Source organism: Ricinus communis, chromosome 10 (assembly GCF_019578655.1).
Source record: "Ricinus communis isolate WT05 ecotype wild-type chromosome 10, ASM1957865v1, whole genome shotgun sequence".
Lineage (NCBI taxonomy): Eukaryota > Viridiplantae > Streptophyta > Magnoliopsida > Malpighiales > Euphorbiaceae > Ricinus > Ricinus communis.
The window spans coordinates 2,637,012-2,709,100 of NC_063265.1; the positions used below are offsets into that span (position 1 = coordinate 2,637,012).

The following is a 72,089-nucleotide window of genomic DNA, read 5'->3' on the forward strand; positions in this document are numbered from 1 at the left end:
AGTTTGTGTTCAAAGTTTGTACCTATCAATAAAATTTTTATCTTCTTATCTACAATCTTTTAGATTTAACAAGTGTATGCTCTGTGCTTACCTCATCTGAGGATCCTGCATACCAGAAACTTGTTGATATGAAATCAGGATTTTGGCAAATCCAGATTCATCCAAAAGACAGGTACAAAACAGCTTTTACAATTCCATTTGGCCAATACGAATGGAATGTAATGCCCTTCGGATTGAAAAATGCTCCTTCTGAATTTCAAAAAATCATGAATGACATTTTCAATCCTTATTCAAAGTTTTGCATTGTCTATATTGATGATGTTGATATTTTCAAATTCTCTAGAGCAACATTTCAAACACTTGGAGACATTTTTCTATGTTGTTAAGAAAAATGGTTTAGTAGTTTCAAAATCCAAGATATCTTTATTTCAAACAAAAATTAGATTTCTTGGACACTATATCTCCTAGGGAACTATCACCCCAATTGAAAGGTCTTTAGCATTTACTTTAAAGTTTCCAGATAAAATTTTGGAAAAAACACAATTACAAAGATGCCTTGGTAGTTTAAATTATGTTATGGATTTTTATCCAAATTTGAACTGTCTTGCAAAGCCCCTTCATGAAAGGTTAAAGAAAAACCCCCCCTCCATGGACTGATGAGCATACATTCAAACCCATATCTTGTTTCAAGTGGAAAAGCTGGGTTTGTTTTCCTTTGATCAAAGCATTTATCTCAAAATTATAAATTGAGTGGGCTTTAATAAGATTGAGATTTCTCTTTTTAGGTTTTTCTATAAAAGGGAAAACAATCTTTGAATCTTTAGCTTTAAAAATAATACCAGCAGTAGTTACTTTGAAAGGAGTAATTACATTGATAAAGGGAGTTTCTAAAATAACTGTTTGCTGAAGATTTTTTGTAAGAATAAAAATATTTTTTAAAGCAATATTATTATTTAGAATTGCAGCTTCAGTTTTTTCCGCAATCCTAATCTTTGAACTATTGGCTGAAGTAAGCCTTTCTTTAGTTTCTTGATGATACCTTTTAGGAACCACCTCATAATTGATACAGTTAAGGTCTGCTCCTATATCAAATAAAGCGATGGTTTCTATTTGAAAATCACCAGGGAAAATGAGTTTTATTTGAATCAAATATTTCCTTGAGGTAATTTCCTTTAAAACATTAATGAAGTTTTCTGGAACACTTTCAGAAACCTCAAGATTTTGAAAATCATTTTCTTCTTCAGAATCAGAATCACTATTCTGTTTGAGAATCAGGCTTTGGAGTAAAACAGAATCATTTTGTTATTTTTCTTTTAAATCTTTGAGCTCAGTTTTGATTGCTTTGATTTCTTTCTGAAGTTCTTGAACGGTAGGAAGAGGGTTTTTTAACTTTTTCCCTTTATCCAAGATCATAGTAAGATCATAAGTGTTCTTACTAGAAGAGGGGACAAGGGTTTCAGTTTTTAAGATTTCTTTCAAAACTTGTTTTTGGATTTGGGGGTCATTAATATGCTTGACGGCTTCAAGAAGAGCTTCTTGTTGCCTAGTGAGCATATTAATATTCTTTGAAATATTTTCAGAATCTGATTCAGAATAATCGGATGAGGTTTTGATTTCATCAATTTGAAATTCTTCCTCACTATTCGAAAATTCTGATTCAGAGGAATCAACAAGAAGAGCTGAAATTTTGCTTAAAACTTCTTCTTCTATTTGGAGCTCATGGAGTTTTTTAGAAAACTTGCAATACTTTGAAGTATGACCCTTTTTGCCAAACTTATAGCAAGTAATTTTGCTAAAATCTTTTTTAAAATTTTATTTTGGAAATTTAGAAGAGGACAGAACCAGTTACCTCAAGGATAGACTGGTAGTAGGATTGAGGCTTTGAAATATTCCAAGGCTTGAAATACCATCCTGGAGGAAAAATCTTTGAAATCAGTTTTGAGGGGCTTTCTGTACAGAATCCTTCCTCAATAGTCAAAATGTTTTGAAAATTTTGCTTTTCTATATATTCGTTGGATTTAAAAAGTTTTGTTTATGACAAAACTATTTCTTGAGAGTTGGGTTTTAAAATACTTTTAGAGCTCTGAGATAGGTTTTGAGGGAAAATTTCTATCTCAGGTTTTGAAAAAGGGATAGAAAGTATACCTTTACCCTTGTTGGAGGAGGAGGATGACTTTGGAAAGGCTTCAGGCTGAAGTTGTATCATTTGCTTTGAATATTCTTCAACCCTTTTCAAGAATTCAAGATCTTGCTGTGCTAACCATTCCTGAATTTGCAATTGTTGTTGGGCCGGATCGGCCTTGCTTTGGTCTCCTATGAAGTGGAGGGAAATCGTTAGGATTAGAGTTGACACATCATCCTCAATCGGATTTCCTAGTTCATCTAAGATGGGGGTCCCTTCTATTGTGGTTTGAATGGCACCTAGGATTTGGAGCTGTTGTGCTTGTGTGAGATGGTAATCCCACAATCCTTTAAGCTGGCCAGAAAATCCAGCTATAAGGAGCTCAGCAATGGCTCTATCAGAGGTACCGCTTTGGGTTTTGTAAGCATTGGCTGCCATGGTCATCTGTTGCAAGAGACCAAGGTTATTATATTCTGTCATTCCATCTATATTCCATTTATAGACGGAGGAAGCATTGAATCTAGATTGGGTTAGGATATTATTCCTATTTTCTATTCCTAGATCTAGGGCAGTATTCCTAGAAGTATGCCAGATCAATCTAGGGGCTTGCCATCCCAGTCTGTTGATGTTGGAGGGTTTTTCAGTGACACTTTCAAGCTCTGAATCATTTGATTCATTGCAATGGGCTTGATCTATAGTACTGATATTCCTACTGCTTTGAGGAGTATCTGGCACTAGATTTTTGGAGGACTCAAAAGTTGCTAATTTGCTAAGCTGTTCTCTGACTGCTCTAGCAAACTCAGTTTGCTTTTGAAATTGATCTTGGCTAGGCTTTGAGATTTGGTAGGGTTTGAAGACTGGATTTTTGAGCTTTTCCGATTGACTTGTCTCTTTTGGATGTTCAGTGTTGGGGATTGGAGAGGTGAAAACTACAAGAGGTTTTTGGATCTGGCTTTCTATCCTAACAAGCTGCTTCCCTATTGTGTTAAGATAGGTATTCGAGAAATTGTTCTGCTGAACAATGTTCTTGACATTCTTTTCAAGATCTTCTCCTACCAATTTGTAAGGTGAAGCCTCTATTTCATTCTCTCCATAAGGAATGGTTATCTTCCTAAGGGGAGGATGTTCAGACTGGATGGTTAGGTTTTCTCCGACCTTCCACTCTGGAGCCTTGTTTCTTACAGTGACAAGACTAATAAGTTTTTCTTTGAAAGGATAAAGAATACTATTTTCATTGCAATAAATCTGAAACCAATCAAAAAATTTGATTTGGACTTTGTTTTGAATGCAAAATTGATAGTACCTTTCTTGAATACTGTCTTTTTCTTGTAAAAAATTCTTAAAAAACTAAAATTTTTTAGAATGGTTTTTCTTTGAATAGAAATCTTGATATAAAAGCTTTTTTATCAATTTGAAAATCTTTTGAAATCATGTTGATCTCTGCTTCTAGATTTTGTGTTATTGCAGATGGTGATGGTGAAGAGGCAAAGATTGTCCAAAGCATAAAAAAGCAAGTTTCTGAAATACCATGTTTACACCTAGCTGATCTATTTGCATTCAAAATTGTTGAAACTGATGCATCAAATCTAGGATACGGTGGGATTCTTAAGCAAGTTCAAAACAACAAAGAATGTATTGTCCAGTTTACTTCTGCACACTGGAAAAAAAGTGTTCTTACTAGAAGAGGGGACAAGGGTTTCAGTTTTTAGGATTTCTTTCAAAACTTGTTTTTGGATTTGGGGGTCATTAATATGCTTGACGGCTTCAAGAAGAGCTTCTTGTTGTCTAGTGAGCATATTAATATTCTTTGAAATATTTTCAGAATCTGATTCAGAATAATCGGATGAGGTTTTGATTTCATCAATTTGAAATTCTTCCTCACTATTCGAAAATTCTGATTCAGAGGAATCAACAAGAAGAGCTGAAATTTTGCTTAAAACTTCTTCTTCTATTTGGAGCTCATGGAGTTTTTTGGAAAACTTGCAATACTTTGAAGTATGGCCCTTTTTGCCACACTTATAGCAAGTAATTTTGCTAAAATCTTTTTTGGAATTTTGTTTTGGAAATTTAGAAGAGGATGGCTTTTTGTAGAAATTCTCTTTATTTTTTGGAGTCCTTCTATTTTTGAAAAAACGTTTTTTCTTAAAAGTTTTGAAAAAATCTTCTTTGCATTTTTCTTTGCAGGTAGGGGGAAGCTCTATGGGATTATACTCAAACTGGTTACAAAAACTACCTAGTTCTTGCCTAGTCTTCTTCATTTTCCATTTGAATTGCCTTTGAAGTTTAAGGTCATGGCATATCTTCAATCCTTCTTTCTGGGTAAGGCTCACTAATTCACCATAAGTGTAGAAATTATAAGGGATCTGGACGTTATGGGCTTCTCTTATGGTATTCCTAACTCTTTAACCTAGTATCTTAGGTAAACCGGCTAAGAATTTCTCTTTCCAGAAGGGTTGGCTTGAATCTTCCCTAAGCATTACTCTGGTCAGGATTGTGTCTTTGTAGGCTTGAAAATTACTAAGCTTTTTACAGGTTAGATTGCTAAGGAGTTCAACATTCTTATCTTTCAGAAGAGAAGGGTCTCCTATGAAGTGGAGGGAAATCGTTAGGATTAGAGTTGACACAGCATCCTTAATCGGATTTCCTAGTTCATCTAAGATGGGGGTCCCTTCTATTGTGGTTTGGATGGCACTTAGGATTTGGAGTTGTTGTGCTTGTGTGAGATGGTAATCCCACCATTCTTTAAGCTGGCCAGAAAATCCAGCTATAAGGAGCTCAGCAATGGCTCTATCAGAGGTACCGCTTTGGATTTTGTAAGCATTGGCTGCCATGGTCATCTGTTGCAAGAGACCAAGGATATTGTATTCTGTCATTCCATCTATATTCCATTCATAGACGGAGGAAGCATAAAAAAGATTTTAAACTCATTTTAATCTGCATCATATTACTGATAAACAAGCACTGTTCATTTATGCACAGTAGTAAGTCCCGTCAGGTGTAAGGGCAGTAAAACTGGTGGCTTGGTTCATGTTTGTTTAGAAAGTTATTTTGGTTTATTTTAAAATGAATTTAGAACCATTTTTCTTCAAGGTACAAAGGTTTAGTAAATAGTGAAGAAATTACTATTGAAGATTTTACAAAGCATATTGATGATTAGGAAATACCCAAAGTTCAAAAGAAACAAATTTATGAGTATTCAAAATTTCCTCTGTTCAAAACTGATTTTACTATCAAAACTGAAGAAAGAGATATTCAAATTTCAAAGCCTTTTGAAGAAATTTATCTTTTAAATCCAAAGACCCTCCAGAAGCATAAAGAAAAAGATTATAAATATATCCATATAGGCATTGTCCAGGTAGGAATAAAGCCCCTTACTAGAGAAGGTTTAGATACTTCCATCTTAGCAGTCCTTAGAGATGCTAGGTTTACAAATTTTTATGATTCTTTATTAGGTACTGTCGAGTTAAGCCTCAATAAAAAACTAATTTCTTTCAATTGTTTTCCAAACATTACAATTTCATTAAATGATAAAAATATTTTAAAGAGCATTGTTCTTCAAATAAAGACACATAATTATAAAATACTTGAAGGATCTATTCCGATAGCATTGATTTTCAAAATACATTACAAAGCTATGATTTCTGCTTTTAGTTCAAAACACAAGCTCCATTTACCAAAAGGAGAAACCTTATTCCTACAAACAGATCTCTCCAAATCCAACACAACAATTCCAAAAATCATTCAATGGAAAGACATCACTCTTCCAGAAGAATGGATCCTTGAAGGTGCAACCCAACCTGAATCCCCAAAGCAAACAGAACCAAATACAAATCTCAAAAATATAACCCAATTCCCAGATGGAAAAGTAAAGCTTACATTCAACAGGAAATCAACCTCTTCTAGATTTTCTGATGATGATTCTTCAACATCGACCATAGATATTGGAAGGGTATCAAAAATACCTTCTATTATTTATGCTCCTTCTAAATTTTAAAAAATCATGAATGACATGCCATCTTGGTATCAGAGCCAATTGGGTTCCGAGAAAGAAGTATCATCTTACTATGATCTTGGATAAAGGGAAAAAGTTAAAAAACCCTCTTCCTACCGTTCAAGAACTTCAGAAAAAAATCAAAGCAATCAAAACTGAGCTCAAAGATTTGAAAGAAAAACAACAAAATGATTCTGTTTTACTCCAAAGCCTGATTCTCAAACAGAATAGTGATTCTGATTCTGAAGAAGAAAATGATTTTCAAAATCTTGAGGTTTCTGAAAGTGTTCCAGAAAACTTCATTAATATTTTAAAGGAAATTACCTCAAGAAAATATTTGATTCAAATAAAATCATTTTCCCTGGTGATTTCCAAATAGAAACCATCGCTTTATTTGATACAGGAGCAGACCTTAACTGTATCAATTATGAGGTGGTTCCTAAAAGGTATCATCAAGAAACTAAAGAAAGGCTTACTTCAGCCAATAGTTTAAAGATTAGGATGACGGGAAAAACTGAAGCTGCAATTCTAAATAATAATATTGCTTTAAAAAATATTTTTATTCTTACAAAAGATCTTCAACAAACAGTTATTTTAGGAACTCCCTTTATCAATTTAATTACTCCTTTCAAAGTAACTACTGCTGGTATTATTTTTAAAGCTAAAGATTCAAAGATTGTTTTCCCTTTTATAGAAAAACCTAAAAAGAGAAATCTCAATCTTATTAAAGCCCACTCAATTTATAATTTTGAGATAAATGTTTTGATCAAAGGAAAACAAACCCAGCTTTTCCACTTGAAACAAGATATGGGTTTGAAAAGAATCCAAAATCAAATGCAAAATGATTTTGTCCAAAGAAAAATCTCTGATTTGCAAAAGAAGATTGAAAATGAAGTTTGTTCTAATCTTCCTAATGCTTTTTGGAGACGAAAACAACATATGGTAGATCTACCATATGAAAAAGATTTTTCTGATAAACAAATCCCTACCAAAGCAAGACCCATCCAAATGAATGAAACCCTAGAAAGCCATTGTAGAATAGAAATAAAAGATTTAGAGGAAAAAGGTTTGATTACCAAGTCTAGATCCCCCTGGTCATGTGCAGCTTTCTATGTCAACAAAAATAATGAGATAGAAAGAGGAACACCTAGGTTGGTGATTAATTAGAAACCTTTGAATAAAGCCCTAAAGTGGATCAGATACCCATTTCCAAACAAAAAAGATCTTCTTCAAAGGCTTCATTCTGCTTTTATTTTTTCAAAGTTTGATATGAAATCAGGATTTTGGCAAATCCAAATTCATCTAAAAGACAGGTACAAAACAACTTTTACAGTTCCATTTGGCCAGTACGAATGGAATGTAATGCCCTTCGGATTGAAAATGTCATTCATGATTTTTTGAAATTCAGAAGGAGCATAAATAATATAAGAGGATCTTGTCGGCCATGCTTTGAAAAAGAATCTTTTGCTTTTCTTTTTGTCTTCTTTCTTCTTTCTTTTCTTTCTTTTTTCTCTTTATATGACTTTTTTTTTCTTTTCATTGGGCTTTTTGGCCCATTACAAAATATTTTAGGCTGCTATTTCTGGTTTTCAATCCACGGGCTTTACAGAGGTGTCATTTAATGGGCTTGAGAATCCCGAAACAGTCATCTTCATTTGAGTCACCATCTAGGTCTATTGCTGCCGAGTTGGTGCTGGAAGAAAAAGATGAAGCTTTTGATTTTTCTTTGGAAGAGGCGGTTTCCGACAATTGTTTGATCAATTGTAAGAAATCCTCTTCTGTCTGAGCCGCTGCTAGCTTTGGAATTATGAAGGACTTCTGTGCCAAGAAAGTGGTTTGTTCTTTCAGAGGTGGCAAGAAGCTATTTTTTGAAAGGAAATTTTGTACCAACTTTAGTGATAATTTTTCTTGGTGGTTAAATTTATCCCACCATTTGACTTTGAACCTTCGGGTAAGGATGATTTCTCCATCTGTTGCTTGATTGAAATGGAAATACCAAACACATACCCAAGGGAGAAAAAAGTTTGAACAAAATAGAAGTAACGGGGGAAAACGTCTTTCTATTTTGTTTGGTTTGTAGTGGGCTTTGAAAAGGTTAAACAGAGGTAGAACTTCTGGAATTATGGTCTCAGGAACATTGCCATAAAAATTCCACCATTGTTTAAACCAATAAGGGATCTTTGAAGTTTGGATTGAGCTTGTATCGAAGTAGAAAAGCCAAGAATGGCTTTGTCCTTCATTTTGAAGAAGAAAAGTATTAAACCAAGCTTGTTGGTAATCCCAATAGTTAAATATATATATATATATATATATATATACTAGTAAAACAACCCAATATTTCATTCATAAATCTCTATCTGATAGCAAACATTCCATAACTTGTTACATACTAAATTCAAGCATAATATGCTAGATATACTACTACAAATAGTCTAGAATTTTAAATAGTTTCAAATGTAAAAGTAGAAATTAATTACAATAAGCCCGAAGGAGAAGGGAGTCGGGTCGTCAAGAGTAAGACAAAGGAGAACTTAGCTGTCACCTGAAAATTTAAAATTGAAACTGTCAGCCTCGAGAGTGAGTTAAAATCATATGGTCCTATAATAAATATAGCATTCTCAATAAAATATTTATTTAATCAGAATATCACATCATAATGTACTAAACACATGTGTCATGCCATGATTCAGAAAAATACAATTTAAACGCTTATGGGATAAGTACCTCAGCAGAACTTTAACCCCAATACTAGCAACCTTTCGGCTTTCTTATTCAAATATGACTGACGCCAAGAGAGCGAAGCTCAACCAAGGTCCTTAAATTCAGCCTGGTCACTTGATTCCTAAATAAGCCGGTGCCTAGAGAGCAACACTTGACCAGGGACCTTCCTTCGACAGTCAAATTTTTACAGCCTAGAGAGTTGTACTCGACCAGGGAAAATTCCAAAAATAATCTTTTACTACCTGTCTCTGATTAATATCGATGCGCACGCGATCCTGATGCAACCCATCATGTGGCATGTTCTACTGCCGTCTCATCCCGAAGTTACAATTATAGCAGACATTAGAATTATATATAATAATAATAAAACAAGAAATATAGATAATAGCCAAAAATAATTAAATAATAATAATAATAATAATGATAATAGATGACAATAAGGATATCGTGCCCTGCAGTCTGCTCCTACGCCTCGGGTGGAGTTGGCTGGACGAACGGATTATCTATTCACAAAAATAACTCAATTAATAAGATATTCTTAATTTTCCTAAGCCTAGACTCTTAGATTAGACTGCCGAAGAAACTCAAACTCATTCTACCGAAAATTCGGTAGAATTTTTTCTAAAATATGGACGTTTACCCTGTATAACGGGTCGAGAAACTGCTAGAAACACTTTAAATATTTCACAATTAATTAATTGGAGTCGGGCCACCAAGACTGCATTATTTTTTTTCGAGTCTGCAATACACCACATATCATAATTAATTACAAACGGTCCGTCATTAATATTTATTTCACAACCAACCCACAAAAATTTTCTAGTATTTAAACTAATCAAACACAACCACATCTACCACAAAACAAAACAATAATTAGTCATACTAATTAATTTGTGATATTTATAACTAAATCATAATTAATTAAATTAAATTATTTATAATTAATAATTAATAGGAGTAATATTTTTTTAAAATTATAGAATAATTTTTAAGGTCCAAAGAAAATTATACTAAGCCGAAAATCTGAAATTTTGCATATTCGAAAAACACCAGGGTCCGAAAGCTGATACCGCAAACGGTGTCAGATTTCGAATATGAAAGTGCTTACGCGAAGCTTGATTGCAAGGAATCAGAGAATGTAACTGCTTTTTGCCGGAACCTTGCCGGAAGCCATCGAATCGAGGCCAGAAAGTCTTTGGCTCCAGTGAGGTTGCACATAGTTGTCGGTGGGGATAAAGCAACTGAGAAGCACAGCTCGGGATTTTTCGATGGCGGGGAGCTCGTTTTCGGCATTAGGCAAGCGAAAGGATGGTGGCATGAGGCTGTTTCGGCGGCGGCAACTCCTTTCTCCACATTTGACTTTGGTAGCGAGGGAGAGGAAGGAGGAGGCATCGCCGACGAGGGAAGAGAAAAAAATGAGGAAGCTGCCGATGGCTAGAGGAGGTGGAAGGCAATGAAAAAAGAAAGACGGTGAGGGAGGAAAAGGAGGTGACAAGGGAAAAAAAAAAGGAAGGAAGAAGAAGGAAGAAAAAAGAAGGAAAATAAAATTTTCTTTCCTTATTTATTTATTTTTATTTAATTTAATTTTAAGAAATTAGAAGCATATTTAAAGTTAATTAAACTAGAATATTTATGCACTTCCAAACTTAATTTATTCTTGATTAAGCTATAGAAGACCCTTATCTTTCAACCCTTATTTTATCTTCTATATGTAATATGTGTCTATCCGATCCAACTACTTTTAACTGCCCAAGTCACGTGCCAGATAAACTCAAAACTTGTTATATTCAAAGTAATGAATCAAATCAAAGGGCAAATACTTCATCCACTTGTAGGAAACTTATCAATATATGGAGGGTCCAAAATCATCCCAAATGTAGGACAAGATTAATGTAATCAAATATTATAAATCCATGAAAGAAGCTCAAACATATCACTCTTTTCCACCATTTCCTCCCTTTTGTTCTCTGGGTCTTGAACATCAGGTTAGCCCTGAACACTCAGCTCAAGATTTCTTTTGTTATTTTTCATTTCATGTGATGTGGTGAATGCTATAAGTTCTTGCATGGCGGACTCGGACAACGAATCTGGAGGACATAACAACAACAATGCAAACAGTGAGTCCTCATCGCTGAAAGAGCAAGACAGGTTCTTGCCAATAGCGAACGTTAGCAGGATCATGAAGAAAGCTTTACCAGCTAATGCAAAGATTTCAAAGGATGCTAAAGAGACAGTTCAGGAGTGTGTGTCAGAGTTCATAAGTTTCATCACCGGAGAAGCCTCTGATAAGTGTCAAAGGGAGAAGAGGAAGACGATCAACGGTGATGATCTTTTGTGGGCCATGACTACTCTAGGTTTTGAAGAGTATGTTGAGCCCTTGAAGATTTACTTGCACAAGTTCAGAGAAATGGAAGGAGAGAAGACTGCTGGTATGGGTGGTGGTAGTAGCAGCAGCAGGCCAAGTGAGAGAGAGTATGGTGGTGGTGGTGATGGCAGTTCTGTGAATACTGGGAATTCTGAGGGTATGTTTGGAGGCGGTGGGTTATATGGTGGGATGATGATGATGGGGCAACAACATCAGCATCAGCATCATCATCAGCATCAGCAAGGGCACCTATATGGATCTGGTGGTGGAGCATCCTCTGGTAGGCCACCTTAGAATAATTAATATTATCAAGTGGCCCAATTCTAATTAATTGAATTGAAGAAATAACAATAGTTTTTTACTTTATTTTTTTTATATACCTTTATGCTTGTTTAGAGAGGATTTTGGTTGATATGAAGCATAATATATAGCATAATTGGGTAAAAAAGAGTCCAAGATTGTTGTGGCAGTTTAAATTTGATTGTTTATATATTTGGCAAAAGTGGAGGTTAACAGTGAATAAATGTATGTTACCCCACCTGAATATAGTAAATTTTAGGCAAAATGCACTTGTATGTTCTTCAACTTTTCAAATTTATTTAATTGAGCCTTTTAATTTTCATTTATATCATTATATTCTTATATTTATACTTTTACTTTTATTAAAAATGTAATAGTTTTTAACCAATGCAAAATATAAAAGTATAATAGTTTAATAGAAAAATCAAGGTTCCCATGAAATAGATATTAAGCAAAAAACTTATAAGAGTTTAATAAAATAAAATAAAAATTCAAATTCTTAATAAAATAAAATTAAAAAATTTAAGGAATTAATCAATAATAGGTTTTGCATAAATTTTAATTGTAGGTTTTCCTTTTCCTTTTCTGTTATATTATGATCACATCCTAAGATGTAGTAATTCTTTTTAGATAATATAGTGAATAAACTTCTGAAATTTAGTTAAATGCAGGCTATTCATATTAAAATAGAAGTGTGTTATATCCTATGATTAATTTTAAATGAAATATTTATATAAAACTATTTAAAAGAGCCTATGAGATCAATTCTGTCTTTTGTCCTTAAACACTTCCATAAAAATTTCAATTAAAATAAAATATATTATAAAAAAAAATTGAAAGATAGTCTCTTATTTATTATAAATAAAATACTAAGTCATCATCTAGCTCAGTGTAGTTTGTTTTCTATAACCACCACCCACTGTCATTTTCCGATCACGTCCAAATTTTACCGAACATCAAGGATTTGAAAAATCGACTTAATCCTTACACTTAATTTTATGTTGGTCACAAAATTTTAATTTGTTTCATATTAATCTTTTAACTTTATATTCAGTTATAATTTAGTCACATTGCCAATAAAAAATCGTCTTATTTTTCATTTTTAATCTTTTTTTTCCTAATTAGTTGTCTTTATTATGTACTAATATTTTATTTACAAAATAATTAAATTGAAATAAAATTAAAATTAAATGAATAAAATAAAATAAATAAAACTTTATAACTAAAATAAAACTAAATATCAAATATTTATATTATTACCGCACTTTCGTTGCCAGCTCCATTTATATCATTATCCCACCTTCGCTGCCAGCTCCCAAATGCATTTTTCATTGCTTGAGGAGAATGAATCATGCGAAGAAAGAAGGCAGCGAAATACCGTCACCGCTTGTTCTAGCAACTCCGGATCCTGTTGTCACTCGCCACCACCGTCAATATCAGCCTTCCTATTAATATAAGCTTGTTTGGTATTAAGTGGATTCAGAGGGTTGGTGATGGTAACAGCATTAAGTGGTTGTAATTGTAGTATTGTATTTATCAAACTTTGTTATTTTGATTATTCAGTATTCAAGTTGGATAGTCTCCCTCTTAGAATCGGTTTGGTCGAGTTGTTCTTGGATAGCCTTCATTTTAAAAACTGTTTGATCAAGCTGTTGTCTGTAATTGATAACTGATAGCTATATTTAGTAGATTATTATTAATTGTTATTGATAAAATATCTAATTATCGATATAAAAAATAAATTAAAATTCTAATTGAATTAAATTTTGTTTAATATATAATATTATATTATATCTAATGAGATGTAGTAATCATTTATTAAGCATACAATATATACCAAAGTTTTTATTTATATAATAAATAGTTTTTATATTTATAAGTAAGAATACTAAATATGGAACTATAAATTATTTTAAATTTATACAAAAAATATTTCTATTTTAATTGTTCAAAAATCTTAAATTGATATTCTTAAAAAGATGTAAGAAATACTTTAAATTATTCGTTCTTTGTTAAAAATTCAAATCAAGTTATAGCAGTATTTTCAACTTAAAGGACCTAAATATTTCTAAATTAATAGTTCATATATCCATTAAAAGAATAGAAATATAGAAACCATTCAAATCAAACCCGCAAAATTCAAGGGCTCAAAAGAGTGGATTTGGATTTAAATTATAAAGTAGTCTACATATGTATACTGCCTCGATTCTGCTGTATTAATTGAGAAAATAAAAAAAAAATTATGTTTTCAAGCTTTGGTTCAAAAGTGTTTTTTTTTTTTTTTTATTAAGAAGAATTACTCGTGGCAATAACCCATCGGAAGTCCTTAATTCTTTAGTTGCTTTTAAAATCTCTAAAAGCAACTAAAGTGGACATTTGTTTTAATTATTCTTTTATTGTCCTCTCGCAAATGATTATAATTTTTTATATTCGAAGTCGTCATATGGCCAAAAACTATTTTGGAGATCTAATTAATGTGTCATTAGATCAATGCCTCATTAATTTTTCACAATGCTTTTGGATAGAAAAAGAAAATTACAAATTTGAACATTTGCGCTTTACATTTATTTAATCATTTTAAAATCTCCATATATACTCTTATAGACATATCAATTTATATTTTTTAATAATATTTAAATATTATTTAATATGTGACTTTATATAAAGTGTTCACGTGTATTGTGTACTAGATAGGCCCAATGCATTTTTAAATTCTTAATTTTTTCAGTTTTATTTTATTGAATTCTTTAATTTTTATTTTATTTTACTGAGCTCTATTTTTATTTTACTTGTATTAAAGATTTAATGGTCCTTAATTAAAGTAAAAATAAAAGTACAAGAGCTCAAATATAACAAACAAAAGTCTCTTGAAATATGTATAAGAAGTTGTTAATAAAATAAAAAATAAAAAATGCAAGGGATCAATAAAAAAAATTAAAATTTTGAAAGGCTCAATAAAATAAAACAGAAAAGTTCAGAAACTTAAAAAGTGGAATTTTCCTATTAGATATTTTAATATTATCAGAAAAATAGAGTTCAACTGTCAATTAAATCAAATTAAAAAATTTAAAATGTTTTAACATTTTATAAAATAGAAGTTTTTAAGTATTTATTAGCACTACAAAATAATTATTTTTAGCGATGGACACGTGGCCCTTGCTAAACTGATTTTGCAGATGTTTTAGCAATGAATTTTTTTGTCTATCGCTAAGTCAGCAATGACCATTTTCCTTTAGCGATTGACAGTCTATCGCTAACGTTCGGGGCAAAAACTCTAGAGACTCATTAAGAACCTCAAGAGAAGGAAGAAGTCCAAGTAACTGTGAGGGTGAAGAAGCATGACTATAGTAAGCCGAAGGAAAAGGAGATCCAAGCTGAGAAGATCTAGAGAAACTTTGATTAAAATGATAATAACATTTGTCAACAAGATGACAAATCCTCCCACAGAGCTGATATTGAGGTTTAGATTGAGAGAAATTCTAGAAATTCCATCCTCATCCTCTATATCCATGACTTCGTCCGCCAGAAAAACTACCACGATTGAAAGAGGAATTTTCTTGACTAAAATTAAGGTTTGAAAAGTTAAAATGAGGATTACCTCGACTAGAATATGAATTGTATGAACCGTAGGGCCTTCGATTGTAATTCATCTCAGAATTAGGGTTTAATGTGACTTTCAATAAGGTAGAGGGAGAAGAATCCAAGGACTTTATGTGTTTCTCAATTTTAGCTTCTTGAGTCATAAAAGGAGACTCGACTTCATCAATAGTGTAATCATAGGATATTGTGGACAAAGAAATAATAAATGCATCGTACTCAAAAGGCAAACCATGAAGAATAACTGCTATATATTCATTTTCAAAAATTTCACAACTGACAGATGCTAGGGCATCAACAGTCATCTTGATTTTCAAAAAATACACATCAGCAAATATAGACCTTTTCTTGATATTTTGTAGTTCAGTCTTGAATTGTTTTACCTTAGCTCTGTTTTGAGACGAAAAAATACTATTGAAGTTTTTCCTAAACTTGAAACGATGTATTACAACTCACTATTCTAGGAAGAACACTCTAACATTGATGAGAAAAGCTATGATAAAAGAAGTTGGTCTTGTTGCTCCCACTCAGAAAACTCCTTAGACCACTTTAATGAGCTTGCATCAACTTGAGATTAGGAGCATTGTGCTCATTAAAGAGGAATCATTGCAGACCATATCCTCTAATTGCAGTAAGAACTCATTGCTTCCAAAAAAGAAGATTTTTGCTATCTATCTTGACTGACAAAGAATGTGAGAAACTAATTGGCTAGAATTTAGTTATAGAAGATATTGTCGAAGCTGTATGACGAGTGTTATCCATTGACGAAAAAACTTACTCTGATACCATGATGTGATTCAAGAATAAATTGAAAAACCTAAGAGAAAAAAAGAAGGAGAGAAGATTAACATAGAGAGAAAATGAGGGAAAATTTATTCAGTTAGTTAGAATAAAATACAACAACATATATAACAATCAACATTGTGTGCTTTTAGAACTTCCTTTATCCTTCTAAAAAAAATTTCCATTATTGCAAAAAGATATAAAACGTCTATAATTCCTTATCTCTATCATAATATAGACACAGGGTTATATTTATAGTGGGAAGCCAAAATTAAATTTTAGCACTTACATAGTTCTGGTTGTTATATATATTTGCTAGCCTTTAGTCCTTTCATATATTCTAGTATGTAGATTCTATTAAGATATATCAACTTGGCTATAATTATCTATTTGATTTTGTCATATTGATTTTTATAGATTTGATTTTACAATTAAATTTTTTAAAAAAAAACTTTTATCCTTACAATTAATTGTAAAAATATTTTTCTTATTTTTTTTCTAATTTTTGTTATAATATCATAACTAGTAATCTACCAAATGAAATATAAATAAAAATAAATATCAATATCAATATCTAATAATTCAAAAAATAATTCTTCCTTTTCTTTTATTTTTTATATTTAATTATTTATGAAGGTTTAACTAGTAGTGAATAATTAATTGTATATGTTCGTGCATATTTTATATTGCCAACAAAATTAGATCTTAAGTATGATTTTCTTTATTTCTTTTTATATTTCATAGATTTTCACATTATTTGTTTTATTTTTCAATATTTAAGTTAATCATTTATAAATTAGGTAAGCAGAACCAGATTAGAATCGATTCAGAACCAAGAGATCAGTTTAAGATTGATTTTTCGTCAACTGGAATCGGAACTATCAGTTTCCATTCCAACTCGTAAAATAAGTTAATTCATTTTAATTAATTTTTATTTTTTAAAAATTGGTTGGAACTAGCCATAACCGAAACTGTGAACCGAAATCAGTCGGCTCCATCGCCACAACGTCTACATTTATATATATGCTAAGATAGTAATTATATTTATATTGACATATAAACTAATATCAATATTCTATTTAATGAAAAATTAATTATAAATAAAACATATATAATTCATCAACAAAATATTTTAAAAAAGAAGAATTGCTTTTTATTTTTAGCTTAATAGCTTAATCAATTCAAATTTTTATAAAATTTTATTATTTTGACAATTTCTTTAAAAATTGTTAATAAGTGTAATTTCTGCCTAATTATGCAATGTCAACAGTAATATAGACGCTAGTTAGGAAATGAAAAATCTAAATTGATGATTCGTATCATATTATTTATACACGTTATTTAATTTTAAATTTTATTTTCTAAATTGTATCAATATTACTATTTATGTTGCTTAATTTTGATCAATAATTCAATTTGACCAAAATTACACTCAATTTATCAAATTATAGCTAAATTAATAATTTTAAAAGAATTTACTAAAATAGAAAATTACCGTAAAGATTTAAAATTTTTAGATTATTAAGTCTTCATTTTTCTATAGAAATTGAAGCATCTACTACTGTCACTATTTGTCTTCTTATTACGACATAGATAGATAAATTTAGGGGGAAAAGTAAATTAAGGTTGCATTATTTTCTTTATATGGTGCCGTATATTAATTTTCATGTCATAGCATTAGATCTTGCCAGAGTACCATTGTGTCACCCTATTAATATAAGTTTATTTTGTAGTTACAAATTATTAATTAACTTTTTTTATATAATTTATTTATTCTTATACTAATATAGATTGTTAAAGAATTCATATATAATTTTTAATTATTTATATGCGTTAAAATTTTATAGTTGTCAAATACCATTTAAAAATAGATAAAGAAAATTTAAGAATAAAAATAATTTATTTATTTAATAATAATTAAGTACTATATATAATTGACTAATATAGCATTCAATTATATTAATAAATTATTAAAATTCGAAAAATATCAATAATTATAGACTTATATGGTACTGTACATCTATAATATATTAAAATAACTTCACAGTATTAAGATTATTCAAGTTAATATATATTCTAGTCAGCAACATAATAAGCCGTATGCGTTCGTTAACAGAGCATTAGCTGCACGCGCAGAAGGCTTATAAAAAAAGTTCTTAATAAGCATAAAAATAATTGTAATAGAGGCTTAATAAAATTAAGTAAGTAATAAAAGCCTTAATAAAGTAAAACTTAATAGTTCAGGGGCCAAATAATGCATTTTGCCAAAATGTACAAACTAAATGTTGCCATAGGCATGTTGCGTTGTGGAGATCAAGATATATGTAAAATAGACAAGGCTAACAGCGAAATGCATAGTCCAACAATGAAAAACATTACGCTAGAAAATTGAAGTAATTTAAAAATATTATTTTAATTATATTTAATAATAAATTTAAAGACTAAATGAGTTTGTTAATAAATTTTTAATAAATATAAAAAATTAAGTTGAACTTTTATTTTATCGACCAAATCCTTTAACCGGTTGGCTAGTGGAAAAAAGAATGTTGGAGGGTTAAAGATGAGGAAACCAATGGTCATATAGATGTTAGTCCAAAAACATAATTGAATTTGAGAATTTCTCCAAACCTCATTGGATCAATAGTAACTAAAATTGCTAACGAAATTATAATTGAAATATTCACTAACAAAATTAAAAAAAAAAAAATTGAACAGTTATGATTCTGTTATAATAGTTTTGTTGTAGTTTATAGTGAGAAACTTGTTAGTAATCTGATATAAAAAATAAAAAAACTATACCACTGAATTAAAAAAAACCACAAATTAATTAAACTAAATTATTTAAAAAAATTAAAAATATTGTCCATCACTTAAAGTGGCAGGCAGACTTTATATAAAAATAAATAAATAAATAAATAAAATATGTTCCATACTTCAAGTAGCAAATAATGAAATGGGGAACAAACGACAAATCATCCATCTTAACAAAGACTATCCCAAATTGGTAATTATTTTTCAAACTATATCGGTTGGTATTTTGCAAATTACACTACAGTGCTTTTGTTTTTGCACCTAGTTGGAAAAAGAACCCAAGAATTGGTAACTATGATACTAATAGAAATTTAAAAGGAAAAGCACAAAACTTGAACTATATAATTTAATTTTTGATATATATTTTTCCTATTTTATTTTTCTTAAGAGAGTTTAATATCTTGAGAGTTAAATCATTAATAATTCATTAATATTGTTAATTTAATAGTTATAACTCATTTTTTTAATATCAATTACTTAGAATTTCATCGTATCAAATTTCTTTATAATCTAGCTTTCATTCAATATCAATTATATATCAATTTTTATTGATATGGGAGAGAAAAATCAGAAATTGAAAAAATTAAAATTAGATTCGATAGTTCTTGCTCATTCTTAGCTGGAAATAATTGTTAATTGATGATTCTTAGTTGCAATTTGAGTTCTTAAAATTGGGATGGATAGTGAGTTAAAATTAGAATAGATGGGTGGAGAAGGAGATGCTAGATGAGATCATTTAATGTGTTAGTGGAATTTATTATTGATCAAGTGTTTCTTAATACATTAGTCGGAGCCACTTTTTTAAGTTTGTAAAAAGGACTACCAAATTAATTAGAATTAACGCTTGTTAAATTCTCTATTAAGAGATAGTTTATATTACAGTATTTTTCTTGATTTTCTGTTTAAATGCACTAAAATTTTTAGGGTAAAAATATGTTTCGCACAAAATATTAGGGGCAAAAACGCAACTTCTCCCTATTTTTCTTACCCACGAGCATATTCTATATTACGATGGTCTTATTGGGATTATTATTCTTAAAATTTACTAATAGAAAAGAAACTTAATTACTAATGTTGGTGATGCCAATATTACATAAAATGAATCCATGATTACGTGATGTGATTCAAGAACAGATTAAAAGCCCCAACAAAGAGGAAGAATGAAAGAAGATAAACAAAGAGAGAAGAAGAGGAAAAATGTTTTTATTGACTTAGTTAGAACAAAATACAACAACAATATATATAACAACCAACATATGGCCTAAAGGCTAGCTCCGCTGCTCTATACACTAACAGCCTCTCCTCAAACGAAGAGTAGACAAACTTTCTACTGAGTTTGGATTGAATGATAGAAAAAATAGAACTAGATACAACTTTAGTAAACATGTCAACTAGCTGATCCTGTGAAGGAACATGACGAACACCCACTTCCTTTCTAGCAATCTTTTCTTGAATGAAAAAAAGATCCATATTAATATGCTTCAATCGAGCATGAAGCATAGGATTTGCAGACAACAGAACTGCGTTGACGTTGTTATACCAAATTATAAGAGGATGAGGAATAGGAACTTGTAGTTCCGTTAGAAGAGACTAAACCCATGTTAGTTTAGCAAATAGATTGGCTAAGAACTTGTACTCAACTTTTGTGCTTGAACGAGAGACAGTAGCTTGCTTTTGGAATTCCAACAGATCAAATCTGAACCTAGGAAGGCACAAAACCCAGAAATATACCTCCTATTATTAGGTTCAGACGCCCAATCAACATCTGAGTAGCCAACAATACTAAGCTGATGAGACCTCATCAAATGCAAACTGTGATCAATTTTACCCTGTATATACTAGTGTCGTTTATAAATTCTCAAACCAAGCCTTGGGGGCTTGTTTGAGCCCATACGAAGCCCTTTCCAGTTTATACAGATGAGAGGGAAATTGGGAATCAACAAAACCTGAAGGCTGCACCATAAAGACTTTTTCATTCAACATGCCATTAAGAAAGGCATAATTAATATCAAGTTGCCTGATTCCTAATTGTTCTTCAAAGCAATAGTAAGAACAACTCTTACAGTGGTAGGCTTGACTACAAGTCTAAAAAGTCTTTGTAAAGTCAAAACCAGCTTGTTGATGGAAACCTTTTGCAACAAGCCTTGCCTTGTACCTGGAGACAGAACCATTAGGATTTTCCTTGACTTTAAACACCCACTTATAACCTATTGCTTTCCTAGAAGGTGGTAAAGGAACCAGGGATCAGGTTTGATTCTTCATTGATGCCTCATATTCAAACGTCGTAATAGTTTTCCATTCAGGTTTACTTAGAGCTATAACAACTGATGTTGGTTCCCTAACTTTTGCAATATAAGCTTTAGGCTTGTAGATGCTTGCTTTGGTTCGAGTGACCATAGGGTGAGTATTAGCATTCTGAGGAGGCAAATCAGTAACAATAGGAGATATTGAGGCCGCTGGTATATCATCTGCAGAAGCATCACTAAAAGACACATAAACATTAGTACGACTAGGTAAGGAAGAAGAATCATAACTAGAATGGACAACAGAAGTATCTATAACAACAGTAGGTCTTTCTATTAAAGAGTTAGAAAAAGAGACAGAAAGCATTGGAGGAGAAGCAAAAGGGAAAGAAGGAAAGAAGGTTCATGAGTAAAAGGAGGAGAGAAAACAAACTTGAAGTAAGAAAAGGATGTTTCATCAATTAGGACATCCCCGGAGATGTATACACGACCAAAAGGAGACAAACATTTGTACCCTTTATGATTAAGGCAGTAACTAAGAAAAACACACTTAATAATTCTTGGTTGAAGCTAATGAACATTATGAGGATGTAAAATTGGAATAACAGGAAGAACTAAACACCTTGATTATAGAGTAACTAGGTTGAACTTTAAACAGACTTTCAAAGGAAACAAATGAGAAAGAGAAAAGTGAGGTAATTTGTTAAAGAGATACACAACTATGCGAAAAGAATTATCCTAAAAGGTACTAGGAACATGGGAGTGAGAAAGCAAGGAGAGACCATGTTCAACAATAGTCCAGTGTTTCCTCTCAGCAACACCATTCTCTTGCTGAGTGCGAGGACATAACACTCTATAAATGATGCCATTAGTAGTTAAGATTTTTGTAAAGGAATGAAATTCCTCCGCCCAGTCAGTTTGTATAGCTTTAATTTTATTATCCAATTGTAATTCAATAAGAGCTTTAAGATTTTGAAATGTTTGAAAAGTGTCAAATTCATTCTGAAGGAAGTAAATCGAAGTAAAATATGAGAAGGCATTATAATAAAGATAACATAATACCTATATCCAATAGATGAAAGAACTAGGGAGGGACCCCACAAATCAGAATGTATTAATTGCAATGGTTTAGTATAGGTGGTAGTAGAAGGGGAGTAAGGTGATTTATGTATTTTGCCTCCACAATAAGATGAACACAAAGAACCAACAGCTTTATTTGATTGAATTGGAACTTTACAATTGGACATAACTATCTTAAAAGTGGCATCAGAAACATGGCCTAATTTGTTATGCCAAAGACTAAACAAATCAAAAGATGATGAATCTTTCTCATTTACAGTAGAATCTAATTGCATAATACTAGTAAAAAAATTACACAAGATAATATTATTAGAAAAGGAATTAACAGAATTAGAAAGATCGAGACTTATAGCAAACTTATCATTCTTGATAGTGGCTCGAAGTTGTAATTGAGTTGTATCAAATGCATAGAGGCTATCTCTAACTGCTGCTCTCAACAGAATAGACTTGGTAGTTTAGTTCTTGACAAAGCAAGTGTCAAGATAAAACTTAAAAAAGACTATGTTATCTCTAGTAAACTTAGATATACTGAACAGGTTTTTTTATTATAGCAGGAACATGCAAAAGGTGATTAAGATGTAAGACTCTAGAAGAAAATGGAGAATGAAAAGTAGAATAACCTATATAAGTTATAGACAAACCTGTGCCATTGCCAATCTGAACCTTTTCTTGACTAGCGTACATGTTGCTTTGCATTAAGTTGTGAGAGTGAGGGGTAAGGTGACTCGAAGCACCAGATTCAGGATACCAAGACTCGTTAAGAACCTCAAGAGAAGGAAGAAGTCCAGGCAACTGTGAGGGTGAAGAAGCATGACTATAGTAGGCCGAAGGAAAATGAGATCCAAGCTGAGAAGATCTAGAGAAACTCTGATTAAAACGATAACAACATTTGTCAACAAGATGACGAATCCTCCCACTGAGCTGATATTGAGGTTTAGATTGAGAGGAATTCTAGAAATTCTATCATCGTCCTCTATATCCACGATTTTGTCCACCAGAAAAACCACCACGATTGAAAGAGGAATTTCCTTGACCAAAATTAAAGTTTGAAAAGTTAAATGAGGATTATCTCGACAAGAATATGAATTGTATGAACCATAGGGCCTCCAATTGTAATTCATCTCAGAATTAGGGTTTAATGTGACTTTAAATAAGGTAGAGGAAGAAGAATCCAAGGACTTAATGTGTTTCTCAATTTTAGCTTTTTGAGTCATAAAAAGAGACTCGACTTCATCAATAGTGTAATCATAAGATATTATGGACAAAGAAATAGTAAATGCATCGTACTCAGAAGGCAAACCATGTAGAATAACTGCTATATGTTCATTTTCAAAAATTTCACAACTGACAAATGCTAGGGCATCAACAATCATCTTGATTTTCAAAAAATACACATCAGCAGACATAGATCTTTTCTTGATGTTTTATAGTTCAGTCTTGAATTGATTTACCTTAGCTTTGGTTTGAGACGAGAAATATTATTGAAGTTTTCCCTAAATTTGAAAAGATTTATTACAACTAACCATTCTAGGAAGAACACTCTAACATTGATGAGAGAAGCTATAATAAAAGAAGTTGATCTACGTTGCTCTTACTCAGAAAACTCCTTAGACAACTTTAATGAACTTGCATCAACTTGAGATAAGGAGCATTGTGTTCATCAAAGACGAATCATTGCAAACCATATCCTCTAATTGCAGTAAGAACTCGTTGCTTCCAAAAAAGAAAACTTTTGCTATCTAGGTGTGCTTTGAAACACGAGAGGTATCTTAGCTTGCAGAAAATTATTGGTAGGTCAAAAAAGGAAGTGTTTGGTTCAATCAGAGATCAAGTTGGGAAGAACCTTTTGGGGTAGAAATAAAATCATTTTCCATTGCTATTAAAGATATACTTATCAAAGCGGTAATTCAAGTAATCCCAACTTATGTTATGAGTGTTTATAGATTACCCTCCTAATTAATTGTGGAAATTCAGTCTTTAATCTTTAATTTTAAGTCAAAATGAGATTCACTGTTGAATTAGGCAAAGTTATATAAATCAAAACGAGAGGGTCGAATAGGATTTAAGGACATTAAGAGCTTTAACAAAGCTATGTTGGAGAAGCAATATTCGTGTCATCTACAAGATGGTTCTTCTTTGGCTTAATGAGTCTTAAAAGCAAAGTACTTTACCTAATAGAGACTTTCTAAATGCTACTATTTGATTTAAGCCGGTTACACTTGGAGAAGCATTTTTTTGGGCTAAAGATCTCTTTTTTGTAGGAATACAATGGAGAGTGGGGAACGTTACAAGTATTTAGGTATAGGAAGATGCTTAGGTCCCTTAGCCAAAAGAGTTTAAGGTGATTTCTATACCTACTTCATCTGATGCGAATATGTTGGTATGTGATCTTATAGATGAAGGCACTAGTTCTTGAAAGGTTGATGTGATTAAACACCATTTATCCAATGTAGACATTGATACTATCCTTAATATCCATATAAATAGAATATTGCAACAAGATAGATGGATTTGGCGTTACACAAATAATGGAATATTTTGAGTAAGATCAGCGTATCATCTAGACATGGAACAACAATCAATTGTGGGTGCTTCAACATCATATCTTACAAGTTTGTAGCAGAAAATCTAGGGGTTTCATATCCCTCCAAAATCGAGACATTTCATTTGGAAAACTTTGAAAGCTATTCTACCGACTAGAGTTATTATTGAAAGAAGGATGTGTATTATGATGGGTGGCTGTGATAGGTGCAGTAATATAAAATCAGTGGAATACATTTTAAGGGATTGCTTGTGAGTTAGAGGTATGTGGTTTGGGAGTAGTTTGGGCTTAAATGTCTCCCATGTCGTTGTAATGCCTTTTACGAAGTGGTTTTCTCAAATTATTGAGGATCGGGATATGGTTTTTATTGATCATTGTGTTGCTATTGTATAGGGAGGAATAAGATGCTTTTCTATCAAGTTGTACAATGCATAAATTTATAGATCTCATTCAAAGCTTTGATGATACAAAGATTAATGTTGTTAAAGACCTTGAGCTTTGTGGTATTTTACATCTTAAAATTAAAAACTTAAAAATAATTTGATTTAGATGCTTGCACAAAGATTTGATTTGAATAGATGTGAATTGTGTGTTCATAGTGGGAGAATAAAACTTGCCTCTCATTATGCGAAACAATCTCTAGGTTTTTCTTCTAAATGATTAGAAGTTCAAGATTATATGGGTTCGTGTTGTGATAATATTTTGATTAGGTATAAAATTCCTAAGAAGTTTGATGTTATTTATTTATTTAATGAGCTACAAAAGTTGCATGCTAATGAGGAATTTAAAGCCAAATTTGTATTGTTTGCTATTAGTACAATAATAACACCCAATACAAGTTCATCTTTTAGTAGTTCTTACCTTGGCCTCTTAAATGATTTATCTAAGATTTTTGAAATGAATTGGGCTAAGTACATAATCCAAGCTCTTGTGAATGAGATTCAAAAGTTTTATAGAATATACTTTGAAGCTAACAAAAAAAGCAAATCAATATAGATGCTTTTTGATACTGCAGGTTAAACTATATCTCATTTGTATATGTATTAATATAATTATCAATTGAGTAAATGTAATGATTTTATTTTATTTTTATTTTTGTTATATAGTTTTTTTATTTTAAACACACATATATATTAAGTATACAAATATAAGTATCAATCGACATGAACGACCTTCTATTTTGTATTAGGATAACATTACTGTTAATAAAGTTTGGTCAAGGTCAAGAGCTATGGAGATCTTGATAATAACAAGGTATGTAGATGTTTGTTTTCATAATTGTTTATTTTTTAAATTTTTTATAATTTTATAACTTAAATAATTAAAATCTAGATCAAGCTAGTTGAAGAATATGACACTGAAGCAAACACACATGCCGTGAGTTGACTTCTCCATTAATTTAATAGTATTTATATTATTTATTGTATAATTTTTTAACTGTTAAAACCGTCCATTATATTTCTTAAAAATATTTGATTTTATGATTATAAAGAATTGAAATATGAGTTGCGTGAGCGTAGAGTTGGAATAGAGAATTTAAGAAAGAAAGTTTAGATGTATTAAAATGCATATTAAAAGAAAATAAAGAATCCAATATGGAAGAATTGCAAAATTCGGGTGACATTTAATACCTAAAGCATACTAATGAAGAGAAAGCACATAGTAAAAACTTACCGTCAATTTCGATCTCGATGTGTGGGTTCTCCAGATTTTCATTATCTCCCGACGAAATGTTAAAATTGATTCTTCCATGCAGATGAAGTCTTTTATTGAATTTTCCTTTGAAATTTTTTTCAGAAGCTTGTGAATCCTCATCTTTTCTTGACTAGTGAATCCTTGACAAAGCCTTCTTTTTTTGTTGAGGAAGGTGCTTCTCGAACCTCTGTTTGAGCCTTCCTTCCTTCTTCTGTAGCGGACTTTTGGATAATGAATGACAATTTTATAAAATTTTTATAAGGTACTAGAATTTCCCCTACTTTAAAAACTCCATTTCGATATTCTACTATTCCTACTGATCTTGATTCTTTAGTGGATTTTCTCACCTTAGATTGTGTCTTCAACTCCACCCATCTTCTCTTTACAGCCTTCTACCTCTACAATCTTTATTTTTGTGTTTAGTGAGAGACTATGGAGATTTTTACGAAATCCATGTCTCTGTTGATGGTGCTTCACATCTGGAGAATTTATTGTTCTCAGTTGTTTCTTGTGGAACCTTGTATAAGAATGAGGAGCCCTATTAATATTCCTCAATATTTTTTCTCTGCCTGCCCCAAATATTACTTAGAAATTCACACCCTATAGAAAGTCTTCCTAATATGAATTCTTGAAGCTTTCTTCTTTTGGTGATTCCTGTGTTGCTCTTTTTCTTCTTGAATCAGATATTTCTCAAGAACCCACACCTTGCGAAAAGTGTTACTGCCTATGTATTTCTTCTTTGATCTCTATTTTTTATTCAAGAATGTAACAAGAGGTGAAGTGACTCTAAAATTTTATGGAGAATCTATAAGTCTACTTATACAATGGCTACTTATGGAACAGTTAATACTTCTTAGCCTGAATATGATGTAAGTTAAGGTCTTCCTTGGAAACCTTTAAGGACTACGCTCTGAGTTCAAGTGGAACTTTTTTGAATTCTTTAGCTCCATGCATAGCAGAACAAATTATGTGACTTTACTTAGGATCTGTAGGCCTGCCATTATAGTAGCCATCATTATGTGGTGTGCAAGAAGGATGAGTTGATTCCTACAACCCTAGAACTTCTTTCCAAGATTGGTCTCTCTCCATGAGGTGTACATCTTTGTGGTTTTATTGCAATAATATATTGGAGGTGGAAAGATGTAATCTAACTCAACAACTTGCACTCACCCTCTACTTACAAATAAGCGTGATGAAAAAGAAAAAAATATTGTTGCCATTTCAGATGAAGAAAAAAATCACTATTCTTCTTTGTAAATGAGGATTTATAAATACTAATTGTGCAAAAATAAAGAAGAAGAAGTTATTTTCTCTTCGTCACATGATATAAGCGTGACTTTAAAATATTCAGAGCGGTTATTATTCGTACTCTCAAAATAATAGGACCCTTACTAATTTCATGCATGGTAAATCTTATTTGCTGTTATGTGATTAATTTTGTTTAAATTTATGCACTTGGTTGGCTATCTTCTGTCACTGATTTGGTAATGATTAATCTGTAAAAAGTTTGGTAATGATTAATCTGTAAAAAGTACATTATTGCTTGTGGCCTACAACATCAAATCTTGAAATTTTACAGAATTCGGCTAGTATGCATGCCCTCTGCTGTAACACTGTCATCTCTCCTTTATGAATCTAAGAAAATTTTTAGCAAGATATGGTTAAATGGAACCCAAATTTGTTATTTTAGCTCATAAATTGCTGGTGCTGAAATTGACAAATTGTTTGCTGATTGTATATCTTTTAGTGTCAAAACATAGCCTTGGTGTTCAATGCACGAGATGAAAAGAACTGACAGGCAAAAGTGTTCGACACGTGCCATGAGAAACTGAAAGCAAAATGCGTACTTGAGGCTATGATCGATCGAAAGGCACTAGCATTCTTAAAATAGAATGAGAGATAGAGGCATGCAGTTCCTTGCTACCGACAGTCAGGTGATGATGGTTAACTCTGTTGCAGCTAATATTAATTGCAAACTAGGATGCTAAAGTTTACAGTCCTTGGCTGGATTCCTACAGCGTGTCAGGCTGGGAAATGCTTTAAATGAATTGTCCAGCCAAGAAGTAAAATTACAGTATATATAGTATTAGCTTTTCCCTGTCAATTAGGGAATTCGCATCACTGCTATTACATCCATTTATACTGTTACCTATAACAAACTGATTGGACATCAAGACTGAACATTCACCTCGAGCCAAGGAGGCATTAAGCTCAAAAGAGTCAGTCATCATTGATTTTGAGGTCATTTATGGACCTGGAAAGACCATTCCCATTTTCGAACTTTTGTAGCTCAGATTCTAAGGTTTTTGCTATTTCAGTTCCTTCTGCACCTGGCTCAGGCAGATCCACATGGAAAGATCCCTGTTTGATAGGTTGAGCAGGTTCCTTAACCAAAGATTGCTGCTTTATGTAGTCATAGAGTTGTTGGTGAAAGGGATGATCCAAGGAAAAGCAGTTTTCAGCTGCATAGTCCAAGTGTCGAGACGATCCAGATCCTTCTCTTCTACAGAAATGTGGAAGAGATGCAAAATCCATTATCTACAATGAAAATAGCCAATGTGATCAGTCCTTAGAATACTATGCCAACCAGCGTGTAAATGGGAACCATGCTCAGAAGATTCCTAGGCATTACTGATCAAACATGGTAAACTGCACAGGGCAATTGCAGTCAAGTTCTCATACTTCAAGAATCAGGGAGAATATGCCTTACCTTCAACAGCTCATCTCGCCCATTACCTGATAACACCTGAACCTTTTTTCTTGTCCTTTCTTGCAGTAAAGGCTTGACAACCTGCAAAAAATTACAGTGTTAAAAGATCTCATGGCTCAATTCAACAGTTGTTAATTGTTATTTTCATCCATATTTTTATTGAACTCATCATAAAATTATGCAGTTATCGAACTTTCAATTTTTATCAGCAAAACCACCTTACTTTGGTTATTGTTCAATAAGTTCATTATCTCCAAATTCTGGTAAGGAGTTAGCTGAATTTTAATGTGTTATCTAACTCATATGATCTAGTTGTAACTGTAAATTAAACTAGTTTACATGGGTTACGTGTAAAATCTACCAAAACCAAAGAAATCAATCGTATGTGAGCATGGAAAGAAACTCTTAGCAGCTATCGAATAACAGTTATAATTGGGTCATTAATTCCAAATTAAATTACTAAAAGCAGTTTGGAGTCTGGGTCCATGTAGGAGGCTGCTCAATGAATACACACCAGAAAGAACAATTTGCAATTTTTTCTGTAAAATCTAGGATCTCTGACTACTGGTGGTGGTCAAACAACATCTATAAATGCTTCAATTTCAGGTTCTAATATAAAATGCTTTGCATGTCGGTCAATGAACTTTCTAATAGCAGTTCATGATCAAAGTGGAATAGCATCCAACAAACATAAAAAAAAAAATGTCTAGAATGTAGATGCAACTATGAACAAAAATTCCACTTGATTTCTCTTATATGCGCTCAAAGCAACTGTTGTACCAACAAATGCAGTGCAGATACAGTCAACTTCTTACATCAACAAACTATGTTCATGTTAGTTAGTGTCAAGGACTGATACTAGTTTAAGTTCTAACTGTACAGAGATTTAGCAATAAGCTCAATGACCATCAGCGAAATTAACCCTAAAACTAATGCTGACAACATAATCATTATACTTTAGATCTGATGCATTAATAACTTGCAGCATTGCAGAAGATGGCGAAATTGCACTAGAAGATTGAATCACAGAGAAAGGAGAGGCTTACCTTCCAACAAGCTGAAAATATATAGGGGGCATTTACAATATAATATGTTTTTGTTTTTTCAGGATAATTCAAGTCATCAATAGTTGATATGATTGTCAACAACTGCAAGAAAAAAGATAAAACCTGATCAATGTCACATATATGAGCTTTTATCATGTAAACACCAGTTACAGTGGTAGAGAATCAATGGATGATTAAATCACATATCCTACTAGGCTGCTAGTTCAGAAAAGAAAGTTTTTAATATATGAATGTTGTTGAATCCCTCGAGATACTGCAATTGACACATCAAATAAAGAGTAAAGATAGAGCTCAACATGAAGATCTGTGGAGAAAATCAAAGGCTTATAAAATGGCAAATTATACCTTTATTTGGCTAAGTGCTGACAGCTTCAGACCAGTCATATCCAAAACCTTCACACAGGTGGTTATGGATCGCCCATGTTTCTTTGAAGCAGAAGGCTACAAGATGTATGCTGGCAAGTCAAAATAACCACTTAAAACACACAGAATTCTCAAAATTTAATACTCACCAATATCACTCGGTCCCTGTATTCGTTGATTTGGATGTGGGACTGCACATAGTAGTGGACCTGTGATGACATAAGAAATGCAAAACATTATTATAATTTATGTGAAGTCAGATTTCTTAGAATGAAACATCAGTAGGAGAATTTAAAATCATCACTTACAGATGCTTTATCAAATGTGCTAAGCCCAACACCAATAGCAAAAACTGGAAGGCCCTGATGAAGATGGGAAAGTTGAGGAATATCTGTCATACACTCTTCTTGGGATATAAAATGCATTTCTTGTGTTATTGGGCAAGATTAGCAGTATCTAAATTGTTCTAGACTAGGAAAAAGAAACTATAAGCATGAGAACTATAGACAAAGAATGAGCACCTCTCTTGAGTAACCTGACATTCCTATGAGCTGGGAATCACGCACTGCTCTGTATAAATCAGTGGGGATTATAGGTTTCTGTAAAAAGAAATAGCATCAAGATCAGACCTTTAAGAATTGATCAACCAAATAATAATTATTAACTTGCTTTTTTTTTTTTAATAAAAAATCACATTCAAAGAAAAGAGGGAATAAAATGATTGTCTTCATCCCCTTTCTTTTAATTAATCATGCATAGTAGTGTATAGTGATGTAAGTCTGCACACACGTGCACACCATGCATGTGCAACCGTAGTTTTAAATTCATTCCTTTTCAAAATATAATTTGAGGTCTAGCAGTTCAATTATATCTACAACCAGAAGCAATTGAACTATCAACCACAGCACATCAAGGCTCGTGAATCTACTTTGCCGAATGTAACAACAAATTCTAACAAAAAACAGAAGGCAAAACTTAACAAAATCATTCAAGGCATACTAGGAATGAGTCACATTATATGATGGTCCATTTTACAGCTCAATAGCTCATTTGGTCATACAAGAAGCTCATAACAAATCATAAAAATCAACAAGAAGCCCATGAACCAAAGAGAACAAGCACACATGCTTTAGGCCTAATGCAGATTTTGAGATGAAATTGATATTAAACATAATATTTTACTTCCAGACAATTCTCGATGTAAATTTTGACATAGTTCACATCAGTTTCCAAAACAATAAAACAGAAATTCATATAAACTCCAACAATCAACTAAAACACAACTATTAATGTCCATCTTTGTATAAATTAAAATAGAAACCAAATGCACCAGGCTGTAGCAAAAACATACCGTTAATATGTTATCGATCTCATTTTGTATCCTCCAATGCAAACAATCAACTAACTACAGCATTATGAAGGTAACATATCAGGAGAGGGTGACTGCATGATTCTTAATGTAATTAAAAAAATAAAAAATTGATATATCCACAAAACATTCAACCAAAAAAGGGTACTACCAACCATTTTATGGGCTTTGGTAACATTCCATTCTCTAGCTTTTAGGAAGCGCACCAAAGTTTCGGTTTGACATCCTTGATGCACATTCTGCAAGAAACAGTAATTTAGCCAACACAGTCAACATCCAATAGAGGTTTTCCTAATGAATTCTGATAACATCCAAAAGGAACTAAGAGAACAAATATATATATATATCTCCAAGAACATGATAATTTCAATAAATTATCTCTTCTCTTTCAAACATTTCATGCGAAATCAACAATGTAAGCAAGATACAAAAGGTTAGTTATAACTTGAAAGTCATGGGTTAAATTGCACAAACAACCTCTTTGGAAGGTAAAGGGAAAGCTATGCACATTTGATGCTCATTAGAGCCTGCAATGCGTAAAATCTCTTGGATTGAGTCAACCCTCTTTCATCAAATTCAGCTATCACTGTGGGACAGAAATAGTTTTGCAGAGGAAGACAGGACATTTTGTTCTCTAACATCTTTAACTTCGAGGCAACAAAAGTCCCAATCTTTCTTGCTTGTTCAGGAATTATAAAGCAACTTTAGAAAGTTGGTTAAGGCTTTTCAGGTTTGCAATAATGCAATATCATAATAGCTTTTGCCAAATAGGATATGAATGAGAAGATGAAGTGAGTCCAAGCCCCAAAAGCAATCTACCAATCTTCTAAAAAGGGAACACCATTGCATATATCAGTTATGGATCCAACTGCAAAATCTTGTAACTTGTACCACATATGGCCATCTGTTACCCTTTACAATTGAGCCTCATCCAATAGCACGCTACCAAGATAGCCTCTTTATAGGCATAGAAGTTGTGTTTAAAAATCATACTAAAATATAATTGATAGTGAACTTTCTAGAACAGAGCCAAAAAGAGCAAATCAACATCTATTGAGAACAAGCAACCAGCCAATGAACAGGAAACCCAACCGACAAACTGCTGGTTTCTTTGACACAGAGGACTCCTTTCTATAGAGTTAGAACGGATCAAGGAATTCCTCTGTGATTTGTGATCAAGTCCTCTATGTGCACAGACTATTGTGGAAGTTTAACAAAACTTATCATTATATAATTACAGTCCAAATTGTAGTAGTAATGTGGCATTCCTATGAGGCCATGGAGTTCTGTTTAGGAATGCACAAATGCCAAAGCAATAGCAGCATGATGCTACTGAAGAGCAAGTTTCAAGTTTGAGTAATACAAATGAGAAGAGAATGTTTCTGGGTCAGTGGAATAAATATTATTAGATATGAAGAGAGCCTGCTGCAGGAGCATTCTTCTTAATCGATTTCCCAACACAGTGAAAAGCCACTTCCACCATTCATTGTTCAAGGTACAAAGCTTAAATATGCTCATCAATCTGCTCGCTTGACTCTTCAGTCAAAATTGCTAAACCGGTTGATTAGAAGGCCAAAAATTGAGGTATAACCTTATAAGAATTCAGGTACTGACCAAAAGATTTATACTTTAACTTCATTAAACAGCCTTGAAGACAGATTTATTCACTACACCAACCCCAGGTTCTCAGCTGAACTTGAAAAGGAGACTCAGATCAGAATTTCTAAATAAGCTGATAATTAACCACAAGAAATTCCAAATTCAACACACCCAGAAACACTATAAGCAGATCATCTACAAATGTCCAGCCTTATTACAATTTCACACATCATATTGTGTGCTCTTTCATTTCCCATCTTAATCAATCCTTTTACAAGCTAACATTCAAGCTTTAGCCACCATTTTCAACAGATAAATCTAATTATACCCCAAAGAAACTAAAAATGAGTGGATCAGCATAACCTGCAGCTATTAACAACAGAATTACCTAATCACCTACTTACAACTGAAATACTCATAACCCAAGTTGAGAACAACAAAGAAAAGTGAAAACAAACCAAACAGAGAGTGAAAAGCATACCTGATATGTTTTTTGCAATGACTCCTCAACTGCTACCACCACATTTTCAACAACAGAAGCAGAAAAAAGAAAAGACAGTTAATTTTAAAGCAATGTTTTCCTTTTTTAATGAACAGATACCAAAATGAACTAAGTAGAAAGAGATCAACCTTGATCCATAAGCTCTCTAAATTGATTGACTGCCTCCTCCGGAACAATACCCATTTCTCTCTTTCTCTCTCTATACCAGGAAAAAAAAAAAAATGTAGGAAAGAAAGAGAAATGCAAGTGACTGAATTTAGAGAGACTATTAGTTGACTCTTATTTTCACAAGTACCAGTCTAAAACTGGATTTAGAGAAAGAAACAGAGAAACATTATTAATCAAACAAAGAGATTAGTTTTTATTTAATGGGTTTAAATCATTTGTATAAGAAAATACAAATTAGGTCCTTTTGATTTATTTTAGAGGTCAAGAAAGGCGGGTCTACCAGCAAAGTTCATACATACATACATAACCCACCTACAAAGTTTACAAAAGAAAAAAGAAAAAGAGAGCTTTAGAAAAAGGGCAAAAGAAGAAAATCTCTTTCTTTGTTATTGTGTTGTGCACTTCACATTTTACATGAAGACAAACCACAAACCACATATTATTATTATTATTATTATTATTATTACATCAAATTAGACATTTTCTCTTTTCTAGTATTTTCATTTTCTTCTGTTATGTTCTCTTTTACTGTTGTTCTGTTTTGCTTTTTCTGTCCGCTTGTGCTGTTAAGCACCTCCAATTTAAACTAGCAAATGAGTTCAATGAAACAAATAGGGAAAACTACTATTTTACCCTCCCCACAATTTCCATATTTCAGTATTTACCTTTTAAAACTTTTAAATATTATTAGCCGTTTATCTATTCTACACCGTGTTCGCATGATTATAATTATTTTAATTGTAAATATTTTTATTTATAAAACTAAAATCAGATTTTTATTTATAAAATAATTGCATATATAACATCTAACTATTATTAAATTGAATGCTACCAATAATGACTGAATTAGAATAAATATTAATACATTAACTTATATATAAACTAATATTAAAAATCATTTATATTTGTAAAATTAAGAGTTATTGTTTAAAATTAAATATTAACTAATATGTTATATTAAAATTAGATTTATTACTTAACTAGAGAAGTAACACATTAATTAATGAATTAAATATAAATTCAATAAAATATAAAATAACAAATATTATATGTTAAAAATAATTATATGTATATAAATATTATATTTTTTGTGTGTATGTCTCAGCATTTATATGTATAGAAATAGATAGATTTGTTTTTTTTTTTATATATTTTGCTTGAATAAAAAGTCCCTACTTCTGATTAAAAGCCTTCAATTTTAGTGTTAGTTAAGAAAAACAACTGATAGTCAAAACTAATATTATAAGATGAAAAACCAACATCATCCTTATTTCTAAGAAAATTACTAAATTATTAACTAAATAAATTATGATTAAATAATAAAATTGGAAACTCAAAAACTAAAAGTCCTCGTCATTCTTTTCCTTTCTTTCTTGTACTAGCCACACCTCTCCACTATCTACACCATTCCAGTCTCCGACCTACCATTTTTGAATAGCAACTAGCCACCAGCCACCGCCCATCGACAGCCACCATTCATCGTTGTTTTTTCTTTTCCTTTTCAGCCACCACTCTTCCACCATAAAAATCATTATTTGTATAGTCAAAAAGCATATACAGGTAGAGATGATTGCTCTTTTTTTCTTTTTTCTTTTTTGAAAAAAAAATTAATTGAAAGTTAAAAACAGGTGATAATGATTGTTAGTTATTCATTTTGTTCCTTCTTTTCTTTTAAAACAAATCAATTTGATGCGTATCATCAAGTTTTGATTTAATGGAGCGGTGATGTGGATGCAAATGGGGCAAGTGATTCAGATAGAAAGAAAACAGAAGAAATTTGATTGTGGCTAGGGCTATAAACGAAATAAAGCAAGTCTAGATTTACTAAGTTTGAGGTTGACTCGTTGTTATTTTGTACGATTCAATTCAATAATAAGGACTTGACATTTATTTCGAGTTTGAATATTAAAATTTATTTTAATTTATAATCTAATTATTTGAAAATTCCTAAAATCTGTCATCTTTTTAATATGTCCAATTCTTTTAAATTTTACATAATAATCACCATTCTTTCATTTTTTTTCTAATATAGGAAACTGACGATTTTGAATTGAAAAGTCGGCTAGTTATTGCCATTGTGGCACCATAATCAAATAAGACCAAAAGAAAAAAAAAAAGTCCATGTTAGCAACATAAATTGTTGACTGAGATTCTAACACACCTTTCTATCTCTTTCTCTAATAAACTGTTCATTCTGGATCTATCGCTCCTTTGCTCTTCAATCACCCTCGGCACCTCCATAACTCTCGCCTCCTTGCCAGCCTTTTAAATCTCAAGCTCCCACGATCAAACACAAGTAGTATCGCCCTACTATTCTTTTGAGTGGCCTCTGGGTGACTATCCTCTATTAACATTCCATTAAATATCCTTGTTGCATTACCATCCAACATCATTGGTCTCCCTTAATTATAAGTAACCAAATCGCACAGTATTAGCAATAATTGGATCGAAAATTCTTTTGAATTTAACATACTTAATAATGTAATCACCAAACCGAATATCACCAACGTAACCCGAATTTCACCACTCCTATTATTTTTGTATCTTCCGCGAGTACTAATGATGAATCCAGCACTTATTTGCTGATGTGGCTACCGGATTTATGAAGGATAACACACCACTTGCCACATCTGTTGCTGACTTCTTCACTTTATCCTAGTCAGCAATTAACTAAATACCTTTAATTTGAGCTACAAAATTGAGAGACATTGTGATCAAATTATTTTCATCCTCTAAGCTAACCCAAAAGTAACCGTTGGTACCAAACCTCAAAAATCAACGTAAACTGCTCGAATTCCACCTCCATTGTCAACACTCTCTGAATCTCTCATTTATCGTCTCTGATCTTCTGCTTTGTACCTGCACATTGCGACATTGTGGAACAATGACACTCGATTGGCGAGTAAAGGAGAAAGCCGAAGACCCACCACTATACTATAAGTACAAGCGCGCCACTAGTTACTCTGTTGTTATTGAAAGCTATTTTGCATCTTTCAATGCGTAATGCATGCTGCATTCCTTTGGAAGTTAACAATGCAAGGGGCTAAGTTTTCCCTAATTCCTTTTTATTAGTTGAATGTTGATGATGTTTGTTTATTAATACTGCTTGTGTGTGGTTGTTTCATATTTGTTTAATTAATTTATTTTGCAGTGCCTAATTCCGACTACTTCAGTTTGTATTAGCATGATTATGGAGTTGATTGTAAAGGTCAACCTAAGCTATGGGATATAGGAGCCGTGGATTTTTGTAGTTCAGATAAGATCTCTATGATAGAAATAGATTCAATGGCTAGAGAGCTGGGATTGAATCCTAAAAAAAAGCTTATTATGTGGAAGGATCCTACAAAGAGTATGAGTGATGGGTTGAGAAGCCTTAAAACTAATAGGGATGCTTTAGAAATGGCAATGGTTATGGAGGGTTCTAAATTAATGCATATATTTAGTACGAATAAGTTTGAAGCTGGGGAAGAAGCTGGAGAAGAAGCTGGGAATGAGGCTGTGAAAAATATAGATGATGACAGCTGTAAGGATAGTGAGAATAGTGATGGAGATTCAGAGGACAGTGAGTTTGTGGACTCTGATTATGACCTCAGGGATGAAGATGCTGATGATGATGCCATGTTTGATGAGTTTGTTAATAAGAAGCTTGAAAGGGACAGACCTTCTAGTTCTAGAACTGCTAGGCAACCTGTTGAGGAGTTGTCTGAAGAAACAGATGCCACAGTATATGGTCCATTAGATGAACTGTTGTCATGCTCCTCATCTGAAGACAGTGATGCAGATTCAAAGAAGCAGAGATGGCCTATGTTTAATGAGGAGACTGACATGGCAAATCCCAGCTTCAAGATTGGAATGCTCTTCAGTTCCTTCAAACAATTCAAGCATGCTGTTAAGAGCTCATCAATCAAAAGTAGAAACCATGTTATATTTGGGCCAAATATAAAGCATAAATGCAAGGCTAAATGCAAGAAAATATGCTAGTTTTTCATTTGGGCTTACCTACTGAACTCAAACAAACAAACAATGTAGATCAAGTCAGCCAATTTCACTCACAACTGTTCAAGAGAAGCATACATTAGGCATGTTAATGCCAATTGGATAGCTCAACATTATGTTGAAAGGTTCAGAGCTGATCCCAGCTGGGCAATTCAAGGGATCATACAAGCTGTGAAAGAAGATTGTGGTGTTGAAGTGTCCAAACTGAAAGCATGGAAAGCAAGAAATGCTGCTTTGATATTTATCAATGGTGATGAGACAGAACAAATTTCTAGCCTTCATGATTAGAAGCTAGAACTCTTGAGAAGTAATACAGGAAGCACAATAGTTTTTAGTTTGAATGAAGGTGTTTTTAACAGTATGTATGTGTGCTTTGCTGCATTGAGGGAAGGATTTAAGTCTTGTAGGCCTTTCATATCTTTGGATGGGTGTTGGATGAAAGGAGTATTTTGAGGACAGCTTCTCACAGCTGTTGGTTTATATGCAAATGACTGCATCTATCCAATGGCATATGGTGTGTTGTGCAAAAAGAAAACAAGGAGAACTGGAAATGGTTTTTGGAGCTGCTGGCTGAAGATTTAGGGATAACAAACAATTATCATTGGGTGTTTATGACTGACAGGTAGAAGGTAAATATTCTTCACAAACTACTTTTCTATTCCTTCATATATTTTGGCATAATGGTATTAATTATGTGTTGTTCTTTTGGAATAGGATCTTATTCCTACCATTGAAGAACTATTCCCTAATTCTGAACATAAGTTTTGCGTTAGACATGTGCATAATAATTTTAGAAAGAAATTTAATAGTCTAGGGTTAAAAGAACTTGTGTGGGGTGCTGCTAGGGCAAGTTATGTCCAGATATTTCAAAGGATAATGGAGAAGTTTGCATCAGCATCACATCAAGAAAATAACTACATGAATAGCATCCCCTCTCATCACTGGTCTAAATCTCATTTTAGGACTGATGCTAAGTGTGACATGTTGTTAAATAACTTATGTGAATGTTTTAATAATTTTATCTTAGATGCTAGAAGCAAGGGTGTGATAGCTATAAATGAGGTTATAAGAACAAAATTAATGAAGAGGATACATAAGAATAGGGATGCTATGAAAAGAGTGGCATCTGGTTACTGCCCTAAGATCTTGAAAAAACTAGAAAAGTCCAAAGAATTTTGTTGATGTTTACAATAGAGTGGTCTAGAGGTGAGAGATTCAAGTGGTTGGCCCAGGGGGACAATTTGTAGTTGACAAACAAGAAATTACATGCACATATAGGAGGTGGGATCTAACTGGAATACCTTGTTGTCATGCTATATGTGCAATTTGGTATAACAATGAGAACCCTGAATATTATATACATGACTTCTACAAGGTTGAAACATACCTAAAATGCTATAGCCATTTGATTAACCCAACCACCAGTAAAGAATTTTAGTCCAAGGCAACTGTCCCACCAGTCTTACCCCCCAAACCAATCAAACTTAGAAAAGGTAGACCTGCTAGAAAGAGAAGGTTAGAGGAAGAAGAGATGGAGGTTCTGATAAGAAATGGCAAGGTCACCAAGAAGGGCTCTTTGATGACATGCACAGTTTGTGGTGGTAAGCGCCACAACAAGAGGTTTCATGGTGCTGGTGCTTCTATAAGGCAACAGAGGAGGGAAAAAGTGCCTGTAAGTATGCCATTCCTCTCATTTAATTCTGCCTCCACTTATATCCAATTGGTACCAAACATTGGTCACTTATATCCAATTGGTACATCCAATTGGTATTAACCCTTCAATTTCTTTCTTTCTTATACTAGGTGATGAGGAAGACAAAGAAACAGCAAAAGGAAAAGGAACCAAATGCTGAAAATACTGCACAAAAAGTTCAAACACATGAAGATGACCAACCTGATCATATAGCTCCTACAGGCATAGGTCCTTCAGGAACAGTTTCAACATTTGATAATTTGTCACCACTAATACCATTGTCACAGGTAACTAATATGTCACCTCTAATATTTATTCAGTAATGTCAACTGTATGCTAACTTGAGACTTTATTATACAGTTATTCAATGTAACACCATCAGCAAAAGAAGCAAAACCAAATACCTCATTTAGTTAATTGTGGTGATTATGCTTCACAATGGAAAGCACATTTACACTCTACTACATCACCTTCAAAAACTACCAGCAAGAAGAGTAAAAGCATTAATGATTTGTTGAGTGAGCTGCCACCAGATCTGGGCATTGAAAGACTTTCACAAACACAAAAAGGAGGAACTGAAGCTAAGGGAAAAAAGACTTTCAAACCCCCAGGGTTGTTGAGCAAAGATGTTGGGGCTGAAGGAGTTAGCACAATAACAAAACCGGATAAAGGAAAATATAAGATTGATGGAAGTGTTTCAATAAAGATAAGAGCTTGGGTGCCTCCAGGAAATGCAAAGAACAAAGGAATTAGAATTTGAAACCCTAAAAAATAATGTTTATTTTGGTTGTTGTGTTGTTAATATGTTAATATATGTGTGGACCTAACATGTGGTCCTTTGACAGAATTTCCACATCCATATTTTTTGTAATGGCTCTTAACAGCCTTGGGTGTAGGGTTCACGTGGACAGAATTTCCACATCCATTCACTTTTTGTTTAAAGATTTCATTATTTAAAGTAATCAACAACCTCGCTTATTTATTACATTGTCACTCAATTTGTCTATTGCCAGGGTTGCTCTATACGACATGTTTATGCATATTTATCATAACAGTAACATTCAAATGAAGCAATAGTAATCAACTACTGTAAAAACCAAATACTCATTTATCATTTCATTCATTCATCATTAAATTACATAAGTAACAGTAGTTATAAATACTACTGTATCCAAAGTACATCTTTAAGTTAAGCTAACAAAAGTATATCTTCTAAATAATAATCCTAGCCATACCATAACAACCAAGCTTAGACAGGTCCATTCTGCACTTCATGCTCCTTCTTTCTTCTTTCATTTTCTACAGCTTTGAATTTAGCAAACTAATCTATTCTTGTACTCATTCAGCAGCTCAGTTGTAAGGTCAAATTCACCAATGTCCATTCTTAACTTAATAAAATGAAGATGAAGAACCTGTACAAGAAGAAACCTTCATTACAACTAAAAACATATCAATGTAAACTAAGAGAGCATCCCCAAAACTTGCGCCCAGATTTCCTTCCAGTTCGAGAGACGAAGCTTCACTTTCAGCTGTTTTTAGCAAAGCTTCACTTACCATTCCACATACACATATAGATCAGTGGCTTAACTTCAACACTAAACACACTTTCAGTTGTTTCTTGCTCCATTTATTCGATAAAATAAAGAACAAGGAAGGTACAAAATAGATTATTAGAGAAAGTAAATCGATCGAAATAATTAAAACTAGGTTTCATAAATTGGGAATTTTTTTGATTTAGGGTTATTTATTTGGGGTTGAGATGTTAATTGCTGACTTGGATAACTGTTTGTTGAGTCAGCAACAGATGTGGCAAATGGTGTGTTATCCTTCATAAATCCAGCAGCCACATCAGCAAATAAGTGTCGGATTCCTCATTGGTACTGGCGGAAGATACAGAAATAATAGGAGTGGTACCAAAAAGAAACAAATTGAAGGTTTAATACCAATTGGATATAAGTGACCAATGTTTGGTACCAGCGGGGCATTTAACCCCACCTAAAACCGCAGTTGCAATCATTATATCATGCCTTTAACATATCAATTAGCAAAGAATAAACATTGACAATCCGATTTTAACTTTGTTTGATCTATAGAGACATATTCACTAGGGAGGCAATCAAGTTAGTTTGAATGATATTGTATCTAGATGCAATCAAAGAATGAAGAGCTGAAAGGAACCAAGTAGTAGCAGAAGTAACTCTCAATTCCTCTTTAAATCATATTAACGTTCTAAGCAAAAGCATGCCTTCTTCTTATTGGTGAACCTCAAGGCTACTAAGTTTAATAACAATCTCTTATTTTTCAAGAATTGAACAAATAAAATGTGGTTGGATTGGGTTTTCAACTGGTTCCGAAATTTTAGATGACGAATCAGAAGATAGAATTTGCGATAGCGAAAAAAGAAAAGATTATTGTCTGCATATAGAATTTACGATGGGGGAAGAAGAAAATTGTTGTTTGCAGATGCACTTCGACCTTCAAGGTCCCTAGATTATGGATTTCATTAGAGAAAGAATATGGAAGAAGGAGTTATGTATCCTTTATCAAGACTTACCATTTTGATACATAATCTTATTCAGCAATTTGTGTTGCTTATGTGGATTTTTTCTTTTCTCTTTTTTGGTCTTATTTTGTTTTGGTGCCACGTTGGTAAGGACTAGCTGGATTTGCAATTCAAAATCGTCAGATTCTCATTTTAGAAAAAAAATTTGCAAGCATGATAGTTATAATATAAAAGTTGAAAGAATTGAACATTTTAGAAAAATGATCAAAATTTAGAAATATTTAGATATTTAGGCCTTAATTTATTTATTAAATTTAACTTAGTTGATTTATTTATTATATCTATTAAATTGATTAAAATATTAAACATTAAATATTTAATACAAGTTAAAAAATTTAAAATATAATAAAAATAAAAATATTCTTAAATAATTTATATAAATTGATAAAATTATATATATATATATATATATATATATATATATATATATATATAATAAAATAAGTATAATTATTTACACCATATTTTTTCAGCCTAACAAATAAATAAATTGAGTTCAGTTTAAAATGTGGATAAGAGTTATTTTTGATAGAGGAGATTCAAATAGAAAGTTATTTAAAACTCCCTCTAAAATAGTTACTCTTGAAATTTTAGCTCTTAATATGTAGACAAAAGAAGAAAAAGAATGGTGGTTGTTCAATTCAAACTGATAGTTTATCATTTGTAGTTTTACTTGGTGAAAGTTATGGCAAAAAATTAAAAGGGAAAAGCATAGGATACAAAAGATAACCAACACAATACAGACAATTTAGACAATATCAAGTAGACAATTTTCTCTGTAATTTATTCTGCAATCAAGCTTTCTTCGTATTTAAAACTCTTATTTCAGTAATTTTCATTTACAATTTGCAGTAATTTCATAACCATTAAGTATAGCATCAAACAAATTGTAGCTAAAGGCTTTGAAATTCACAATCGTTTTTGAAAAGAAGCCAAGTAGCACATTCAAACATGATTTGTATAGCACACACACGTGGCACGCCTGCAAATCCAATTCGAAGCCAACATAATTTGGCATGCTCACACTGTTCTACAATGGCTCTAAGAATAAGAAGTAATTTTGAAAAATAACCAATAGAGTCTCAGGACGCCAAGGTTGCTACTAATGAAGTAGAATATGAACATGCAATATCTTTTTTGCAGGAGCAGTTGGAGAGAAATATGAGGCCTTAATCTCAGCACTATGAGGCACTACCACCTATTGGAAGAGTTATTGGCGGACCATCTACTCCCGATATACTTGAAGAGCTAGGTATTAATGTGTCTGATCTTTTTGATAATTCATTGTTAGAATTTTCAATACATTCTGAAGAAACTCAAAATATGCATCTTAATATTCTATAAAAAATATAAGTGAAAAGTTAATTGGTAGTCGTCCTACTAATCTTAGGAGTGATAATTTAAATGTCAATGCTAGGTAGAAAGAAATCAAGGAGAAATTCAGGGGAAAATCTTCTGCTAGCAATGATAAAAACCCTAAAGAAATGGAAGTTGCTAGTGTAGTTGAACCTCAAGCCTTCCAAATCTAGGAAAGATGTGCTTTCATATAAAAAGGAGGATGTCAGGGTGGCAATTGCAAATGGCCACAGTCCTGGAATATGCCAGATTTGCCTCATCAAAATTATGTGAATGTTAACCAATCTACTATTGATATGGAAGGAGGCCCAAGGGGCAATCTTCCAATAGTTAATCACTATTGGGATCCATTGAACCAACACTAACTACCAATAGATATAAAAGGCTGTAAGAGATATAGTATTATATGGTCCTAGCCTGAGACTAGACAGATAGGCCAACCAAAATTTTATAAACCATATCATATTATTGTTTATGTTGATAATCCTTACCCTAGATAATATAGAGTTTCTTATTTCACCCTTTTCTTTGATGGTCATTTCACTCTAGAGCACATTGCAAATTTACTATTCAATGTGGTGAATTGGTCAATTTTGATTCTTTTATTAATTTTAAGTCGAGGTATTTTTCTAATCATTTAATAGGATCAACATTCACTTGATATATGCTATTTTGCTAAGAAAATCCATATGCACATGGCAGGAGATAGAGAGGCAGATCCATACCAAATTGTTAAGGCTAGACTAGAAAAGATGGATGGTAAATACTTAGAGAAATATTATCCCACCATGTAGGGAAATGATTGAGAAACAAGAAATAAAAGTTTAGAGCCAATGACGTGACTAGTAGTAGTTGGTAGGATTTATGTATTTTATGTACTTTTCTGTGTGTTTTTATATTATGTGTTTGTCAGGATATTGTTTTGTTTTATGTGAAGCCAAATATATGGCTAGTACTATATTTTCCTTTTATTTTGAAAAGAAAGTTTGGTTTTAATAAAAATAGGCCTCATTACCACTTTTGAAGCTTGGATAATCTTGTTGTTTTCATTTCTGATTTCTAGCAAGTACCATATGGCCAAAAGCATAAATTATTAAAGGAAAATGCAGAAAGCATGGTCATATTATAAAATCAAAGTAATAGGAAAACATAGTATGTCAAAGCCACAATACATCTAAAATAAAGTTTGTGTCTAGTGTAGCTCTTATAAGTGAAGTCACAGCAAAAATAATCATGAGATATAATTGGAGAACTTGATCAAAAGGTACTTGTGCAGCAACTATATCAACGACAAGTTGGCTCGGGAGAGAAGTCCCTATAGAGTCATTGACAATATCTTGTTCATTTTTATTTTTATAAATTTTGTGGCCTTTGAATATGTTAACAAATGAAAAGTAAAATTAATAAATTAAGGATATAATGTAAATATGGTAAAATAAGTCCATTGGCATAATTAATATATGCATGCAAATTTATGAAATTGTTATCCCTTGAAACTAAGAAGGGGGGTTGAATTGGTGATCTCAAATTGTAAAATTGAATAATTTTAGGTCACACACAAGGATTAAAGAAAGAGTAAAAAGAATTAGAAGAGAGTGAGGTTAGAAAGATTAAAACAAAGTTTTATAGTAGTTTGGAAACAATCCCCCCTACATCCACTCATCAAGACCACAGTTGAATATTCCACTATAATCTTTAAGATTACAAACCTTTGGATTTTACAAGTTCACCCAATAACTTAGTGTTTTTCAAGAATAACACTAAACCTATTCCCTTAGTGAACTAATCTCTCACTAAGTCCCTTAACCCTTTAGTATTAATAGTTACTCAACCACCAATTTTTTTATATTTTTAATACTTAAGCTCAGACAACAACCCTTTACAATTTTAGTTGAACAATGAGATTCAACTTAATACACTTTACAAAGAAAGAAATTGAATATACAAAGTTGAGAAATAAATTTGCAAGAGTTTGGATAAGACACAATCACACACTTACTTATTAAGTCTTTAAGAGGGTCATTTATACTCATACCTACCTCTTAGAGAAGTTACAATTGGTCCGAACTCATTTAATATAAATTTGGTGACTGGGTAGAAAGTTGCCTGAGTCATGAAAAGCGCCTCCGACGATTTCCAAGCACCTTCATGCTTTCTAAAAAGAGACTATAAGGCTCCAACGGCTCTAGACATGTGGCTCTAACTTGGTGGTTGATATCTCAATTGTTACTATCATCGCATTAATTATGAAAACCGCCCTCGTGCCTGTTTTATTCACGCTCAGAAGTGCCCTCGTGCTTCTCATCGCGATATCAACTACCATTTTCAGTCTTAAGCTCAAAGATTTAGCGCCCACACGCTTCTTGATGCTTTGACTCTTTAACTGCCATGTGCACGTTATAATTGGCAAGATGTCGGCTGGAATCTTGAACGTCTTGTATAATTTTGATCATATGAAAAGTGCCCCGAGCTTTGGAAGTAGCCTCGTGCTTTTTAGGTCTTTTTGCAAGACTTTCTTGCAACTTCAAGAAAATTTTGGGCAATCTGAAATCTTTTAATGTATTGTCATATAGACACTTAAACATGATGTTAGCAATATTTAATTTGGTTGTCAAGATCAAAATAGAGATTAATTGACTCTTAGGTCAATAGAAATCATGCATACAATATATTTACATGTGTTTTTTGGGATAGGCCTTTTCACATGTAGAGTCATAAAGGGATGGTTTTAGGTTAAGGTTGCAAATTCTTAGGTGAATAGACCCTTAAAATTATTTCCGATTTGAGGCTCTAGAGCCTCGAATTAATCAAAATTTAAAGCTCCAGCGCCTCAAACTCATCGAAATTTGAGGCTTCAGTGCCTCGAATTTATTGAAATTTTAGGCTCCACAGCCTCGAATTCATCAACATTTTGAACTACAAACTCGAATTCATTAAAATTTGCAGCTCTAGAGTATTCAATTAAAATTTGAGGCTCCAAAGCCCCAAATTCAATTAAAATCTGAGGCTCCAACGCCTCGAACTCATTGAAATATGAGGCTCCAGTGCCTCGAATTCAATCAAAATTTGAGGCTCTAACGCCTCGAACTTATCAAAATATGAGGCTCCAGCGCCTCAAATTCATCAAAACTTAAGGCTCTAGAGCCTTGAATTCATTGAGATTTGAAGCTCTAAAGCCTTTAATTCAATTGAATTTTGAGGCTCTAGCACTTCGAATTCAACAAAATTTAAGGCTCTAGAGCCTAAAATTCAATCAAAACTTCAGGATCTAACACCTCAAATCCATCAAAATTTGATTCTCTATATAAGCATAACTTCAAAATTACTACAAAATTAAGCTCTCACCTAGCAAGATTTTAAAAGTAACACATTTAACCCTTTATATGGGCTTAACTTTACTTTATATGTTACCACTATACATGGTTCAAATGTTTGCAATTTGAAAGACAAAGTAGCGCCGACAATTCTAAGTTAAGCAAAGGCCAATTTTTTCATCGCTCCGTAAATAAAGATTTGTGCATATTTAAATCCAACATCAAAACAAACTCGCAAAAATATAAAATAAAAGTAGCGTGAGGAGGTAAATAGGTACCTATGTTCTTTCTTCTTCTTTGATTGACAATGAAAAACTTTGATTTATTAACAAAAGAGGGAGAAAATTTGTCAAAAGCCTCTTAAATATGTTTTTAGTATTTTTGGAATAATGGGTCTTGGGCTGAAAATGAGAAAACATGGTGGCCATCTATGAGGGTATTGTCATGGCCATATGGGTTTGGGTTGTTGATGGTTTGATAAATGGGTGTTGAAACGAAGTTATTTGGCGATTATTGTGGGTGTGAAATTTGTTGCCGCCAGTTAAGAAGCCAAGAAATGGTTGTTGTTATAGCAAGGAGCTATTGGTGAGAGGTGTGTTGCTCTTGGCACGGAGGAGGCAAGCAAAGAGAAGTTGTTGCTGGTGGTGTGGTTGTCTCTCCTTAAGACACCGTCAGTGATAAAGAAAGTGAGATGTCTTGTTGATTTTTGCAGGTAGATTTTTTGAGAGTGGTATTGTTTTGTTGCGATCGAGAAAAAAAGAAGAGAAAAAGAAAAAAGAAAAGCAAAGGAATTGGATAGGTTTGTGGATTTTTAAGAACGAGACAAATAAGCAAATTTGGATCTAGAGCTTTTATCTGTTGTTGCATGTATATAGACCTTTGGCTTATGAGTCAAGCTATAAACACACAAGGGAGAATTTATTTACACCATATTTTTCAACTTAATAAATAAATAAATTGATAGAAAATTTAATGAAGCCCAATCCAAATTAAGCTCAATCCGTATAAGTTATTAATTAAAGAATTTAATTAAAATAATTATTTTAATTAAAATGTGGATGAGAGTTATTTTGGCAAATAGCAGAGGAAGAGAGAAATAGGAAGTTATTTAAAACTCCCTCCATGACAGTTACTCTTGGACTTTAGCTCCTGTTATACATGAAAAAATAGGAAAAAGAATAATGGTTGTTCAATTCAAACAGACGGTTTATCATTTGCAATTTTATTTAATGAAAGTTACGGCAGAAAATAAAAAGGAACAAAAATAGAGGACACAAGATAAAGGATTTGATATTGTGAGAAGATGATTTTATTCATTGATATGAATGAGTATATATACAGGTATCAAAGTGACTAATTAGAAAACTAATATCTGTACATGATTATAATATATAATTAAGGTTGACTCAATCAAATCTCTTGATTGATGGTTGTATCAATGGGATTCTTCATTATCAGTGTTATCATGCCCCCGCAAGATAGAGCATCCTTCTATGACGCCTATCTTGGACCGATGATTATGAAATTTCTGATGAGGTAGAGCCTTTGTTAATGAGTCTGTCAGTTGATCATTGGTATGGATATGAGAGATGCGTAACTGATTCCTTGCCACCTGGTCGCAAACGAAGAAGAAATCTATAACAACATATTTCATTCGGCTATGAAAAATAGGATCGGCACAGACATATGTGGCACCAATATTGTCGCAGTAAATGATAAGAGTGCTGGGCAGTTGAATATGAAGTTCCGATAAAAGATGGCTGAGCCAGTTGAGTTCTGTAGCAGAGGATGCAATTACTCGATATTCTGCTTCGTTGGAAGAGCGAGCAACAATATTTTGCTTCTTGGAGGAGTGGCCCCCATGAAGACAATATATGCTGTGGTGGATCGACGATCATCAGAATCACTTGCCCAATCAGCATCAGAAAACGCATGAAGGTTGAGAATAGAATTTCGTCGAATGAGCAAGCTATGATCCAGAGTGCCTTTGAGATAACGAAGAACACGTTTTAAGGAGAGGATTGGGTCATGGTATGGAGGTTAAAAATGGGTTTGGGTTTAAATATATTGTTTTTAGAACGGGTTTGGATGGTTTGTGGAGGTGAAGATATATGGGTTTGTGTATTTACCTGTAACGTTGATTGCACGGGATCGAGGTCAGGTCCGCGTACAGAATCAGTGGCGCCTCCATGCTTGTTAGGTTGTTGGGTAGTAGCATAATCTTCAAGAGTGATATCAGTGGAGTGAGGGAGTGAATTTTCCAATAGTGATGGTTGATTTGAGGAAGGAGATGATGTGGACGGAGCGATTGGTAAATTGGTATTTAAGAATAGGTGAGGAGAGGTGGATTCAAGGGTAGGAGATAGAAAATCATTAGACGGTAATGAGACAGATTGAGGTTGTAGCCAGTTTAGGATGGTAGTAGAGATATCAGTGATTGAATTTGCAGTATGCTTTGTAAAAGGAAAAATACTTTCGACGAACACGACATGGCGAGATATATAGATGCGATTAGTTTATGGGTCTAGGCAAAGATAAGCACATGGTTTTGATCGTGGTTGTAGCTTGTGAATTGTATAGGGGCAAAGCCATGGATAACACAAGCACCCAAATATGCATAATTTTTGGTAATTGGATTCTTTGTGAAAAATGCTGAAATAGGGGGTGTTGTTATTGAGAGTTTTAGTGGGCATTCGGTTGATTAAGTATACAGCTGCTTGAAAGGCTAATGACCAAAATTTAAGGGGCATTGAAGCATGATGGAGCAGAGTTAAGGCAGTCTCGACTATATGGCGATGTTTTCATTCTGCAAGGCCGACATGTTCAGGTGTATGAGGGGGTGATTTCAGATGTTGAATACCATGAGCAGCTAAAAGATGGCCAAGTGATTGAGCTTCATCACTAGAATCTGAGTAAATAGTTTTGATTTTAGAGTTGAAGAATTTTTCGACCAGTGTTTTGAATCGAGGAAAGATTTGAGTAACATCTGATTTATTTTTAAGCAAATATAACCATGTGTACTTGGTGAAACAATCTACAAAAATGATACAGTACCGATAGTGGTTGAAGGACGATAAATGAGCAGGATCCCAAACATCAATAAATAGGACTTCTAATGGTGCATTGTAGTGTTGAAACACCAAATGGTAATTTGTGACTTTTATTACATAAACAAGCATTACAATGAGAAAACTTAGAGTTTAATTTGAAAGCAGGGAGATTGTGAGAGGAGAGGATTTGTTGGAGAATTGGAAGAGATGGGTGGCCTAAACGATGATGCCAATCCAATGAGGTAGGAGGTGAGGACAAGGTCATATAAATTTAAGGAGTTGTATTGCCATATATAGTTGACGTTGGCCAAGCATAGAGGTTCCCGTCATTCTGGCCGCGGACCAAGGATGCCCCCGTAGTCAGATTCTTCACAAGAAAGCAATCAGGAAAAAATTCAATTGAAGTGTTATTTTGAGTGCAAATTGAGAGACTGAAATTAAATTTTGTGAAATGTGAGGAGCACATAAAACATTGCTAAGTTGAGACTGATTAGTGCGTGTAGAAAGAGTAGTGGAACCAATATGTGAGATAGGAATTTTATTACCGTCCCCAACCATAATATCTTCAGTACCGCCATATTCAGAGTGGAGTGACAGGTTGTACAGATCTGATGTCATATGATGAGATGCCCCCGTGTCAAGTATCCAATTGTTGCGAGATGTAGATTACTCGGTAGTCATGTGATTAGCTTGAGGCCACGATTGGGATCTTGGAGGAGGACGAGATCGACAGGTACGAGTAGTGTGACCAGCTCTGTCACAAAGTTGGCAAACAAATTGGGAAATACCATAGGAGAGAGGATGATGCCAATATTGCTGGTTAGACAAATGGTTGTTATTGGGTCGATGATAGCCACGTTGATTTGATGAGGAACCATGATTGCCATTATTACTGGAGTGTGGACTAAAATTATTGTAAGAACCAATTTGTTGAGAGTGACCTGTGATGGCTGGATTGTTGGTAGTGTAGCCTCGCCCTTTTCGATTGGAGCTTTTCTGATTATAGTGAGCTGTGATTGGTGTACCTCCCTTTTTCACTTCATTACGCCGAAGAACTGACTCTTGATCGAGTAGTTTAGCATAAGGTTCTTCAAAAGAAATTGGAGTGTCTCGAGCACGGATTGCAGACGCAAGAGACATGTAAGAGGGGCCAAGACCATGAAGGATGTGTATGACAACAGCGCCTTCATCCACCGGATGACCAATGAGTTCAAGATCGTCGAGTATAGTTTTGATTTTCTGCATATATTCGGCAACTGATTTGCCTTCTAAACTGACATTTGTGAGCGAGTCTAGAAGACTAAGCTTACGAGTATTATATCTGTTTGCTTAGGCGGCTTTGAGCTTTGTCCACGCTTGAGCAGATCTTTTAGAGCGAGAAATAATAGATTGTGTAGTACCCATGCATGAGACTTGAATGGCATGGAGAATTAACCGATCTTGTCGAAGCTAGGTGAGGTGATTTGGATTTGGGATCAATTGTTTGGTTGCAGCATCTTCAATATTTTCTGCTGGACAGGGATGAGTGCCATCCAAAAATCCCACGAGCCCATACCCAAAGAGAAGATTCTCAAATTGAGATTGCTAGGCAGCATAATTCCCACCTTTTGAAAGTTTGATGGGAACCTGTGTTGTGTTAATTGCTACAATGGATGAGGTTTGGTTGGGTACAGGAGTCCCTGATAGAGTAACTTGAGTGGAGACAGAGGTAGAGGATGAAGAGTTTGTGTCAGAGATGTTAGAAGATGTCAAGGTTGTTGGCTGAGCTTTGGAAGAAAATGAAGGAAAAGAAGAAAGTGGTGAGCCTGCAAGCTTTTCTTTTACAACTTGCGCTCTGATACCATAAAGGATCTGATATTGTGAGAAGATGATTTATTCATTGATATGAATGAGTATATATACAGGTATCCAAGTGACTAATTAGGAAACTAATATCTGTACATGATTATAATATATAATTAAGGTTGACTCAATCAAATCTCTTGATTGATGGCTGTATCAATGGGATTCTTCATTATTAGTGCTATCACAAGGAAAAACAAACACAACACATACAATTCAGGCAATTTCCCGCGTACAATTTTCTTTGTATTATGCAATCAAGCTTTCTTCATACTTTAAAACTCTCAAGCAATAGTATTTCAACAATTTTCACTTACAATTTATAATAATTTCATAGTATTAAGTGGAACATCAAACAAATTATGGCTAAAGACGTTTGAAATTTACAATAATTTTTGAAAAGAAGTCAAATAGCACATTCAAACACGGTTCGTGTACCACACATGTGGCACGCCTACAAATCTTATCCGGAGCCAATAATAATAGAAAAAATATTTTATCTTTTTTATAAGTCTACTAACAAGTTTATTAATGAATTAGTATAAAAATAAATTCACGAGTGATAAATTTGAGTTTGTTTTATTAACACTAGTAATCCCATATTAACGAGCATAAATGAGCTTTAATAATAAGTCAAGTTCTGAACAAGATTACTTTATTTGCAGTCCTAATTGTGACAATAATATGATTAGAATATTATGGTGATGAATCAATATAAGGGGGAACAATTATAGATTCATTTTTGAATGTAAACAAAGCGAGGTGACAAAGTGGGGAGTATACTTTTTAAAATAGCAGGAAATCTCAATCAAAAGAATAATATTAATTTTTACTATATAACTAAAAGAAAAATTGAGTTAACACAAAAGAAAAATATTATTTCCTTTCTAATTAATACTGGATTAGATTCTTACATTTACAGTTCCAAACAAGAATTGTAATACCTCTGAATTAAGTTCACTATAATTTTTGAGAAATTATTAAATTAAATAAATTTGTAAAATTACTATCAGAACTTAATAAGACCTCTATAAATACTTAAGACGCTCTTAAGATTGTTTCAAAAGAAAATCATTATCGATTAATGTATAAATTAGCTTCAGACAATCAGTAATTAAAAAGAAAAAAGAAAAAACTATTCTTGTGTCTCTATAGTGCAAAAAGACAGTTTTTTCCATTTGAATGTTTTATTCAGGTAATTTCAGATATTATTTATACAGCTCCATTTCAACTTATTTTATTATCAAATTCCAACATCTTTTATTAATTTTAAATATCTATTCAATAGTTAATTAGTGTATTAAAATCAATCAGTTAAAATATTAATTTTAAATTATTTAAAAATTTATAATATTGTAATAAATATATAGTATAAAAAGAAGTATTTTGAGTTATTGCTATTTTACTCATACCTATTTTAAAAAGGTCGAGACATTCCAAATCATTTATTGACACGGACAAAGTTAAAAGAAAATTCTGAGATTATTTTAATATTAGAATTTGAATATATGATAGTTTTATATCACATCTCTTTAATATGATACTAAATAATATTTTTATGATACAACTGTAATTCAATAATTATTTTTAAGGAATTAATAAGTATTAGGATTAAAGGTAAAAGTGACTCAAGTTCGGGAGAATTTAGAAATTTTTTAAATCTAATTTTGAATTTTTTTAAAATTGAATCATTAGAACTATAATATACCATGAAAATATATAAATGTGTGAAGGGAGCAAGGGACAAGTAAATTTACTGAAAAAAAAATTATAATTAGTGTTGCTAAGATTTATCGATTTGATATTTTTCATAATAAATATGTAATGAACATATTAAGCTTAAAGCATAAAAATAATGAGCTTGATGAACAACAACAATGAAGACTAGGATTGTCAATTATATGGGTTCGTAATTGAAAAGGGGTTCGTATAATCTATTCATATAGGTTCATAAAAAAATAGTAGTAATATAGGATTACATAAAGAAATAAAGTCCAATTTGGTCATAATTTTATTGCTCAGGTTCAATTTAGCTATTTTTTTAAAATTTTTAGACATTTTAATCCGAAACTTTGCATATTTAGCTCAAATTAGCTATATTTTTATAAAAATAAGAGAGTGAATTATATACTCCCTAAAAATAGAGTGGATAAAATGAAAAATAAAAAAATATTAATTTTTTATACTAAACTATTTAAATTAAAAAATATATATTGATATTTAAACAAAACATAATAGAAAATAAATATTGTTACAGTGTTCTCACTATCTTTTTTTTAATAAAGATAACGAAAGAGACAATTATAGTGATAGTGATGTCGAAGGTAGTAGAAGTAAGAGCGGTTTCAGTAAAAATAACAGTAGCAATAGCTATTTATTGCTTAATTATATTAATTATACTAAAAGTATAAAATAGTTTTAAAATTATATTATAATTTTATAATTATATTTTATTTTCAAGAGAGAATGACTCTCTCTATTTATTTTTTAAAATAAAATTAATTTTAATTAAACATACAAATATTTAAATTAAAAATCTATAAATTTAAAAAAAAAATTACATTCAGTCCGCGCATCAAGATTAGTGGTCAAATTTTATTTAATTCTTTACATAAATATAAAAAATTGACATACATCAAATAGTTGACACGTATAAAGAGATGTCATATCTTGTCAACTAATTAACAATCTATTCATACAATTAAACTGTATATCCCGGCAAAGAAATAACTTTGAAGTAACAACAATAATACCTACAAGATAATGGAATTCTCGAGTATCACTCCCAATATTTATAATATTAATTTATATGATATTGATATATTTGCGTACTGATGTCCAAACCATTAGGAATATTCTCCTGTCTAGGGTGGATGATGTTGATGATGATAGATTAATATGGAATTTTGCTTAAAATGGTCAATATTCGCTGAAGTCAGGTTATAGATTGTTGGTGAGGCCTTCAGCTAATCCTTCATCACGACATGTAGATTGGAACCGTCTTTGGAGGTTGAAATTACCACACAAAATTCTGTCATTTTCCTGGAGAGTGTGTAATGATGTCTTGCATTCCAATGTTGAATGTTAAATTGGTGCAGAAGGGTGTTCACGTCCCTTTTCACTATCATATTTGTGGTCAGGATATTGAACATTTATGGCACTTTTTTGTGGACTGCTCTTACGCTAATCAATGTTGGTTTCATGCTAATGTCGTTTTACCACAGGGAGCCTCGGAAAGTTTTTAAGGTTGGTTGCTTGATCAGCTGCGCAGTATGGATGCTGAGGTTTTTGGCAGAGTCCTTGTAATCATCTGGTCTATTTTGCGTCAGACGAATAGTAAGCTTTGGGAGCAAAAGTTATTGCCTCGGGAGATTGCTGTTCGGTTGGAACTCTTTATTTTTTTATGATTGGGTTGCTGTGATGTTGGGAGCCGACGTCTCACCGGAGCCTAAGCTGGTTGCGTATACCAGTCCTGTTGTTTGGACTAGACCAGTAGTGGGCAGAGTCAAATGTAATACTGATGCTGCTTTCTTTGATTCGGGTAGGTTGTGTGGTATTGGACTTGTTATTCGTGATAGTAGTAACTCATTTCTTGCATGTAAATCAAGCTTATTTGTTCGTTCTGTACCTGTAAAAGAGGGTGAAGTGGTAGCTTTATTTGAGACGTTGAGATGGGGGATTTATAAATATCTTTATGAGATTTGGCATAATTTGCATTTACAATTCTTATTTTTTAATAATACGTACTTTTATTCCTCGTACTAACTATCATCTACTTAGATATTAATATTGTGAAATTAATGAAAACTAAATTCTATATTTTTATTACTTCTTTAAAATATAAAATTTTAAATTTTTAGATGAAAAAAATAAAGTATTGTATTTTTTTTCTAATTTAAATGAAAAATTATTATTATTTCATTTTAAAATAAATTTTAGTTTAATATAAACTCATATAAAATTAAAAATATTCTTTTATGTTAGTAAAATGCAACACTTTAGTGTTTTGACCAACTCAAAATTCATTAAATTAATATTAATATTAATAGAATGACTATTATGATTAACATAAAAAAAGAGGGATGAAAGTACATAATTTTAAATGGCTTGTTTCTTGCATGAAATCAAACTTATTTGCTGGTTCTGTATTTATAATTTGAGGCGTTGAAGTGGCTTATTGACTTGTGATATGCTTCGTTGGATTTTGAAATGGATGCCCAGTTGGTGATTTCTGCTGTTAATAATCCTAAGGAGGATTACACTGAATTTGGTAGTTTGGTTTCTTCTTGTTTTATGCTTAAAAAGAAATAGGAATTTCTCTCTTTCTCATGTCAAGAGACAAGCAAATGTGAAAAATTATTAAGTAAAATTAATTTAACACGTCAACGTCATTCATAGACTAAAATTATATGGTGATATATGATTTTATTTGTTAATTATTATATTTTATTTACTTATTACTATTAATAATTCATGATTAAAATCCAATCAAAAAATATATAACAATTAATAAATAAAACCATATATTACCATACAATTAATTTAGTGTATGAATAACGTGGTAGATTGAGTTTATCTAAAAATTTCTCACAGATGTATCTGCTTATTTCTTAGCTAGAGCGGCATATAATCTTCCTCATCCTTTTATTTTCTTTGTTGTTCCTCCATTTCTTGAGGAACATATCTGTTTTGATTTTGATAATTAAATATAAGTATTTCTTAGTTTTTAGAAAAATTAGAAATTATATTTATAATATTATATTAACTAATAAGTTAAATTTTTTATTTTAGAATAATTTTTAATTCTAAAAAAAGTAATATTAATTATATTTACTTAATTTTTAAAATCAAATAATGAAGTGAGAAAATTATAAGCACAAGGAACAACTATCAAAACTCATAAGGAGTGGATTTAAGAAAAATAAATTATAAGGAGTATATGAATATATATGTAACTAGTTTAACTATAATTTTCGTTTTCGATGCCTATATCATAATAGAAATCTTGAGAGACCAATTTTATTACCAGTAGCTTGAACATTTTTCTGTATTTATTGCTTATGCTTTCGACAACTAAACTTTCTATATTTTGCTTGATATAACTTTCTATTCCGACTTCATGGATTGGCAGTAGAAAAATGCCATAGAAAATCTCCCAACTCCTTAAGAGCCAATTACTCTATATTCAGTACAATAAATAATTAAATTAAAATAACTATTAATTTCTATATATTAAAGTTTAAAATTTATTCACTATGCTCTTTCTGTATACTGTTGTTAGCACCATAATTATTTTTTAGGTTCAGACTATTGAAAAGCAGAGTTTTTTAGTCCAATTTAATTAATTAATTAATTAAACATAATAGTGGGTCAACGATTTATAAAAGGAGTATAAAAATGGAGCACATCTTACAGTTAGTACACTAAAATAAGAGTTACCTGGCATTCTCTAGAAAATAACTCTTCAAGTAGCTGAAATAATAGGTTCTCTAACATTTATTTTCTCAAAATGTTGCTAACTTGGAACACTCTATAAATAAAAGAAGAGAGCATCAATAAAAGGAGCCCAACACTAAAAACAACTACTGCACAACAAACAAATTTTACAACAAGTGCTTCAATCATTCAAACATTTTCAATTATTCAAGCTTTGTTTATTTCAATTTCAACACTTTTCAAACGCAAGTCTTGTTTTTATTCAAGTTTTTCAATTTCAAATTATTATTTCAATTTCGAACAATGTTGATATTATCATTAGTGCAATTCAATTTTCTTTCAATCTCTCAATTTAATTTCTTACATCGAGCATATTATTTCTAATGATATTTAATTAGAATCTAAATAAATTATAATAGAGAAACTTACGAATTCACAATTAGTCTGATTACAGAAGTCAAAGTGCAATTCAATTTCAACGGTTCATGTACCTTACATACGTGGCACGCTCGACGTTCAATTTTCCATCGAACAATAGTAATTAACTTTAGTAGATAATAATAATAATAATAATAATAATAATAATTTATTAAAGAAATATAGAAAACAGAACTAAGAAATATATATTTTGTAAATGAATATTTTCGATTCCAAAAATATTTTATTTGCCATTTTGATACGGTTGGTGGTGCGAAAATATCATCCTCAGTCCTAATTTAGACGAAATGACTAAAAGGGGTTGCAGCAAAACTCAGAATCCCCTGCTCCAAGATGCTGAATGAGCAATTTAAAGCCTCTCGTATCAAATGAGTGGTCCTACACTTGCAAATCCATCAAGTTTTTGAACACCTTTGGTTTTTATCTCTCGACTCCTTTCTCACCAAGAAACAATATTTCTTATTAAAGGAAAGAAAAATTAACTTATTATTATTCTTTTTTTTCTTGTCCTTTTTCTCTTCGATTAAATTATTCTTCTTCTCCTGATATATCATCCTAATTACATTTAGTCATCTCTAGAAGCTGTTTGGCATTGAAGTTAAGGAATGTGAAGCAAGTTTAGATAGGAATTACAATAGATAGGGTATCTGCCTATTTAAGAATATCCGAATCCAAATTTGATTAAAAGACATTTATCTAAATCTGTCTCAAAACCATTTAAGAAATTAGTTTTATTATCTAAACCTCTTCCAAATTCGAATAGAAATATTAACATACTATCTGAACTCGATTAAAATCTATTTAACTTAAATAACTATTAACTATATTTATGAATATTTAAATGGATAGCGGGTATCATAACCATTTATATAAATATTTTGGTAATTAAATGGATATCCATTTACAATAATTAAATTCTAAAATATATTAACAAAAATTAATATAAATAAGAAAATACAAAATATAAACTAATCAAATCTAAATATTCACATAAATATTCAATATATTAATACAATTCAAGAATAAATTTTAGTATAATTTAAAATAATAAAATTAAAATAAAATTTAATATGATCGAGTTCGGATAATGGATACCTGTGGGTTCAAATTCGAACCCGACTCGAATCCAACACGGGTAATAAAATTAAATTTTAACCCGTCTAAATCCTTTTATTATTATCTAAATATATCACATTGAGGTTTGATCAAGTTGGATACCTAAAAATACCGGTCGGTCATTTATCCCTAAATTTTGGTTAAAAGTACTTTCTAAAGTGTTTAGTTAAAAGTAAAGATTATATTTCATTATCTCCAAATTTAAATTTTTAAAAATGTATTAATTTTGATATTTTTTTTTTTACTCATAGTTTTAATGTTGTTAGTGGATTTTTATAATATAAAATCAGAAACATAATGAACCATGTACCCAAGATTAAAATATAAGTATATTGTTAAATTATAAAATTAATAATGTGTTTTGATAAATTATAAAGTTGGGCCTATATGGTTAAATATTAATTGACATATTATATCATTAAGTGATTAATAGATTAAAAAATAAAAATAAATTAACACAATAATTTTAAATTCATTACAAAATAAATGAATTAATATGCTATAGAATAATTTTTCATCATGCTTCATCCCTTAATTTTGTATTATATTATCATTAAAAATTTATAATAATTTTTATTTTAATTTTTATAATTTACTATATTTATATTTTTTCACTACAACACTGAATTTAATTTTTAAGAATATGTTAACATTTTTATAAGAATAATACTATATATTAAAATAATAGAGATTTCAATCAACAAAATTAAGAGTAAATATAAGAAAAGAATAATTGTTTGTTTTTAAAAGAATAAAAATATTTTTTTCTTCCAAACATCGGCATTATGATTTAAATTTATAAAATGACTTGTATATTGGTATGTTATAAATTTTAATTGTAAATTCATCACATATATACTTGAGGTTTATAGAATATAGCCTAAAGAATTATAAATTAAAAAATAAAATCATATGTTAAGAATAAGTTCAGTAAAAATAAATAAATATACACTTTATATTTAATGAATCTTACACTAATAATAGATAATATATAATATATGAGCAATGAACATAAAATTTATGTTTAATAGACATGACACTAGTAACATATGAATATATATTTTATAAGTAATGAACATGAAATTTATGTTTAATGAACCGGGCACTAATAATAAATTAATATACACTTTATAAGTAATGAATCTAAAATTTATATTTAGTAAATTTGACACTAATAACAAATGAATGTATACTTTATAAGTAATGAATCTAAAGTTCTATTTAATGAACTTGACACTAATAATAAATGAATATACACTTTATAAGTAATGAATATATTGTCTGTGCATAAAATAAATCAATATTCATAGGTTAAGAACAACAGGTTCATCATCAACAAATTATAAGTTAATCAAATATACATTTGAGGTTTATTTAATATAATACAAACTTTAATAATTTAAATCATAAATTACTAAAAATTAGAAATATTAGGAGAAAAATGATATATAGACATTTATTATTTTTAATATTATATTTATTAATAAATAATGATAAGATATCTTGATTTATTACTCATTCTATTCCATACTAATTAATTTTTTCCAAAATAAAAAGAATTCTACTTATTTATCATTTTTATATATCCAATACAATATTAATTTGTTCTTTTCTATTTTATCCTTGTGTTAACCTATGTATATTAATTGGTTTTGCAAAATTCTATAACTCTATATAAAGGTGTAATGAATTTTAAAAATATATATGGAAGAGTCATTTAGTATCAATTAACTATTTGTTCTCTATAATTGAATCTATTAAATATTTTCTTAATCTAAATAAAATACTAAAAAACATCAATTAGTAAGGAATGGTGGGAGTAATTATTAATAAAATTTTAAATAAGAAAAAAATTAATATTAAATAAAAAATAATAATATTTTTAAAATTTAATATGTAATAAAGTTATTAATTTACTAAATATCAAATATAAAATCATATTCTAAATTTTATAATTAATTAATTTGTATTTATAGCCAAATTAATTTGGCAAAGCCTATAGATAAAGCCTATTTAATTTTTATCCAAATCCTAAAGCTCATGGATTTTGGTCCATATTTGGATTCCCCATCCATAAATAAATGCTTGGTCCACTAGTCATGAGTTTGTTTAATAATCCTTAAGGATTATTGACGTGTGGAAAATAAGAAAGTAGAAAGTAGAGTCTTTTAGAAGCTTGAAGCATGTCCTTGTGAAGTGTGAAAGAAATAATATAAGTGTCAACCAAGGAGGAAATAGTATGAAAGTGAAGCATATCCAAGAAAGGAAAAACATGTTTATGTTATATGAAGAAGGCAATTGAGCAAAAGAAGAAAGTAGAGTGAAATATGGACATGAACTTGAGAAAAGTAAGGAAGTGAGCAAGGAAGTTACATCCGTATTAAAATGTGCAAAGCAATAGTACATGCTCTCAATATGGAGAGTTAATTGAGGACTAAGCCAAGGATGAAGAATACATCAAAGCATCTCTCAAGCCATGAAAGTCTATAAATTGGGAAGGATCTTATAGTGAGCAAAACCCCAACTAATTAATTGAACCAAAACAGAAAGTCCATAAACTTTATCCTTAGATTAGTTCAACAATCCTTAGTTAAACAATCTTTATAATAGAAAAGCAATCCTTAGTTATTAATCTACAATATGTCCAAAGCTCTCAAGTGTTCCTTAGCATTCAACTATATTTGTAAGTCATTTACTTTATGCAATCAAATTCTTAAAGCTTTCAAGTTACTGTTTCAGCGTTATATTTATTCTCTTATTCCTTAGTTTACATTTCACATCATTGCTCTTAGCTTACAATAATTTAGCTCTTAGTTTTATTCCTTAAGCTCATTTCACATTTCCAACTCACTAATCACACATCTTTAGCTCATAATTGCATGCTCAAAACTCAAATTTATAACCTAGCTCATTAATTAGCTTTACATAGTGATTTGGCAAAACTGCATCAACTTAGCTGTGAATCCAATGTAGTTTGGGTAGTTTAGCGCATTAATTAACTCTACATAACAATTATTTGAGATAATCAGCTTCTAGCATGCTTAACAATCCATCGCACGTGAAAGGGCCAATATACTAACCAAATAGTAATTCTGGCATGCTCGATGGGACACATCCACATAATGCATCAACATAATGTTTATTTTGTTTGGTGAAGAATTCCTGAACTAATGATTCTAAAGACCAATTGTGTTTTGGGAAATATTACTAAGTCTCATGACACATGCACCTATAACAACAGGGCATAAGATTTATATTCCTCAACTTTTGGAATAAATCGAATAGAGAAGGGAGAGGAGCCCAATTCCTCAAAATCCTTGCCCTCAAGGTGAGGAAGTTCACCAAAATCCAATAGGACCTGATGCTTACAAATCTAGGTAACAATTTGCTTTCACTCTTTAGTGCTGCTAATCCTAATGCTTACTTTGAAATCCTACAGGGTCTAAGAAAGCAGACTAAAAAGGTACTCAAGATAGTAGAATAATATACCAGATAACTGGATGAAGACTTTGCATAATTGCACAGAGGGTATAGCGAGAATCTGATAGCACCAATTCACTAGATGAATTCCTTAATTGAGTTTGTCTAGAAGCATTATCGACTTCCATCCCCAACTCTACAATGGGCTAAAGAAGTTTTTATTGTTAGACCTATTGGACACTGTGGTGAGGAGATCAAGGGTAGATCTTCAGAGGCTTCTCTTACTGTGAATCAGATCCAAAGGCAAGCCTAGGATCGCTATCAACCTCCTCATTACTGAGAAAAAGATTCAAGACTTGTTAGGACTCAATCGCAAACTGGCTGTTAATTTATAAGGCCTATGATTCCTTAGTAATTATATGGAGTAACCAATCCCAGCATTCAACATTATTTACATAAGGCAGAGACTATTGCTCAAGGAACTTCATACATTAGAATTAATAGAGGAAATATATTTTAATTATCAATTCCTAAAATGCAAATTTCTCAAACTAACATTAATACAGGTGTAGTGAGAGAAGTGATACATGAGCTGTATGGACTTGGCCTTGACCAAATAGGTCGTCTTTAATTAGAAGCCATATCATGTTGAGGATTGGATTGACAAAGGAACCTTTAAGTTTCAAAAAAAAAAAGAAACCCTGTTGATAGACGAGGACTCACTTCCTCCCGTGGCATCTATTAACACTACTATTTTGAATTAAGGTCCATCCTTAAGGATAAGAGCAAGGCATAGATTAAGGCCAGGAAGTCAATTTATAAGAATTCATCAAAAGTCAAGAAATCTAATAACAAGAAGATGCTTTACAGAAGGTGGATATCTAAAAAGATGATAATTCAAGTCCAGCAGGAGATGAAGTAGGATCATGCTTCAAAGCAGAAATGTAATCCACCTCCTTAAGGAATTGACACTCATGATGAGAGAGTCCAGCAAATGCCAACAGGAGCTGTTGTTAGGAAGTCAAAAGAACAAAGCTTCAACAATCAGGACAGAGAAGTCACCCCTAGGCTTTCAGCAGAAATCCTAAAAGAACTAGGGAGGCAATCCTTAGAAGTTTATGAAGATATTCCTCAAAAGATAATGATCGTGATCACAATCAAGTCGATGAGCAATACGAAGCATATCAACAGAGTAAGGAATCAACTCATCCTCCTCACACACCATATAATGATGGTTGCCACAGTGGGGAGCCTATAGATCCTTAGCAAAGTTACATGATTTGTTCTACTGCGCATGGAGCTGAGGAATCTAAAGAAGTTCCACTTGAACTCGAGGGGAAGTCATTAGAGATTTCTCAAAAAGAGCTTAACTCATGTAATGTTCATGCTACGAAGGACTATCAACTATTCCATAAGTGTGAGGAATTTCCACAATATAATAGTTATTTTATAAGCAAGCTTGTGGATTCCCCACAAAATTTTAAAGTCACTTCGCCTACTACTGCATCCTTAAATAAAAAAAGGAGATCAAAGAAGAACTATGCAAGCAAAAACAATTTTTGCAAGGTGTGGGTGCCTAAGAAATATATGATTCAAGTAAGAGAAGAGCAACACAAGAATCACTAGAAGAACCATGAGCAATATTTAATGAAATTCATACTATAAAGACTTTCCACAAAATATGGATTCCTGAGCAATATTTAATGCAGACAGAGAAGAACCATGAGAGGAATGTGTATAAAGCTCCTAATCATTCTTATGTAAGGTTTCACAGAAAACAACCGAGAGTTGTAAATTCTTCACATATGAAACCCCATTAACAAAGACGTAGATTTCATAGAGAATTTTCACAACCTATAACTAGAATATAAAAGCGAATATTCCAGAGGCAAAGGATTGTAAAGAGAATAAGGATGGAATTGAAGACACTTCCTAAGGAGAAAAAATCCATTGAGTTAAGATCAATAGAAATGGCAGAATATCAAAACGGAGTTTTTAAAGTAGGAGAAGTTCTAGTATCTTATAGAAATTAAATAAAATTTATAGTCACCATCCCGAAGTCAACTGTAGAAAAAATAAGGAAGGCTGACACAGAGGCTCGGGGGACACCTTCCCCAATGAAAGAAAAAAGCTTCTATCAAGGATTCACAAGTTCAAAGAAGGTGGGGATTCACAAGCCTTTAAAAAGGATATCAGCAAAAAATTCAATAGAAGACTTCATCTTTATTGAAAAATCCATTTCAACACTCATTCAGGTGGTAATCAACATCTAGGGAGCCCACATATTAAGATCAAAACTGATAGTAAGTTTTTATTATTCATTTTTTACAGTATTAATATAATTTTTAGTTATTACACCTTACTATGGAAAGAATGAGCTTAAATCACTACCCAAGAAAGATATGGATTTTGAGCCTATTTAATTTATGGGCTAGGATCAAAGAAAGGAGTAAGATTAAGATCAAAAGTCGATACCATAACCATGGAATCAAGTTCCTAATAGTAGTGATTTGGTATTGAAGGAGTGATAGGTTGATTATGTTGTTAGATTTGATCTCTAAATCAGTTATTTAGGATCCATGAAAAAAGGTTAGTCCAAGGGCCACTTTTTTTTATAAGGTTTGCTAAGATCCAATCTCTTGCTTAGTAAAAGTTTCTCAGTAAATGAGGTTGGAGGAAAAACAACAGTGGATTAATCACAAAGAATAGCACTGAAGCATCAAAATTTGTCCTAATGGAGTAAAGAATAGGTTTACAAAAAGAGTTAGGATCAAAGAAAGAAATACACAGATAAGTCGTGGATTTTAAGCAAAATTCTATAGGCATTAGATTAGAAAACTCTATCTAAGAATGTGAAGAAGTGACAATGGAAGTGCTTGTAGTGGTAGTGGCAATAGTAGCAATAATGCCTGAAGAATGAAGACTAGGATTATCCTATAGACAAAGGTTCAAGACATTAAGACAAGAAGAAGTAAAATACAAAAACATCAAGTTGAAAAGGCAAGGAATTACCATGTTCACAGTAGTAGCTCCTAAAGGGTTTGGAGTAGAGACATCAAAGAAATCTTAATCAGAGCCCAAGACGATATGTCTGACCAACAAAAGGAAAGTCATGTACCATTTCGAATTTTATCATTTTTATTCCATACAGGCCTTTCATTCATATGTTACACATTCCTAAAGTTTCATATTTAATTAAAAATCTCAGGCATATCATTGCTTGTCGAAATTAATTAATTAATTATAATTTTTTAAGTGTAAAATATCATTCCATGAACTTTTTAAACACATCATATACCTATTTTCATATTTTACACATAAGGCCGAATAACCTATTGTTAATTCTGAACAAATTTCTAATTTCTGATATACACCTCATATATTAGTTGAATAACTAAAAACACATTTATAAAAAATTTTAAATCAAAATTATTTCACAAACATTATTCCCAAACCATATTCATAAAAAGCTATTCCCAATTAATATCTTAGCACAAGCTAAGATTGCTTGGTAAATTTCAGGCCGGAACTCTAAAATACTAAAAGTAATTCCTACCATTCCTAAATACTAAAATTTATCAAGTTCAGTCACTCTCATACACATTCTACCTAATTCTAACTAAAATCATGGCTGGAAAAATTTAAAATTGAATTTTTACTTTATTTTTCATTTGTTGTCACATTCGAGGAAAAATTAGATGGCATCAAAAAAATATCACCCAAACCTCAAAAAATGAAAAACATCAAAAAATTTATCTTCTATATTAATTGTAGTTATTTAATTATTTTTAATAATTTTATTTTAGCCTAATTCTTATTTTTAAGCTAAATATCAAAAACTGCTAGAAATAATAAATAATTCGAATTAATTCACCTAAAATTTCAAAATTTCTAGAATTACCAGTAAACCAATTGCCACATTAATTTTGATTATTATTTTTATTTTATTCTAGCCTAATTCTTATTTTTAAGCTAAAAAGATTAGCAAAGATGGTAACTAATTAAAATTAATTCACTATTACTTCAAAAATTTCACATATTCATCACTTGTTCATCATTATAATAATAATTTTAGTACTGGCCTAAGGCTAGTAAATTTAGCCAAGCCTATAGAAAAAGCCCATTTAATTTTTATCCAAATCCTAACGTCTATAGATTTTTGCCCATATCCGGATTCCTTACTCATAGTAAATTCTCGATCTACTAGCCATGAGTTAGTTAAATAATCCTTAAGGATTATTAACATGTGAAAAATAAGGAAGCATGAAGGTGGAAGTCAATTACAGAGTCTTCTGAAAGCTTGAAACACATTCTTGTGAAGTGGGAAAAAAGGAATACAAATGTTAGCCAATGAGAAAATGATGTGAAAGTGAAACATAACCAAGAAAGGAAAAACATGTTTATGTTATGTAAAAAAGGCAGTTGAGCAAAAGAATAAAGTGGAGTGAAATATGGATAGGGAATTGAGAGGAGTAAGAAGTGAGCAAGGAAGTTACATCCTTATCAAACATGTGAAAAATATGAAAAGCAACAATACATGCTCTCAAGATGGAGAGTTAATTGAGGATTAAGCCAAAAATGAAGAATATGGCAGAGCATCTCTTAAGTCATGGAAAGCTATAAATAGGCAAGGATCCCCTAGTGAGCAAAACCCTATCCAATCAATCAAGCCAAAACAAAATGTCTGAGTCCATAAGCTTTATCTTTATATTTATTCTTAGATTAGTTCAGTAATATCAAACAATTTTAAGAATAAAAAAGCAATCCTTAGTTGTTAATTTATAGTACATTCAAAGCTCTCAAGTGTTCATCAGCATTCAACTACATATGTAAGTCATTTACTATATAATCAAATTCTTGAAGCTTTCCAATTACTATTTCAGCATTATTTTTATTGCATCTTGTTCCTTGACTTACATCTTACATCATTGCTCTTAGCTTATAGTAATTTAGTTCTTAGCTTTATTCTTTAAACTCATTTTCACATTCTTAGCTCATTAATCACACATCTTTAGCTCATAGTTGCATGCTCACAGTTCAATTTTACATTATTAGCTCATTATTGGCTTAATCTTTAGCTCATTATCATTTCTCAAGGATTTAATCTACTTTCAAAGTAAGGCAATCTAGTAAGGGATTACAAAATCTATCCACATGAAGCTTGCTAAGAACCGAAATACCATGATTAGCTGAGTCATTTCAAGCCCAATGCATAACAAGCAATATTGTCATCCTTAAATTGAAAGCAATGAGGCATGACCCTTTACTATAAAGAAGCACCCTTCTCCATACTATCCTAATGCATCAAGACAAGTTAATGACCTGAATGAAAAAACTCTAGATTAATAACCAAATTATTCAAAAAAGTACAAGGCCAATCCAAATTGCTATAAAACCTATCCAGTCTACAATTAATAAGTCAAAGGATGATGATTGTTATACTAAGTAAATAGTAGCCTTGTGGCACTAATGGACCAAAGGCCATAACTATTAAGAGTCTCCTAAATATTAGACATATGAGAGATATCTTAAATTGCCTCGTCATTTCTCAATAAGCAACAAAACCTCATTGAAATTGCCCCCTATAAGCCAGGGCAATCCTATAAACTCATGGATTAATCCAAGTCACTGAATAAACTCCTAAGAACAATATCTTAGTTAAGCATTCGGATATCTATAAAATCTAATGAATCTTTGAGATAAAGAATTAATTCAAACAATAGTATTAATATGGCCCTCAGAAAAAGACTTAATAGAAACATTAACACCTTTATACCAAAGAAGTATCAAACCACCACTAGCACCATTATTGTTAATAATAAATATTCCATCACATTGAAGTAAAGATTTATAACTAGAACAAGAATAAGAATAGATTTTGGTTTCATAAAGTAAAACTAAGGTAGGATTTTGAAATTAACAAGGCATTAAAGCTCCTTGAATTCCTAGGGATTCTTAAACCCCCAAGTATTCCAACATGCAACTCATGGCAAGCGGCAGACCAATTTAGCAATGTCCGCGATAAAGTAATAACATTATTAAAGGCATCACCAGAATTTAAAAAAAAAAATTCAAGCCTTATTATGCATGTTTTAATCAATATCCATGGTATTTCTACTATGTAAGTCATTAGCCTGCTTACTATACTTATTATGTAAAGAAGCCAAAAGAGTATGTATACGTTCTTTCAAGGTGTTAAGGATAGAAGACCTGCTTAATTAAGACATGGGCATTGCCTTAACATAATTGTATGGTGCAACTGAAGTAAAATCAAGCAGAATACTTGTAGATGTGGGCACATCTTATGAATAGGAACCGAAGCAACAAGCTTACTTACCTTAGGAGGGCATCCCCTATGCGTTTGTCATCTTTTCACCTCTCCACCCCTCTTTGGTCTCTCTTTATATGAGGCTCCTATCACAAAGGTCCCTACCGGTAACTCCGCTCCTTTATATATTTTCTTTTTCTTTCAAAATTAATTCATGTTGATTATTATTCATGACCGAGACTAGAGCTTGCATATGGTGGCCTTCAGTAGTGACAACGTGATGAATTATGGAAATTAAGTCACTGCATATAGTTTATACACATGGTCCAAATTATTCTCATGCAAAGTGGACGTGCCAATAATGGCAATGCCCATTCCCTTCTTCAATGTTAACATGCTTACCCAAAATCATAACATCCACCTGATCCTCCACATGTGTCTTCTTTGTAGGACCTTACTAAATCATTTTCTTTTAGCTTGACCATAGGAAGTCCCTCTCATCCAAGAGCTAAATCTTAAGTCCTCCAAACTTTTTTTTGCACCCTTTCTAATTCATCACACTTCCTAAGAACATGCCCAAGTCTTCCACATGTAAAATAGAAACCTTGTAAGTTCATCTTCACTAATATCAAGCAATAAACCCCTTGTCAAAGGGATAGTAATATAAATGGAAATTTCGACCCTAAGAACACATCTAAAGCATTCTCTTGAAGCTCCACCATCAACCTCAATCATCCCTATAATCTTTTTCCTAAAGTCATTGTTGTTTCTTTTGTCATAAAGCCAATTAGGACATTATCAAGTTGAACCCTAAAAGCAACTCAATTAAATGGGAGAGCATTCACATTATGTGTTTTCCTCAATTTTAGAAAAATTAGGATACATCTATCAGAACTCCATGGACCTCCACCAAGAATTCGATTATGTTCTAGTTTTGAGTAAAAGTGAAAAATATAAAGATTGTCCTCAACTATCTCAACATCCATCCCTTATGAGGTTCGAAGGATATTAGGCTGGGCAAGTCTAAAAATATCTATATTTATCAATTTGTTTGACAGTCCCTTGCATGCTAGAAATCTCAAGATTCTTTGAGATGTAAAACTATATCTTATGCTTTAATTTTCACCATCTTATTGTTCATATCTTCATTAAGTTTTAATTTGCACATAACCTTTTCAGCTCATCTCAACCATCTTACCATATGGTAGTCACTCTACTTTAGAAGGAAGACAAACTCATTGGCCATCAATGCGATAACTCTCACAGCTAAGTAAAAACTCTTATCGAACCAAATCAAAGGAAAATGTAGAGTCGTAAGGTGAAAACCCTAGTGTAAGAGAGAAGACTTTGTTGTTTTTTTATTATAACCTGTAGTTCTCTTCTTCAACTTTAATGTTGTTTCTATTGCTTTTTAAAAAAATATATGTTTGGAGCTAAATGCTTAATATCTAATTCTAAAGCTAGAATTCTAAAGGTGTTGCTCAATATCTAATATTAGGCATTTAATTGACCTATTTAAAAAGGTTAAAAAAAAAATTTAGGGCTTATTTGGTTCGATTGATCAATGTAGCTAATATCTGGTAGCTAGTAGTTAATAACTGATAAATTAAATAATTTAGTAAAATTTTATTAGTTATTATTATTAATATATTAAATAACCATTGATGATATAATTTATTTTTAAATATATTAAAAATTTTAAACAATTTTCAATGATACAAATTAGTCAAGATAGCTTATAATAATTGAAAATGTTATATTTAATTTCATTTAACTCAATTGTATATATTATTAAAATATTAGAAATAACAATTTAAAATTTAGATTTTATTAATAAAATATTTATTTCAAATGTCATAATTATAAATATCATAATTACTTAACTATTAAATATTAATTTTAAATAATTATATTTATTAGAGATTATAAAAAAGAATTATATGAGATTATTTTAAAATAAATTATTATTAGTAATTTTTAGTAAGAATAAAACTATCTAAATAAATAAAAAATTTCAATCAGTTGGTTGATAAAAAAAAAAAAAAAAGCTCTAACTTAAAGCTAAAAGAATCAACAATTATTTAGAATTAAATTAGTAGCAACTACTGATTTTAAATCTTACCAAATAGTTTAACGTAGCAATTGAGAAACTTTTAAATTAAACACCACCTTAGCATGTCTTTTATTTTTTATTTTTTCTCAATTCTATTTAGAATCGATCTTCAAATGTTCAACTTGCTATTTTAGATAATTAACTTTTCTAATTATTGGTTTCCCAATTTACTTCCATTTCTCTTGAACTTAAATGTGTTCATTTCATTCTTGTGCATTATTCTACATTTTCTGGTGGTTTTACTGTCCTGATTGATACGCAGCAAGTCATTGAATGCTTCAGAGCTATGTTATGTTTGCAATAATGGCAGTGGATTTGACAAGTCCTATTAATTTCACGAAGATAAATCTATACCGTCCATGTGACCACCTATCAGGTAACCAATTATATATATATATTAATAATCACAGTCTAATATTCCATTGATACTGTGGAATGATCCTAAATATAATTGTTCTCTTTGGCTCCATATCTCCATTTTAACAAATAAAATGGAAGAAAGAACACGGAATATGGTTATCAAAAAGTACCAAAAAAAGATGCTTGTGGTTTCCAGTTTTTCAATTTGACTTTCTCTTTATAAATTAATACATATAATTTAGTCTGTTAGCAAAATTAAATATATTATTATCCCACTATTAGTTTGCTGATGCAGTACTTCTATGGCAAAAAAAATGTACCATATCAGAGTCACATCAGTAAAATAACATGATATAATACCATGTCAATGCAACATCAGTAAAAATTAACAAGATCATAGTAATATATTTTAATTTTGCTACTGGATTGAATTATGCGTGGATTGACATGCTTACGGGTTGCATATCTAAAATTTGAATTTAAAATCTTAATTAAACTAGAAAACATATTTACTATCTTATTTATACATTCTCAAATTAATTACATATTATTAATTTATAAAAAAAAAATTACATATTTAAAATTAGAAAACAGTCAAGCCACAAACATAATTTCTTTATATTTTTCCATGTATTCAGTATAGGAAATGCATATATATATACTGAAGTACTTGAAAGTACACATCAACCACCTACAAATCAGAGTGTATATTCGGAGTTTAATACGTATATCATTAAACAGTATCAAAAGTTTGAATTTTATAGGTTGGGTGGGAATGAAGATGGTTGAGAAATGGGAAGCTGAGGATATTGCGGCTAAACAAACAAATAATATAGAAAACAAACAAACAAATAAAAAGACTGTCATTTTGTTTAGGGATGGACCTTTGGAAAAGTCATAGTAGGAATAGCAGTAGAATGAGAAGAAGAAGCAATAAATAATAGTTCTGTGTCTGTGCTGACAATATAATCTCTAAATTTCCGTCCTAATATATATAATACTGCCATTTGTACCTTTCACGCTTATGAACCTTTCGCCATAATTGAAGGCTCCATTGACTTCCAAGATGGAGGAAAGAGATGGGAAAAGAGGTTCC

The 72,089-nt window shown here is 31.6% G+C and overlaps 2 protein-coding genes and 1 long non-coding RNA gene across 5 annotated transcripts; 1 reads left to right on the forward strand and 2 right to left on the reverse strand.

Annotated features, from left to right (window-relative positions):
- Positions 1-8,476: 8,476 nt before the first annotated feature.
- Positions 8,477-10,384, reverse strand: LOC125368633. Its single transcript, XR_007214312.1, has 3 exons — positions 9,943-10,384; positions 8,838-9,337; positions 8,477-8,655 (listed from the first exon to the last, which is right to left on the reverse strand). It is a non-coding gene; the product is annotated as an uncharacterized LOC125368633 (long non-coding RNA).
- Positions 10,385-10,702: 318 nt separating this feature from the next.
- LOC8287280 (nuclear transcription factor Y subunit B-3) lies at positions 10,703-13,258 on the forward strand. Of its 2 annotated transcripts, none has more exons than XM_015726150.3 (2): positions 10,703-11,479; positions 12,812-13,258. In XM_015726150.3, the coding sequence occupies exons 1-2, from the start codon at positions 10,900-10,902 to the stop codon at positions 12,949-12,951; spliced, it is 720 nt and encodes a 239-aa protein (XP_015581636.1). In that variant the 5' UTR covers positions 10,703-10,899; the 3' UTR covers positions 12,952-13,258. The 2 variants fall into 2 exon arrangements, with proteins under 2 accessions (XP_015581636.1, XP_015581637.1); XM_015726151.3 differs by having other exon boundaries at positions 10,707-11,479; positions 12,777-13,258.
- A 14,930-nt stretch (positions 13,259-28,188) lies between these two features.
- LOC8287278 (phosphatidylinositol/phosphatidylcholine transfer protein SFH9) lies at positions 28,189-34,419 on the reverse strand. 2 transcript variants are annotated; one of them, XM_048370025.1, is made up of 11 exons: positions 33,989-34,419; positions 33,840-33,871; positions 31,915-31,998; positions 31,742-31,795; positions 30,912-30,989; positions 30,699-30,752; positions 30,540-30,599; positions 30,373-30,468; positions 30,007-30,108; positions 28,961-29,041; positions 28,189-28,788 (listed from the first exon to the last, which is right to left on the reverse strand). In XM_048370025.1, the coding sequence occupies exons 1-11, from the start codon at positions 34,041-34,043 to the stop codon at positions 28,471-28,473; spliced, it is 1,014 nt and encodes a 337-aa protein (XP_048225982.1). In that variant the 5' UTR covers positions 34,044-34,419; the 3' UTR covers positions 28,189-28,470. The 2 variants fall into 2 exon arrangements, with proteins under 2 accessions (XP_048225982.1, XP_002530426.1); XM_002530380.4 differs by having other exon boundaries at positions 33,840-33,868; positions 33,989-34,417.
- Between the last annotated feature and the right edge of the window lie 37,670 nt (positions 34,420-72,089).

Bases quoted from the DNA above. Each gene is read 5' to 3' on its own strand.
- LOC8287280 (XM_015726150.3), top strand. From the start codon at position 10,900: ATGGCGGACTCGGACAACGAATCTGGAGGACATAACAACAACAATGCA. The intron at 11,480-12,811 runs GTAGGCCACCTT...CTTCGCTGCCAG, and splicing joins TGGTGGTGGAGCATCCTCTG to CTCCCAAATGCATTTTTCAT.
- LOC8287278 (XM_048370025.1), bottom strand. From the start codon at position 34,043: ATGGGTATTGTTCCGGAGGAGGCAGTCAATCAATTTAGAGAGCTTATG. The intron at 31,796-31,914 runs GTTGGTAGTACC...ATAATGCTGTAG, and splicing joins TTACCAAAGCCCATAAAATG to TTAGTTGATTGTTTGCATTG. The intron at 30,990-31,741 runs GTATGTTTTTGC...TTCTTTTTACAG, and splicing joins AGATCGATAACATATTAACG to AAACCTATAATCCCCACTGA.